The 69,634-nt window shown below is 56.5% G+C and overlaps 1 protein-coding gene across 2 annotated transcripts; it reads left to right on the top strand.

The window, feature by feature from the left end:
• The first annotated feature begins 11,118 nt into the window (after positions 1-11,118).
• Positions 11,119-69,263, top strand: RUNX3 (RUNX family transcription factor 3). 2 transcript variants are annotated; one of them, XM_042950648.1, is made up of 7 exons: positions 11,119-11,333; positions 11,542-11,689; positions 42,659-42,945; positions 44,830-44,986; positions 52,198-52,302; positions 63,085-63,243; positions 67,880-69,263. In XM_042950648.1, exons 2-7 carry the CDS (start codon positions 11,632-11,634, stop codon positions 68,401-68,403), a joined length of 1,290 nt encoding a protein of 429 aa, XP_042806582.1. In that variant the 5' UTR covers positions 11,119-11,333; positions 11,542-11,631; the 3' UTR covers positions 68,404-69,263. The 2 variants fall into 2 exon arrangements, with proteins under 2 accessions (XP_042806582.1, XP_042806583.1); XM_042950649.1 differs by having other exon boundaries at positions 11,120-11,333; positions 11,624-11,689.
• The last annotated feature ends 371 nt before the right edge of the window (positions 69,264-69,634 follow it).

Below are 69,634 nucleotides of genomic sequence, written 5' to 3'. Positions count from 1 at the left end.
GTTTTGATTGGATTTGCTAGCATAATTTATAAGTTTATCTGGGGAGTATTTGCATCTTTTAAAAACGGAGTCCTCACAAACACAAACAAGATGTATCCGGAATCTTCGTTCCAAACCAAATCGTCCCCCATGATCTAAAAAACAGAAAGGAGTGGATTAAAGGCTTACATCTACCGTCACTTCCTACGTATAGAGTGTTGTTAGTTAGCTGGGTGATGGTGGTGCGTTTTTCAGTTTGGGAGGATTTTTAGGCCTGAGCCTACAAGGTCAAGGAGAACAAGAAGAAAGATAACAGTAACAGAGCGTAGGAACCTGGAAAGCATCTGTGTGAGAAGTCACTGTCTTGGCAGACCTGGGAGACTGCATCGCCACAGATAGAGCAGTGGGGAAAGCCAGAAAGCAGCCCGACCTCTTACCCGGCAAAATAGCGACTGGGCACAAGCCATGTGTCTGGAAATGGAGGTGAGGAAGAAACTGAGAACAGGAGGCATATTTGAAAATCTGCAGGAAGTAGTTAGACCCCCAGATCTTCTCCCTCACCCCAGTGGAATATTTGAGGCTTGTTTTTAGGAGAGAGAAAAAAAGCAGAGGGTCTCTGGACAGGAGGTGACCACCAGCCACGTAAAAGGCAGAGGCCACCACACTGAAAATGAAGGATCAAGGGAACATTACGTATGTGAATTGAGAACGCTCTTTTCCCCAAAACATTGGCAGCCACTCCAATAACCTCCAAGCACATTAGAAGCATCTACCCTAGGGAATCTCAGCAGACTAAGGGGAAAGATCTAAAGATACTAAATGAGGAAATGATGAAGCCAGCCTCCCTCTATATGAAATCCAGAGTCGGGCAGTCCCACACAATTATACAGAGCCTCCCATCAGAGTTTAGTGCCCCACGATTAAATAGAGCATATGGAGAAGGATCATCAGCCATATGAAGAAAGTCTCTACTGGGAAAGACAAGGCAAAATAAATAAAAGATGAAATGAAATAAAATAAAATAAAATAAGTAACTTAAAGGAAGCCCACTAGGCAGAGAGTTTAAATCTTTTAAAAAATTCTATCACTAATATCCTCAGAAAGATAAGAGAAGGTACCACATCTATGCAATAACAATAGGCAGTTGTGAAATGCAATAATTAGAACCCAGAAAGTACAAATTCAAATTACTATAACAGAAACGAGAAACTCAATAGGAACACTGAAAGAAAAAGATAAAGATATCTTCCCCCCAAAGACTAAAACACACAACCTAAAGAAAGAGAAAATAAGAAAGAATGAGAATTGTAAAAGGTATTAAACTCTTAAATAATTTAGAATTTTAGAAAGCTCAACAAAAAGGGGGAACAGCCAAAAAGAAAGGGAGAAAATGATCAAAGAAATAATCCATGCAAACTACCTGGGAATGATCACTGTGAATGTCCAGATCGTAGGGCTGATTCAATGTCCAGAACAATGTATGAAAATAGAACCACACAAAAGCATCTCACTGTGGAATTTCAGAATGCGTGGGACAAAGAGAATGTCTTCAAAGCCTTCAGGGAGAGAGAGAAAATAGGTTATTTTCAGAGATTAGAATGTCATCAGACTTATGAATAGCAGCACACAAAGCAAAAAGAGAATGGAAAAATACCTTTGAAAAGGAAATTTTATTTCAAACTCTCCATAAAGTATGACTGAAGTTATCATCAAATGTAACAAGCTCACAAATAAAATCTACCTCCCATGCACCCTTTCTCAGGAAGCTACTGGAAGATGTTCTCCACCAAAAGGAGTAAACCAAGAAAGAGAAAGAATCCAGAAAACAAGGGCTTCAGTGTAAGAGGGGTAAAGAGAATTCCAGTAAACGAAGATCCCAGGTTGACAACTGAGCAGCAGGCTAGAGAGCAACCAGTCCAGACTGGAGTAGGTAGGGGGTTCCAGGAAAGAGGACTCCAAAAACTAAAATAAACAAAATACCTGTTGTTAGTGAATTTCCTAATAGGAGATTTGGACTACTCATGGAGAGTTTGGGGATGAATCAGTGGTAAGTACACAGAAAATTATGCAAATGAAAAGTTAAACAAACTACAACTCCAGGGAAAACAAAAAGCTGTACAAGCAAGGAAATGTAATCAAAGCATACATATAACTCAGCTGTGAAAAAAAAATCCAGCTGTAAAAAGGCAAATAGTAATAATTAATCTAAAATAAAATAGTAATAGAGTAAATAGTAGTCATTAATCTAAAATAAAAATATACAATTAATAAAATAATTAATCTAAAACTAAAATAACTACCCTGGGTGGATGGAAAGGGTACATGGTATGAAAAGGGCCAGACAGAAGGGAGCCAAACCCTCTTCCATGGTGCAAGGTCAACAGGTAATGCCTAGGACTAAAAAATCACAATGAACTTGGTAAGCATGTTTTTTTGAGAAATGGAATAAATACTAAAAGAAACAGTGAAAGGAGTTGGAAGTGGTTTCTGTAAGGAGTGGGAAGGAAAGTCTTTTAGAAACATTTGGCTGTTTAAACATGAGCATTTATAACTTTAAAGAAAAAAATAAAAGCCAAAATAAAAATAAAAAGACAGACAAAGCAGACTTCTCTGGTAGAAACAGTGGACACAACAGAGTCCCCTCTCCCCCGTTCAGCCTAATCCTTGGCACATCCCTCCTCAGGGGCACCCCAAGCTATTGCCTACCAGGGGTTCTGCCAGATACTATTTAAAAACCAGTGGCTAACAGCCGAAGCACGGATAGGGGAATCTCAGGCCCTGGGACAAGTGGTGAGGGAGCGATTTTGAACCCCACCAACTGTCCCAACACATCATTTCCCTGATGTCATGGCAGTTTAGGAGGGATAAGAGAGGATACTGGTGAAGGTGCACATGAAACCATGAATCCTTGCCTATGAGAGCCAAGAGATGCCTTAGAAATCACCCACTGGTCTGAATAGATCGCTCCCCTCCAGGACAGGTTGGCCCGAGGATGTTTTCCGGCCTTGAGTGAGCTTTGCCCGCGGGGGGAGAAGCAAGAATTGGTAGAGATTCATCATCCCTAGAACGACCCTCAACGCTTGAGAGATGCGCGCTGGTGGATTCATACCCCAGCTCCCTCGCCCCTGGGGTAGCAGTTCTGCATGGTATTCCAGCCAGTTCCTTAGAGGATTCCCGGTGGGGCAGAGCTCTAGGTGCCCAGGACGGGTGGTTGCCCTTGCACCTTGCATGGATGGGCTGTCTTCCCTTCCCTGTGTCACTCTCCCCTCCCTCATCCCTGCTTCCTGGGATCACTTCCCGGATACACCGCTTACACGTATTCCTGAGACTCAGGGTCTGCCTTTGGGGGAGCTGAAACTAAGACCATAATCCCATTCCCTCCTCCCACAGATGAGGAGAAATGACCCAGGGAAGGAAGAAAACTCCTCTGGTTCCACACAGCAAGTTGCCTGTAGAGCCTGGCATCACAGAAAGTGACTCAAGCTGTGAGTCACTTGACGCAGTAGATCTTAACCTTAGCTGTGTAGCCCAGGGCAAGTTCCCGCCCCTCTCTGAGCCTGGTCCCCCCAAGTGTCAGCCTCGGCCGATAGCCTCACTGGCTGGAGAGGCTTTCTCCTTACCTCAGAAAGCCCCTCTGCCTGGGACGCTGCCCCTTATGTACAGATGCTCCAAGGGCCCTAGTTTAAAGTCAAGAAAATGCACACACACAGCGACAAGGAAGCCACAGCCCGGGATGGTAGCTAATTCTCTAATTTCCTTGAGGGTTTCTGAAATTCCTGGGATGCTAGATCGGTGGCATACGAAATGCCCCACCATTTCCCAACCACATAATGACACCCCCCCTTCCTTTTGCCTGGGTCAGCAAATTTGCTGGCCGGCACACCCCTGCAAACGGGGTCATTACGATTGCAAGAGAGAGAGAGCAAGAGAGAGAGAGAGAGAAAGGGAACGAGATAAAGGGGGGGGGGGGGATAACACTAAGACCAAATCAGTTTTTAAAATTTACAACCGATCCTGGCTTCCCCAGGGGCCCAGCCCCCTTAAGGAAAGCAGCAGGGGCCGGGGGCAGGGCAGAAGGGGGGGCAGGGTGGATGGGGGAGTCTGTTGAAAAGGCTTCAGGAATCCCAATTCCACCACTTCCCAGCTCTGTAGCACAGAGCAGTCTCTTTTCCTCTGGGTCTCAGTTTCCTTCTTAGTACGATGAGAATATCCCGCCCACACACACCCCATCTGTTAGAGGATTAACCGAGGTCCAGGGTGCCACGCTCTAGGAGCCCAGGGGCAGGGGTCTGGGGTCAGAGATCCCAGTCGTGAATCCTGACCTCACCATTTCTTTTTTTCAAAAACGTTTTGATGTTTATTTTTGAGAGAGAGAATGAGCAGGGGGAGAGGCAGACAGAGAGGGAGACACAGAAGCCGAAGGAGGCTCCAGGCTCTGAGCTGTCAGCACAGATCGGGCAGGGCTTGAACTCACGAGCTGGGAGATCATGACCTGAGCTGAAGTTGGACGTTTAACCGACTGAGCCACCCGGGAGCCCCCTGACCTCACCATTTCTCATCCAGGTTATTTGGAGCAAGTCCATCATTTTCTCTGAGCCTCTTTTCCTCAGCTGTAAAGTGAGACTAAATAATGGTGAAATGGACTGTCTGGGTTCAAGTCCTGGTTCCACCCCTCTGGGCTGAACTTGAACAAGTCCATGAACCTCCGTGAGTCTCAGGATGCGTATCTGTGAAATGATCAGATTACCATGAGAATTAAGTGAATTAATTTACATAAGGTTCTTGGAAGAATGCCTGGCACATGGTGAGCAATAGTTTATGATTATTGTCACGGTTGTTATTATTCGGTTTGTGGGGAGAATGTGCAAGAAGGAGGGGGGAGAAGGCACGGGGGGCACAGGCCGGGCCCAGAGAAGCTCACTGAATGGGAAGGGAGGAAGCCCGGCTGGCGGCCCTCCGAGGCCCCCCTCTGCCAGCCCTCGGGTGGGAGCACCCTTCCTGCCACCCTCCTGCCCGCCCCAGCCGGTGAGGAGTGCCCGCCTCCCGCCCCTTTGTGGTCACACAAAGCTGGTCCCTCAGCAGGTCTAGGCCCCCTGGCAGAGCTCTTTGATGTTAAAAATAGGTTATTCCACCGAAAGACCCAGAGAAAGATGGTTTTATGAGCCAAAAGGGGCTGCAGTTTGGGGTTTCCTTTCTTCCTTTGAGGGGCCCGGGATGCTGAGGGAGGGCAGCGTCTTATGGGCAAGATTTTCCAGGTCTCAGAGGAACACAAGAGGCTTCTGGGCCGACCAGCATCTCCGGGAGGATGTGTTGTGGCCAGAGGGACCTCTCCAGTGCCCTGTCCTGCAACCTGGGACCCAGGTTCAGGACCCTGGGACCCCCCTCTGCTGGGGGCAGCCACAGGCGCCCTCCCACCGCCAGCTCCCCCCTCCTCCTCTCCACACAGGCCCTCCTCCCACCCCTCTGGCTGCCCAGGGCTCTCCGTGTTAGCAGCTTACCTGCCCGGTGCCTGCTGCGAACCCTTCCCGGGGATCCCCTCTATCTACACACCTTGGGAAAGAGGGGCTTTTGATTTTCCCCATTTTACAGGTGAGGGCGGTGAGGTCCTCACAGGATCAACGGACACCACGGGACTGGGAAGTTGCCAAAGCTGGGATCCAAACCTGGCTCTTCTGACTCCAAGTCCCCAGGACCTGGACCTCCCCAAACGGGACATGAGGGAGAGAGGGGAGGTCAAGGGGGACCCTGGGGCTGGGGGACATGGCAGCGGCACCCCTGCTGTTGAATCCCCTTCTCGCCAGGCGGCCGGTGTGTGAGACCTTTCCTTCCGTGAGCCTCAGTGTTCCTGGCTGTGAAATGGGGAGAGAAGCATCCCTGCTGTGTCTGCCTGGTTGGCTTTGTGTGTAGGTGGGAGTGGGATGGGGGAGCAGCAGAGATGGCATAGTTGGGGCACGGGGGACGCTCTCACCAGAGAGAGGGGTGCCTGCCCCGGCCCCGTTTGGGGTGGAATTCAGCCTGCGATCCTCCCCCCACCCCCCACCAGGCGGCTAACCCGTCTCAGGCCCCCCATTGCTCCCCGACCCGGTCGCGTCCGCCTTTGTAACAGAGGACTCACGACTGCGACGTATCCCGACCCAAAGGTGCACTAGGGTAGAGTTTCAGGCAGGAGGAAACGCTAAGAGAAGAGCGGCGGGGGTCCTTGGTGAGGCAGGTGCTGGGGATAAAGACAGCTGAACATACGGCCTAGGCTATACCCTGCAACTACACGGACGTGGCAGTGAGCGGTTCAGCACAGGGGGGGCCCTGGAGAAGGGGGCTGATGCAGGAAGGGGGAGGAGGGGACGGGAGGGGTTTGGTTCTGAGGGGGCACCATGAGCAGTTTTATGAAACAAACAACAGGAAAGAGAGAGTCTGGGGGTGGGGAGGGGAGAAGGAGCCCAGAGAGCAGGTGGAGGGCAGGCTGGTTTGAATCCTGCCTCCACCCGCAGAGTGGATGACCCCGGGTGGGTCTCTTCACCTAGCTTTCAGCATGCGCCTGCCGAGTGGTAGGTCCTTAGCTACTGATCTTTTAACTTGGCCTGAGTATCCTGACCCCTGGGTGGCCTCGTCTTGCAGCCTGAATGTGGGTCTACGCTACGGCAGGGGGTGGACCCCGCGGAGATTGGGGAGCACCGGGAGGGAGGGGAACATTTTCTTGATGACTCCGTGCGGGGGTCTGAAGGTGGAGCCCGCCCCCCTCCAGTCCCCCCGCCCTCCCGGGCAGCCTGCAGCAGACGTCTCTCCAGCGCCTTCCATGAGCCCAGCACTGTGATTCACCGGTGGAAAGCCAGAATTGGAACTCTTAAGACCAGTGCCGGCCTCCATTCCGCTGCCCGTTTCGTCCAAGCTGGCTGTGCTGACTTCGAAAGGCTAGAACTTGGGGGGTCAATGCCTGGGATTCGTCTTTTCCTCATCAGAAAAGTGAAGGGAGCTGCCCCTATCCTCCGGGTTGTTGGGAAGGCCCAATGGGTACAGGGAGGGTGCCATCTTTGCAAAGTTCCTAGACGGGCCGTGCGGCCAGTGCCCGTGACTGATGGCATAATCGACCGTCACAGCAGCCCAAGGTTACCGTGGAAGCACCAGCTGTTCACACGGGTTGAGAAAACAGATTTCATCACCACTCATAGCAGGTGCTTTCTTAACTATTCTCCATGTCACCAGCTCCTGGGGTTTCTTAGCGTCTCTGGTGTTACATGCCCATCGATCCCCTTGGCTAGCAGATCCCTGGTTGGAATCCACACCTTCTGCTCCCACCACCAACCCACTGAGCCATCAACTTGCCAAACAGCAGTCGGGTTTGTCCTCAAACCCTTTCTTGCCAGTTGGGTTTTCATGGTTACAAAATCTCATTGGCTACTAGGCCGGTCCGGGGGCCATTTTGCCCTCAGATCCATTCTACCCTCTTCCCCCATTTGGCTGCATAATGCAAGGCTCTGGTTCCACCAAGTCAGCTGGTTCCAGCTCCGCTCCACCAATGGGAGGCACTGGGAGGACACTGAAGGATGGGAGGAAGAGAGAGCCCCCGTCTTATTTGTCTCGGGGGCATTGCCATGGCGGCTGAGTCTCCTCTGTGGCTGCAGCAAATGCCATTCCGTTCTGCTTCTGCAGGTGGGGGAGGGTGTGCTGGCAACACCTTTCCTTGCGCGTCTCTCTCGCCAAAGGGTGGCAGAGGCTTCCTGCTGTGGCTGATCTTGGGGCTCCTCACCGTCAGTGTTTGGCTCCTCGGCTCTTCCATCACCTGTGTCGCCAGCGACCCCCGAATTAACTTTCCTCTGTTTCCAGTACTCAAAGTGGCTTCTGTTTTTCCGATGGGACCCTCACTGGCACCGATGCGAAGTCATCGACGATACGATGCAAAGCAGGAGCGTCTCTTTCTAGGAAACTAGGCTGAATACCTCGGAAAGACTTGGTGAAGGCAAGGTGCTAAGAATACATCGAATTTGGGGGCGCCTGGGTGGCTCAAGCGTCCGACCTCAGGTCAGGATCTCACGGTTTGCGAGTTCGAGCCCCGCGTCGGGCTCTGGGCTGACGGCTCAGAGCCTGGAGCCTGCTTTGGATTCTGTGTCTCCTTCTCTCTCTGCCCCTCCCCAACTTGGGCTTTGTCTCTCTATGCCTCTCAAAAAATAAGCAGGCATAAAAAATAAAAATAGAAAAAAATTTTTTTAAAGAATACATTGAATTTGGCATGGGTGGGACGTTGTGAAAGATCGGGGGGGAAACAGCAAAATCTAGATGCTCCTGGGTGCCGATGGCTTCGTATGCAGCTGTACAGCCCCATTCTTTAAAGAAGAAATTGTAGGAGATGCCTTCTGGGCTGGCGTCAGCCAGAACAGGAGGAAGACCGTCGAACGCGCGGAGGAAACCCAGCTGTCCGCTGCACGCCAAGGGAGTGCGCAGTCTGAGCTAAAAGGAGGGAACTCCAGAAACTGAGAAACTGTGTGCCAGGCACACTCACAGTATTTTCTCATTCAATCTTCTCTGCAATTGCAAGTAGGTACTGCAGTTGGCCCTGTGTCACAGGCCAGGAAGCAGGCTCGGAAAAATAAAGCCGCTCGCCCACAATCTCGCGGCGTCAGGAATATTCCAAAGTCAGGTTCCAGGAATGTTCTTTCTGCTTCCCCAGCGGCCTCCAGAGGTTCGTTCAGTCTGGCACATGCTTCTGAGGGCCACGCGGAGATTCTAAGCCTCTCGAGGGCAGGACCAAGCGCGGTACCCGGCGTGTGCTTGCTGCATTGTCGCAGGGACGCGTTAAACCATCCCCCCGTGCGGAGGTGCCCCTGGGCCCAACACAGCCTCCTGGGCCTCCTCCCATTCCTGGGCCCGGGCTCAGCTTTCCGGGGAAGGGGAAGTCCCTAGGGGTGACCAAGTTACAGGTATTATAGGGGGACTCACTTTTACACGTGGAAAAAACAGCAAAGCGTGTAGGGTGGGATGACAGAAACCGGAGGTGGTGCTGGTATGTCAGAAAGAGCTCCCGGGCTGGGAAGCAGGGGGCCAGGGTTCCACTGACTCACTGGGTGAACTTGGCTGAGTCTCTGCCCCTCTGGGGACCTCAGTTTCCACTTCGGTTAAAGAGGGTCTTTCCTGCCGTGTCTGTCTCTGGTCTATTTCACAACGCGGCAGACTCCAAAACGCTCCAAATATAACCAGGAGGCCGGGGCCCCTTGTGTGCTCCTGACTCAAGTAGCCCTGCCCAGGCCAGGCCAGCTGGTGGGTTTCCAGTGGGGGCAGTCTGCCCTCCGATGTGACTGAGGCCTCTTTACCTGGGCCTACTCATAACAGACCCCAAATTACGTCACGGAGACTCTGGCAAGGAAATGTTTACGGTGTCCTCACCCAGTCGCCTGTCCCTCCGAGAAATGTGTTATCCCCATTTGATAGGGAAGGAAACTGAGGCCCAGAGCGGGGAGATGACTCGCCCCAGGCCTTGCAGCTGGGATTCAGCAGAGCTGAGGGTGGAACTCAAATCTGACTCGAGAGCCCTGTGGCTTTCACCATAAACCTGCTTCCTCCCTGGAGAAATGACAACCCATCACCGACTCTGCCACCGCCAACTCGCCATTGAGGAACAGAAGACTGAGCCTTCACAGGGTTCCAAATGAGGCACAGGCAGCGAGTCTCCGAGGGCGGCCTGCTCCCTAGTGACCAGCCTGGCTGTGGGCGGAAACAGGTCTCCGTGGGACCTTGGACAAGCCTCTCCTCTCTCTAGATGCCCGCCCTGGTCTGCGTCAGCCTAGACACTCCCGTGAGTCCGAGGATGGTTGCTGGGGCCCAGCTCCACGCTCAGGCTCCCTGAGAGGGACCAGGGGCCAGTGCCCGGGCTTCTGAGTCTCAGGACTGAGTTTAGAGGGCGCTGCAGGGTGCTGTGTGCTACTATGGCTGAGGCCCAGGCTCATAAACCGGACGCTGGGTTCTAATCCCACTACAATACTGTGGCCTTGCACGAGCTGACTTCAACATCCTACGCCTCAGTGTCTGACCGATGCAATGGGTGAGTACAGCTTGCAAGGGAAATGGTGAAAGCCACCACCCTCCCCACCCCCGCCACACACACACACACACACACACACACACACACACACACACACCCCTGAGGACACAGAAGTGTAGAAGTGAATCATTTCCCATGTCTTTTCTACTTCAGAATCCCTTGAACCCCCTGGGCCACAAAGGATTCAAAAAGTGCCCTGATTAAGGGCCACAGGGCGGGGCGGGGCGGGGCCAGCCCTGGAGGCCGGAAAGCCCAGGCACATTAGGCTGCAACAGAGAACCCCAAGGACGTGAAAGCGGGCAAAATGAGCAAAGGGCTTTGAATGCCAAGCTCAGGGGCTCAGAACCTGAGCCCTGCTGAGGGCTCCTTGGCCTGGACGGGCCCCCCACCGCCAGCTTTCACAAGGGAGGCCTCGGCGTGCAGGCTGCGCTGGGGTGTGAGCCCTGGTGAGGCCAGTCCACGAATTTCCCTGGGTATTAATCCCACGTCCCATAAAATCCCCCTCCAGTGCCACACATGTGGACGCTTCTCCCCGGCAACGGTGGCGGTGGACTGTGGCAGGGTGTCAGCCGCAGCCCAGGGGCTGGGTGGCGCGGAGGAGAGCCCTGCCACCCGCCGGTGGGTCTGGGGAGGGCCCTCGGGCCTCCGGGCCCGCCCAGGCCAACACTGGCCTTAATTAAAAATGAGTCTCCTGCAGGATCCAAACCACCGCCCGGCCACCCCCTCCAACTGCTTTCGGTTCTGCTCCTGGGCCGCGTGCTGAGGCCAGCCCCACAAATAAAAGCCATCACTTTTTTTTTTTTTTCCTCTCTCTCTCTTTCTCTTTCTCTCCCTCTTTTTTTTTTTTTTTCTTTTTTTCCAAAAAGAGAGAGAGGCAGCCACAAGATCTTCTAAGAGGCCGTGACATCACAGCCCAGGTGACCACAGCCCAGCCAATGGGCCAAGGCCGCGAGCTGGCTTCTTGTATCCTGTGAGCTGAGGTTGGGTTGACACTGTGAAGGCCTGGTCCCTCAACCACAGAACCACAAGGCCAGGCCCTCAGCCGCCTTCAGGGCCCTGCGCGGGAGCTGGTTGGCTCCCGGTCCTCCCCACCCCCGGGCCGCCCTCGCACCCACTGGAGCCTGGGCTCTGTCGGGGGTGAGCCTCATTCATTCATTCCCCGTGGCGCTGATGCTGGGCCTGGCTCTGCTCTCCCTGCCCTACGTGCTTCTCCGCCCTGGCTGCCGAAGGCCCCTTCCCGCCATCTAATGATACACTCTGCATACGCTTCTGTTGAAAATTTGTGGCTAGACATTCCTGTGGGACCGGGAATCCAAATTCTTGGGTACAAACAGAAACTTACTTTCCTTGGGGATTTTTTTCTCTCTCTCTCTCTCTCTCTCTCTCTCTCTCTCGCTCACACACACACTCTCGCGTTCTTTCCTTTTTTCTTTTTCGTAGCAATAGGGGGGGAAAAAGAGACAAAACAAAACAAAACAAAACAAAAAACAAACAAAAAGCGACACCACCCCCCCCCCTTTTATTTTCAAAAGTAGCCAGGAAAAAATAAAACAACAGCCAACCAAGTCAATCCCAACCCGACCCCCTGAAGGTCTGATTTCTCGCCTTCCTCAGAGAGGGGCATGGCTTCGAACAGCATCTTCGATTCCTTCCCGACCTACTCGCCAACCTTCATCCGCGGTGAGTAACGATTGCCCAGGGCACTGGGCTGAGCCTTTCGGGTGGGGAGCTGTGGCCAGGCCCCGGACCGCGTCCCTCCACCGAACACCCTGGCTGCCTTCAAGGTCACGGCCTGCCTACCGAAATCCGCTGACTCTTGAAAGCCTGAGGTGGGAAGAGGGGTTGGTGGCCTCCGTGGTCTCCTGGAGTGGACTTCTGTGGGACTTTTCTCCTCAGTTGGTGGGGACAGCAAGCGGTAGGGGAAATGGATACCACAAGACCTCAAAGGCCGACCTCGAAGGGTCCTGGGGTGGAGAGGACATGGAGGGAGTGCCTGTGACCTGAGGCTTCTTGCCTCACTGACGGGGGCCCCTGGCCCACCTGGAGAGCTCAGGCAGACGCGGGCTCTGGGGCACACTCAGTCCTCCCAGAGCCAGACCAGCTTCTGTCAAGAGCCATGGATCTAAAGATCTTTCTGAGGACTTCTCCAGTGCTTTCCAAGTCGTCCCGGACTGAGGGAAGCAGAGGGAAGAGACGGCTACGGGCTTTTGTCGAGAGCTTGCATAGCTCCGGGGCGCGCTGAAACTGGCTAAGTGTCGGGGGGCGGGGGGAGCAGGACTGGGGAAGGTTTATAATCTTGGTCACAGAGGAGAAGAAAGTGTTTCTGGCTGGATTTGCCTCTATTCGTGGCCTAGAGTGAGTGACCCAGAGGTTTGGGCTGTGTCCTTCAAAAAAGATAGGGTTCCAGGATCCCCCACTTGGGACCGCTGATGGAGGCTAGGGTTCAGGGGGAGACTTTTCTTGCCTCTGTCCGGCTCGTAGGGCTGATGCGCCATGGTCTCAGGCCACCCCCTGCTGCCTTCCCCCACCCCCCGCCAACCCCCAGCAGGAGTCCAGATGGGGCTGTGGCACCTGAGACTGGGGGTCCAGTGGCCCTGAGCCTGCGTCCCAGGTCAGTGGCTACCTTGCCCAGTGGCCTTAGGCGAGTAACTTAACCTCTCTGTTGTGACCCCTCCGGTTGGGACATTCCGATCGTCTGAGGCTGTGGATGGGCCGTGCAGGAGGCCAGTGCCTCTGGGTGACTCACGGAGACGGGGTCTCCTCCAGAAAAGAGAGAGGAGCTGCGTGGGGTCTGCGACTCCAAGGTTCAGGGGGCTGGGGTTGCCTTTTCTCAGCTGAGGTGGTCAACTGAGATACCGAAGTTGGTCTGACTGTCTGTCTGCCTTTCTGCCCACCGGCCTGTCCCACTGCTGGCTAACGGAGTGACTCAGAGACCGTCCCTGGGCGGCCAGCTCCGGGCAGGGACCGAGGCACATTTGGGTGCTTATCGTTTAAAGGTTTCTGCAAGGGCTTGTCTGAGGTGGGACCCCTTCCTCCTCCCTAGAGAGAGGCTGAGGCCGGCTGCATGGCTGCAGATGGGGACGGAGTCGTGGCGGGGGGAGGAGGGGCCGCCACCTCTGAGGCGGATACACTCCGGCCAAACCTGGTTGTGGCTGGTGACAAGCAGCAGCCTCAGGTCTGGGAGCTGACAGCCTTCCTTCAAACTGCTCCTATTATAACGCAATCCCCCTTTGTAGTCCTCGGAGCTAATTAAAGGCAGTCTGTGGCAAGAAAATAAGAGTTTATAAAAACCATTTGCTGGGTCTTTGTAATCAGTGCTTCTCCCTCCATGAGCAAGATGGAGGGCTGCAGAGTTTAAAACAAAGCAATCTGGGGAGACGAGATGAAGGGACCTGCCACCGAAGATGGGCTCCTGACGCCGTGGAGCCCGAGAGAGAGAGAGGGCAGCCGGCAGCAAGGAGCGGGAGGGAGAGGAGAGCTGGCGGCTTTGGGCCCCACGTGCGCCCACAGACAGGATTCCTGACGGACAGGGACACAGATGTGCTTTGTAAGACAGGGTCCGCGGGGAGGGCTCGAGGTCTGGGGCCCGAGGCGTCCGTCCACACTCTGACCGACCCCTCCTCTCCTGCCCAGCTCCATTTCCCACATTCCGTTTACGGCACGCTTACTTTGGGGGCTCTGTCTCCCCCAGTCTGCCACTTCTGTCCCCAGAGACATCCAACCTCTGGGCCGTAAAGTCCCGGGCTCCATACTGCCCCACGTGGGGTCCTTAACCTATCCTGAGTCACAGATCTTTCTGGGGTCTCAGGAAGCCTATAGACTCCTTCTCAGAATCACATTTTTTAAGTGCAGGAAACCAAACCTGTGGAAAATACGGTCATCAAACGACAAAAAAGCAAGGGGTGAGGTCTCTGTCGTGACACGCTGCGTGAAAAGACCTCAGGAGGCCCAGGAGCCGCCACAACCCAGTGGCTGAGCGGAAACATTATTTCTGGATAATCTGGGACGGGCCCCGAGGAGACAGAAGCACACCTAGGATTTCCACTGGCGACAAAATCACGGTGGAAATAGAGGCTGAATTTTAGTTAGAGATTCATGAAAGGAAGGATGTCACGTGTTCCCCACCCCAGTCTACAGATGTCCTGAATTCCGTGCAAAAGCAGAACTCCAGGCCTCGGGCCCCGGTCCCTCAGCGGCTCTCAGGACGTCTCCACCCCTGGGGAGCCTTGCAACACGTGGATTCCCAGTTCCCAAACTCACCTCAGTTCACTCCGGAGAAGAGGCTGGGGAAGAGGGTGGAGAGACGTTCGGTTCCCACCCTGAAGTAGCGGGGGAGGAGGAAAGCAGAGGGCAATGCTCAACTCGAAAGGCTGGCAGGCTGCTGGCAGAATTCCAGGCCCCAGGACGGAAGGCGTGAGAGGCCTCCTGGGGTGGCCCCTGCACCCTCCGCAAGTCTCCGTCCTTCTCCCTCCTCGTCTGCCGGGACTAGACCCGGACACAGGGTATTTATTCTTCTCTTTGGCAAACGGAGACCCTGAGACCTAACTCTGACTCAGACGTACCGTGCATCTATGGGCAAGTCCCTTCCTCTCTTCGGGCCTCGGTTTCCCCATCTGACAAACGCAGGCGATGGCTCTGAGGATGCCCAAGGGCCCATCCGCAGCTCCACTGAAGGCCAGGGCCCTTGTGCTAAACGGCGCATGAGGCCCTTCTCTGGGGCACCCCCCTGGCAGCACACCCCTAAACGGCACCCTCGCAGGCAAAAGCGCTCCCCTCAGGACACTGAAGGAGGGGAGCCTTCTGGGGAGGAAACTGGAGGAAATGAGCCTGAATTGCCACATGCGGGATTTAGGAGACCCTGGGGAGGCAGGGGTTCTCGTTTATCCGGTAATTCTGCAAAAGCCTATCTGGGAGTAGAGGGCACAGCCCAGATTCAAGCTCAGGCTGTGGACCCTGACTCTGTCCTTCCTTCGCTAACTCCGCATCCGGGGACAAGTCACCTCACCTCTCTGTACCTGTCTCCCCGTCAGTAAAATGGGGGTGATGATTATATGCCAACCTCACGGGGCTCTGGAGAGTATTAGACGAATAGGGCACCTAGCCCGGGCGACACGCCCCACAAACATCTTCGTTCTTATAATTTCCACGAGCCTGGCCTTGCGCTGGGATCTTGGACACAAGGGTGACTGGGTCAGATTCTCTGTCCTTGAAGAGCTCAAGGTCCGGTGTGGAAAGGATGAGTAAGCTGAAAATTGCACTGGGGTGTGGGTGATCCATGTTATAAGGGGGAAAGAACGGAAGTCTAGAAGTTTGAAGAGGGGTACTAACCCAGCTGGGCGAAGAGAGAGCAATTCCTCTGGAGAACTTCAGACATTCAGGCTGGGTCTGGCTGGGTCTTGCGGGGTGAAGAGGTGACAAGGGGGGAAAAGGCATCCCCCAGAGAGAGAACGGCCTGGGGCAAAGGTGTGGAGACAGGACTGAGACGACTCTGGGCGCCCCCGCCCCCGGGATGGCGGGAGCCGGCGGAAGCATTGAGGTGGATGGACGGCAGGTCTGTTGGGCCTCCAGTCTGGCCAAGGTTCTCGAAGCCGCGGTTGGGTGGGCAGTTGACTCGCAGCTCCTCCCCCCGAAGACGCCCGGGAGAAATGGAAAACGGCCTCTTGGGCATGAGGCAGGGCTGCGTGGAGGCGGAGGGTGGACAAGGTGGCACTGGGCAAATCGGGCCCGGATGGTCTGACTCAGAGGTCACCGGACAGGGAGGAAGCTGCCCAGACCAGAGAGGTCAGTCACCGTCCTTTCCTAAGCTCTGGGCAGTGGCCAACAACAGGGGACTCTCCTGGGTTTTGCCCTGAAAGTCCCCAATCCCAGGCACCTCAAGACAGTTGGTCACCCTCAGCGGTGTGCCCATGGCAGCCTCCCCCTCCCTCCCCAGCCCTGGGAGATGAACGGACTGACCAGACCGACCGCCAGCTATCCTGCGTCCACCATGGTGCTTAGCTGGCGCCACGTCTGCTGGGCCCCTTTGACGGTGGCTCCCGGGGCTGCCCTGCACACACCCGTCTCCCCAGACCACCCTGTCTGTCCCAAGTGCCCCCCGGGGAGACATTCCTGGGAGCCCCCCACCAGCCACAGGGTCTGGGCGGGCATGAGCCAGCCCCACACAGTGGGACTGTGTGTCCAGGCCTCACCCACGCCCGCTACGGCAGCTGGCGGCCCCCAGCGGCCCCACTGGTCACATAGAGGGCCCATTGACGCTTCGGCCTTGAGGTGGCCGCATCAAAGCCGAGGCTTGCTTGGTTACCTGAGGGAGTAGGGGAGTTTACGGAGGGGAGCGGAGCTGGGAGAAGGATGCCCCTGAGCAACAGGGCCTGAAAACCTGACCCTCCAGAAGGTTCTGAGAGGCAGGGGAGAGCAGCCTCCACGGATCCCAGCCTTGCCTCTGAGCCAGTCCAGACTGCTCGATAGGTGGGGAAACTGAGGCCTGGGCTCAGGGTTTGGCTGGGCGGGAGGAACGGGCAGCAGATACGCCCGTCCTTACTCCCGGCCCCTGAGATGCCTCATCGGCAGACCCTTTCTCAAATCCACCACCCAGCGTGTGCCCCCCCACCCCGCCCCGGGAGCTGGGGAGTCTCACCCAATCTTCAAAACTGAGCTCAGACACCCCCTCTGCCAGGAGTCTTCCCCGGGACCACCTGCAACCACCCAGGAGCCCTGGCCTCCCAGGGCCAGCCCTGGTGCCCAGCTTGGTGCTGAGTATCCCGCCGACCTGGTAGAAATAAGAAGAAGGGAAGAGGGAGGTGGAAGGAAGAGCTTTAGCCCCTCCATGGAGCCCAGGCCCTCTGTCATTGGCCTTGAAAGAGCACCTTCCAAAGGCAGCCCTCCCCCCAACCCCAAGCAAGGAGGGGCTCTGGGAATTGTGGGACTAGCATGGGAGTAAGACCCCGTCATACCTCGGGAAGTCGCGAGAACCCAAAACAGTGAGCCCGTGCAGGATACATTGGAGCTGGCAGATGGAGAGTGCCACCTCCTGATTATACAGAAGGGGAAACTGAGGCCCAAAGAGGGGTCTGGCCTGGGTAAGGTCCAATTCAGCAACAAGAAACCAAGTTTTCTTGCCCACCCAGCGACAAACCTTCCACCCTGCACATAGTTGAGGAGTCAGGCCGACCGGGTTTAAGCGGTTTTGTAGCCAACATGTTGATTCACCTGTTTGAGTCTCAGTTTCCTCCTCTGTGAGATGGGTCTGGGAGCACTGCCCTCCAAGGGTGCTTTCCAAGAGCGAATGGGGCCTGTCCCGCAGCCCCGTGCTGGCCCGCGTGCAGCAAGGGCTCACTCAGCGGTCTGTCTCCTGCTGGGCATGGGCCACTCGGCTGGGCCTCCAATCCCATCATTTGCCACAGCAGATATTCCCGCGTCTGGTTTTCTCAGTGCCAGAGAGGGGTAAGCACGGAAGAGGCTGTAGGGGGACCATGAGACCCCTTGCCAACGGCCCTCTGGGAGGGTGGCAGAGAAGAAGGCGTTCTATGGGGACAAGGCAACATAAACTGTGGTTACAAGCCCAGGCTGCAGCCTCTCGAGGCTTGCCTTAGACAAAGCGTTGCTCCTCTCTGAGCCCAGTTTCCCCATCTTTAGAATGGGGAGAACAAACAGTAGCCAATTCAAAGCTTGTTGGATGGGTTCAACGAGGATATATATTACGTGCTTAACGCAGGGTCAAGTGCAGAGGGTTAGTGCAGAGTCAAGCCCTCCATAAATGCTGGAAATTATGGCTATTTAATGTTTCCCTCCTCCCGGGGGAAGTTCCTGTCTGATTCTGAGCGGGATAGGCAAAGTGAGAAAGTTGCCTCTCTCTCCTCTGGCCTCCCCCTGGGGTGCCTTCCCGGGCCTTCCCCTGTCCCCTCCAGGCCTTGGGAGTGTCCTGCCCCACTCTTACCCACCCCACCCCCCACTTGTCAAGAAGGACCACCCAGCGTTTCTTGCTAAATAGGTGGAGAGAAGGGAGAATGGATGGACCAGGGATTGAATGAACCAAGGCTGACCAGCCTGGGAGGTTTCCAGTGGCCCCCTCACTTCCCCCTTTACCGTCTGGCTCATTCTTTGAAACGCTTGTTGGTGGGAGCCTGGGCACTCCCGTCCGATCGGCACCGCAGCGTGATGGTTTAGGTTCCTCTTTGGGGTTTTCTTTCGCGTCTGGGAAAAGTGTTTTTGGCAAAAGGTTCAGACTTACATGTGGGCGGAAAGGGTGGATGCCCATAACTTATGATTTGCAGAGGTGACCAAAGTCTCCCCCCCCCCTTTAAAACGTCCTGCACTGCGTGATATGGTGACTGAAATCCCACTCAGCCCCTCTGGGGTGCCCATCCGGGACCCCGTAGCCATGACCCTTTAGCGTCAGTGAGTCCAACTGGTCTGCTCATCTCTGTTCAGAGGAAAAGGTGGCTGGGTGCAGAGCCAGCAGAAGGTATTAAGGGAAGAGGAAACTTGGGGGCGTTCCAATGAAAAAGAGGGCAAAAGGAATGGGGGTGAGGAGGAGAGGAAAGGTCCGTTTTCTCCATGCCCTCACCTGAGTGCTCCATGGCTAAGCACCGACACCCCCATAGCCCTGGGAAGTGCCCCCCACTCTGAGGCTTCCCCTGAGTCATCCCTCAGCAGACCTGAGTCCTGCCCCTGCCCACGGAGGAAGCAAGGGCAGGAGGTTAGACCCGCTGAAGCCCCTCACACAGCTCTGGACACTCTCATGTCTCAGGAAGATGTGTCAGAGCCAGGATGGTGGGAATGAGGAGCCCCTTGTTAGCGGTGGTGGGGGACCCAAAGGAGAGCCTGTTTCCCCCCTAAAAAGCCGCCGTATACCTTCCCGAAGGGGAAGGGAAGCCACCCCTGAGAATAAGACTTTAGAAAAAAGACTGGAAGGAAAACACTACAATGTCATAGTCAATGCTACATGGTGTACTTATGGCGGGGAGCCTTTGTTACTAACCCTTTGGGTGACTGAGCGTCTTCTAAACCTTTAAACACTGAGCTGGGCCTCCTGCCAGCCTACACACCACAGTGTGGGGCCAGCCTGCTCCTGCCCAGCCTGGGCCCCGCTGGCCACCCCTCCTCTCTCTTCTTCTTGCCAAATCACCGCGTCTGTCATCCTCCTCCAGGACCCAGCCCTGTCAGGCTGTGAAGGAAGGGTCTGCCCTGGGCCGGGCAGAGCCACGCATACAGCAGGTGCTCAGGAAACGCTTGTGTGGCCTGTGTTGTGGCCCTCACGGGGAGACCGTTTTCCCGGAATGCCCAGGACTTGGGAAGTAATGGGGACCAGTTGGTGCTGTTAACCTTCTGGTGGACATTTATTAAACATCGACTGCATGCACGCCACACACTGTTCTGGGAAATGGGGATACAGGAGCAGGCAAAAGGCAAAGATACCCACCCTCCCGGAGCCGATGTTTTAGTGACGAGTGGAAAGAGTTCACCTCTGGAAAATGCCCCGGGGAGATAGGCCAGCACCCCTCGGCCTGTGCCCTTCTTATCTATGTGGAGCCTCAGCCTTCCAGGACTTCCATAAATGCTCCCATGACCCCACTAGATATTCATCACAGGATCTTCACCTCCGTGGCGGAAATGAATAAACAAACAGACTCGGTGATGGTGTGACCCGCGGAAAGTAATATTTAGGAGGAGGAAGGCAGTGAGGAAGGGACACAGGAACCACACTTCTTGATGACTTATGGTGTGCCAGGCTCTGTGTGCGGTTCCTTTCCAAGAATACCTCATTTCACTTCATCTCTACCACAATCCATGTAGCAGGGGGTTATTGGTATTATCCCCACTTTACAGATGGGGAAACTGGGGCTCAGCAAAGGGACGGGACTCACCCAAGGTCATGCAGCTAGTAGCTGGTGAAGCCCAGATACGTGTCATCATCTGTCTGACATCAGAGCCAGCCCAACAAAGCTCTTCCTTCTACCTGGCAGACGTCTCTTCTTCTTTAAGGCCTGGCCTCACCACCTCCACGGAGCCCTCCCTGACACCTCCAGGCAAAGTGATTCATATTCTCCTCTACGCAACCAGTGCAATTCCTTCTCAAGTGCTTCTAGAAGGCTTCACAGAAAGGGTAGAGTCTGAGGTGGGTAGGTCTGGAAAGGAAGGAACATCAGTGGTCCAGGCAGAATTAACAGTGCTGGCTAAGGGACGGAGAAAGACTACATATAAAGAGTTTCTTAGAGATGGGAGAGCTTGGGGGTCTTGAGGAGAGGCTGAGGGAGAAAAGGCTGGAGAGGAGGCTGGCCTAGAGGTTGGGCATGGCCTTCAAGGAGGGGAGTCCAGGCAGGATCCGAGTTGGGCAGTGATGTGGGACAAGGCATCCCATGATGCACCAGGCTGCCTCTGAAATAGGCCAGTGCAAACGTGCGCCTTGAGCGCGTGTATGTGTGTGAACAGAGACCACAGGGGCCCTCCCGCACCCACTTGCAAACCCTATTTTTATCACTCCCTAGACATACATCCGAGCCACCGAAGCACTCTTGTTCTCAGGCACGTAGAGGGCTCCATGGGGGTGCACATCTCTGGTCTGATGAGGACAAGGGCGACGGCGCAGAGCAGTCAAAACGCAACCCATCCCAGGGAGAATCCCGGCACCCAAGGCAGCGACACAGTTTGCAGGGCTTGTACAAAAAATCACTGGGAGTTTCAGGATGGCAACCGCGGGACATTACACCAAGTGTGGGGCTCTTCTAAGCAAAGCACCCTGAGCGGCTGCACGGATGGCATGTGGTAATGCCAGCTCTGCCTAGAACGGCCCCGGGCCGGAGGGGCCCAGGGCCCGAGAAGAAACCTCTGTCTCCTTCCCTTGACTTGTGCAGGCTTCCATTCTTCATAGAGTCCATAATTTATTTTTATTATTATTTTTTTAACGTTTATTTTGGAGAAAGAGAGAGACAGAGCACGAGTAGGGGAGGGGCAGAGAGCGAGGGAGACACAGAATCCGAAGCAGGCTCCAGGCTCCGAGCTGTCAGCACAGAGCCCGACGCGGGGCTCGAACCCACGAACCGCAAGATCACGACCTGAGCCCAAGTCAGACATTAACCCACTGAGCCACTCAGGCGCCCGCATGAGTCCATAATTTAAAAAATAATAATAATAAATTAAGCTGGGGTAAGATCAGAGCTTAAAGATTTTAGAAGCACCAAGAACATTAGGGAAACTACAGATCCATCAGAAACTCTGTATTTTATATCATAGAAATCCTAAAGGATCTAGGAAATTTAAAAAGAAACTATAATCTCAACACCCAGAGAAAACCACTATCATTCGATCTATTTACTTTCAGACTATTTCCCCCCATTTTTAGTATTTGCCTCTGGAGTCTCTCTTCCCTTTATGGGTGAGGCCATACAGAGACATAAACGTATCCGGGAACCTCATCAAGAATGTTAAGAATCATTATGCATATACGTCGGGATTCTAGGAAGAGGCTAGAGTGGCTCTGTCCAACAGAACTTTCTGTGATGACGGAAATGTTCTATGTCTGTGCTGCTCAATGCTGTAGCCCCTCGCTGCATGGGACCATGTGGACTTTCTCTTTTTCCAACTCAAAGTGTTTAAAAAGTCTTACACAGAGCCAGCACGGGTTGCTTTTGTAATCAGAAAAAAAAAAAAAAAACCGCTAAAGATTTTAAGTTTGCGATACGTTCAGTGTATAGGGGGAAAAAACACTTTAGATTTTTAAAAGCATGTCACTGGGGAAGATTGATCCTGGCAGAATGAGATCTATTTTTGTTTTTCCTATCAATGCTCATAAAAAGAATGTGGGGTTTAGAATCAGAACCTGTGGGTCTGTCTCCCGGATCTGCCACTTACTGTCTGTGTGGCCACTTAACCTCCCTGAACCTCAAGTTCCTCATCTGTAAGATGGGGATATTGACGCTACTGACCTCCCCAGGCTGCTGTGGGGACTGAATCAGACAGTGAAGGTGAGTGCACAGGGGACCAGCCAAGCGAGGGAAGAGCTTCGGTGCAGACGATTTCTGCAGGGGTCGGGTAACCACGCATCTCTGTGAGGGGCATTACTCATCCGTCTCGCTCCGCTCTGTCTGCCATTTCCTAGAAACCAGGAAATGAGGGGGGTATCTCCCACCGTGTGTTCGGCAGATGTTGTCAGGTGTCGAGCAGAAATAAAGGGGCTCTGTGACCAAACCAGACTGGGGAAGGCTGTATCAAACAAGGTCCAGCCGAGTATTTTGCTGAAGGACTTTTCAGAGCCTTTAATATGCTAATGAACCTAGGCTCCTCCTGGGGCTGGTGTGCTGAGGCACCCACTTTGGGAAAAGCTGCTCTAGCAAGAGCCTTTAAACCTACCGTGTCTATAGGCGCTGTGCGGGGGCTGGGGGGGAGGGGGTGTCAGGGAATTCTTTTTTTCAAGGAGAGAGGAAATTGCCGAAGACTTGAAAGAGCAATTAGCTGGGTGCTCAATACAAAAAGGAAAAGTACAAAGTTGGCATTGATCAAGGTGTAATTGTCTAGGAAACCCAATTATAACAACTCAACTCTTAAGTAGTTATACTTTAGCAGCAAACTCTTACATACAGGTCTCACTAATGCCTCTGTGAACCCTCACAACCGTATTAGACAAATGCTATTAAGTCAGTTTTATAGAAGAGGAAACTGAAGACCAGAGAGGTTAAACCACCTGCCCAAGGCCACCCAGCTGGGGTTCCACCCCAGGCAGCCCGCGTCTGGAGAGCCTGTGCACCTTACCACGGCACAGCAGCTCTGAGTTAATCGAGGTCTTCTCGGGCTGAGGAACATTCCTTCGCTTGCACTGGTCCCCTTCCTGGGAAGAGCTGCCAGCACCAGGCCTGGCCAATGCGAGCCAGCTCCGTCCCTTTTTTGCTGGGTGAGTCATCGCCTTCCCTGGGCTTCAGCTCTCTCATCTGAGAGATGGACCAGTTGACATTTGAGGACCGAAGAGGGGAGGTTGGTAAGGCACCGTGCAAGGTCCACTCAGAAGGCACTTGATGTACAGTGGCCCTCTCTCTCACCAGGGCACAGATGGGGAAACTGAGGCCCAGGGAGGTCAAGGAAGGACACGGCCAAAGAGGAGCTTGCAAACACTCCAGAAAGCCAGGCCGAAATCCCATGGCTGGCCCAGGTCCACATGTGGTACAAACAAAGGGCTTCTTTCTTCTCTGGCCGGGGCCCGTGCTATCCTTCTCGTAACAGCACCGTGAGCACTTTGGTGAGGGCGCCTCCCTCTGGGTTCCTCTCCTAAGCGGTCTCTCCCACCGAGTGCGGATTCTATTTGGCCCAGCGTCATGCCCAAGCCTACTGGCCTGGGCATCTTGCAGAAGTCCCCTGAAATTCCCCTCTCGGGTGCCCCATGTGGGGTGCGGGACACACAGACATGCCTCTGCCCCTGGTTAGGGACCCCCGGGTTTGCCTGGTGATACATCTCTCTGCCCTGAGTCACCTCTGAAGTTGACTGTGCCAGTGCTGGGCTCCACACTTTATATACATCACTGCTAATGTTCACAACCTTGCGAGGTGAACATTTTCATCTGCGTTTTGCAGGGGAGGAAACTGAGGCCTAGAGAAATGAAGTCACTGGCTCGAGTTCACATAGTTTATAAGCGGTAGAGCTGGGGTTCAAACCCAGCCTCTGCCCGCCCCTCCCGCAGGCACAGCCCAGTGCACGAGAGGCGGTTCCTGAATACATTTGCTCACCTACACACCCCACACCTTCCCTGCACCTCTGCGTGTCAGGGGCTCTGTTGCTGGGGTGGGAGTTGGGCGGTTGACCCTCACATCTGAGCTGGGTCCCTCCCTCAGGCAGGGCCAGCTTCTTAGACTGTGACCTATGGGGTGGCACAAAGCTCCAAGTTCAGTAGGGGACCCCACACTTGGGTTACTGCCCTGCAGCCGCCATCTTGAAATTCTTAATTTTATCTTTGCCTTTGTGCTTTGTAAGTGAAGTAGGAAGAGACAGAGGAGAATGCAGGGACAGAGGTGGGCTCAGTCCTGCCCCCCCCTCCCCCCCCCGCCACAGGCAGGGCTGGGCATGATTGCGGGCATGGGGAGGACAGGTGCCCATGACCCATACACCAAGGTTTGGGGTGGGGGCCCGGATGTCTATGAGGGTCTGCACGCACCCCACGGTGGCCCCGTGTCCAAGGGGTACAACGTTAAGTACCAAATACCAATGCCACGACAAGTTAAGAGAGATCACGAAAGAAAGCTAAAAGCTTTGTTTTCCTGCTTTTTTTAAAAAAAATTTTTTTTTAACTTTTTTTATTATTTATTTTTGAGACAGGGAGAGACAGAGCATGAACAGGGGAGGGTCAGAGAGAGGGAGACACAGAATATGAAGCAGGCTCCAGGCTCTGAGCTATCAGCACAGAGCCCGACGCAGGGCTAGAACTCACGGACCGCAAGATCATGACCTGAGCCGAAGTCGGACACTTAACCGACTGAGCCACCCAGGCGCCCCTGTTTTCCTGCTTTTTAAACAGGGGCTCTGTATCTCTGTTTTGCACTGAGTGCACAGATTGGGTATTGTGGCAATCAGTCAAGCACAAGAGGGGACCTGGGCTTCTACGCCCTCCCTTGCCAGACCAGGCCCCACGCCAACACCCAGCACCTTGCCCCAGGGAAGCTTGGCCCAGAATAGTGGGCCGGAAGTGGTGGGTGGGCTCCTGATGGCCTCCCTGCCCACGTGAACAATGAGTTGATCAGACAGGCACCTGACCTGGGCTTTTAAATATATCATGGCTGACGAAAAGCTCATAGAAGCCCCTGTTGCCTGGGGGAGGCAGGACTATGGCTCAGCCAGCGACAACCAGAGCTTGCAATCAAGCTGTGGTCAAGATTGGACCTCAGTCTGTGACCATTTAGGGGGCTCAGATTACAGCCTTATCTGTCTTGTTCACAGCTGAGTTAGGTCTAGTTCATAGGATGTGCTCAGGAAATACAGCTGGAAGGATGAATGGGGAAACACAGTCTGCTCAGAGAGCCGAGCCCTGGACCCTGAGAAGATCTGCACTTTTCCAACTAGCCAGCCGGGTCATGATCTCGCAGCTCGTGAGTTCGAGCCCCGCGTCGAGCTCTGTGCTGACAGCTCGGAGCTTGGAGCCTGTGTCGAATTCTGTGCCTCTCTCTTTCTCTGCCCCGCCCCCGTTCATGCTCTGTCTGTCCCCTCTCTCTCTCTCTCTCAAAAATAAATAAACATTAAAAAAAAATTTTCTTTTTAGTTAGCCAGGCCTGGAATCTTAGCTCTGCCCTCACTCCCTAAAGCTAGTTACCCTCCCTTCCGCTCAGTTTCTTCATCCGCACAATGGGGAGAAATGACAGTTCAGAGAACTTACTAAGACAGTATTTAAAGTGCTCAGCTCCACCAGCAGCCCATGGGAAACGCTCAGCTGGGAGAATTAATACGATTACATCAAGAAGCCTGCAGACGTCTACCTCCTCAGAGATGCCCAGAGGATTCGCTCCGGCTCTAAGATTTCAGGCCTCAACATTTTTTGAATGGTTTTCTATATTTTCCAATTTGTTCCAGTGTCCTTGTAGGATGGTTGACAGTGATGCAACTCGGGTTTGCACTTCGAGGATCCACCTCTACATGGATCTTTCCCCCCAGAAATACGGTGCTGTAAGAGCATTTTCCCTTAGGATTTTCGTAATAACGTTTTCTTTTCTCTAGCTTTACTTGATTATATAGGATACATGTGACACACAAGAAACGTGTTCGTTGACGGCTTATGTTATTGGTGCGGCTTCCAGGCAACAGTAGCTAAGGGTTGGGGGCGTCCAAATCCATATGCAGAGTCTTGGCTGCGCGGGGGTCAGCGCCCCTAACCCTCACACGGCTCAAGGGGCCAAAACTAATTGTGTCACAGGGCCAGGGGTGGGTTGGGTGAGGGATTCAATTCATGCTGTGTATTAACAGAGGGTTTTAAATAGACAGTAAATGAAAGGAGGCGAGTCGGAGTCAGCATCTGTCGAGCACCCACGGGGGTCCCAGCCTCTGGAGGCCCTGAGAGCATCTGGGCCCTGTGCCCTCCCGGGCATGCACCCCTGCCCTGCGTGCGCCCCTCCCCCACATACACTCGGCCTTCAAGTCAGACCGGCCCCGGCGAGGGGTTCTGGGTAGGATCTGCCGGGGCGGGTGCGGCCTCTGCCACAGCTCGGCAAGGCCCCACCTCCGCCTTAGGCCCCCACGCCTGTGTGCCAGCGACCCCCACACTCGCCCCACCCCCACCGTGCGCCTATGAACACGCACATGCTCACACGGGCAAACACACATCCGAGGCTACACCCATTGCAACAGACACCGGACTTTTCAGGAACCCCTGCCTGCGGGGACCGAGGGACACCTGGTGATGTGGTCTGACGGAGGCCGCAGGGGGAAGCTGCTTTACCCCCCCTACCCAGGCTGGTCCTGCTTCTCTGACCTGGAAATCCCTCCTCTTCCTGGGGGGTCCCCAGCACCTGCCACTGGCCCCTGTCCACTGGGCTGGAGCTTGAGGGAGGAGGCCTCGCAGGAACCCAGGACTGATGGGACAGAGTACAGGCCCCGGCCCAGAACAAATTTGCTCAGCTGGGAGAGGCCTCAGAGATGCCTACAGGGCACCCATCATCTGACAGGGCGGGGAAACTGAGGCCGGGAGAAGGAGGGGCTGCCCAGGGTCCCCAGAAAGGTGGCAGTGGAGGAGACGGCCTGGCCCAGTGGAAGCCCACAGCAGGGATGGCAGTGAGCAAGACAGGCTCTGGGTTTCGGCGTCCCCCCCTTCCCCCACATGTCACTGGGGCCACGTGGGGACCCTCCAGCTCCAGCAGTCTGATCTTCTGGGAGCTCTGGAAGGCTTCAGGGAGCTCCTGGTGAAGTCCACACAGCTCCCTGGGTGGTGGGGGAAGAGGATGCAAATAGGAAGGGGCCCTAGGGACCTGGGTTAACCCCCTGAACTCATTTCTGGCCTCTTCTTCCTGTGGGGTCAGTTAAAAAATAGCCTCCCATCTGCCGGGGCTGGGGGAGGGGGGGTGCAGCCAGGCTCCATCTGGGGCTGTCAGGTCCCCTAGCCCAGCCTGGTACTCAGACCTGCCCACTCCAACACCGCCCGCCGCTTGTCCCCGCCCAAGACCAGGCTCGGCTGTCTGTGGCAAAGTGACCCATCTGACAGAGTTTTTCTCCCTCTGACTCAGCAGCGAGTATCACTACCACTCTGCTGAAGCAGCCTAAAGCCCAGGGGGCTGTCATCTGAGTCTCTGCCTACCCATTTTACAGATGGAGAGGCTGAGGCACAGAGGAGTCAGGACATAGGGCAGGATCTGGCCACCAGCTTTTAGGCCAAAGCCCTGTCCATGCTTCCCGGGGATGCCGGACTGTGCCCCCCTTATAGAGCAGGCAGCTGGTATGGTGGGACAGGGTATTTGCACCCCCAGACTACAAAGCCCACAATTCCCTAGAGCAGGATTGGTGGTCTACATGGGTGTGGCCCCTGGAGGGTGGGACAGTCAGCCTCACGTGAGGTCAGGCTGACCTGAAGTGCCTCCCAGGGGCCCTGTTTCCCTGCTCTGGGACCTCAGCCAAGCCACTTAGTTCTCAGACCCTCAGTCTGAGATCCGTAAGATGGGAGCATCCCTGCCCCGGACAGTGATCGTGAGGACACACGGAGATGCACAAGGCCTGGGACATGGTGATGGTGAGCTCAGGTAGCAAATTATTCACAAGTAAGATGTCTGCCCGGGCCTGAGGTCACGAGCACCCTCAGCCTCTTGTCATCTGTGAGGCTATTCTGGTTGGAACCGAGGATCTGGGGTGGAAACCATAAGCCTTCAACCATCATGTGGACAGATGGCTGGATAAATGGGTATTTTTCAGCCCAGTGCGACTGGCTGGCTCAGAACTGGTCCTAAGGGAGGAATCTGGGACGGACTGAGACGCGTATACCAGGGTGTTCCCGGCAGTGTCTTCATGACAAATGCAGAAACACCCTAAAGGGCCGGCCCCAAGGGAGCACTATGGTGGTCCGTCTGGGGAAGGCGGGGGGGGGGGGGGGGGGGGGGGGGGGGCGGTAATCTTCACACTCCTACCCCGTGTTCCCATGCCCGACAGCACAGACGTGTCCCCTGCCATCGGGGATAGGACTTCACGAGGGGCGCGGGAAACTCGCACAGTATGTTGGCACATTTCAAAAGCAGGTTGAAAACAGCATGCACTCTGCGTTCCCAGTGTTAAAAAGGAAAAGAAGGAGGAGGGGAAGAGAGAAGAAATTAAATCTATACATACAGTAGGAGTACCAGAAGGCTAAAAACCAAAATGCTAACAATTGTCCTGGGTGGCAGGATTATGGGTGGTTTTAATTTTCTTCTTCATAATTTTATTATTTTCCAATTTTTCTTTAATGAATGTGTATTATTCTTATAATCAAAAAGAAATGTGTTTTAAGAGACAGGGAGGGGGATTAAAGATTGTTGTCCTTTCGTAGACTCTAAAACTGAGGCCCAGTGTGAAAAAGATACTTATTCACTTACTCATTCATTCATTCATTCATTCATGCTCAATGCTTCTAGACACCTCCCTAGAGCCAGGCTCTAAGCTCCACAGCCAAAGAGCTGAAAGCTCTGACCTCAGGGAGGTCACAGTCTGGGGGAGTAAAGGACGCAATGGCAAGTCCTTACGATGCATTCAGACAAGGGGCCACAGAGTAATGAAGAGAGAGAGGCTGAGTCATCCTGGGAGCATCAGAGATGGTCTCATAACAAAGGGAAATTACTACAGGGCTTTGGTGCATAAGCAAGTGTTCTGAGGTCCCAGATCAGGGGACGGTACCCCTTGAAAAGGCATCATGGGCTATTAGAGAGGACCTACTGTGCGCAAGGAGGTGTGTCCGGAGACGAAGCTAGAATGTTCTGCAAGCCAGGTTTTTCAAGGGCTTTGAATTGCCTGACTGTGCCACTCAGCGGTCATGTGACTCTGAGAAAGTTGCCAAACCTTCTGGACCTCAGTCTTCTCACCTGGAAAATGGGCTAATGACCTCACAAGAGTTACTATAAGAAGCAACCGAGGAAACAATGCGCTCCGAACGGCACCCGTTCGGGTCATAACACGGTTTGCTTTGATTATTTGCTATTATTCACGCTTTATCCAGGAGGCGTTCTGGAACCCAAAAGGAGTTTTAGGCTGGAAATTAATGTCCATTCATTCATGTACGTACTTCATTCATTCGATAGATGTTTATGGAGACGCTCGTATGTATCCAAACACTTTTTTAGGCAGTGGGGATAAAGTTGCCAGACCAAATACAGGACCCCCAGATCATTTGAGTTTTCAGACAAATAAGTAATCGCAATATCGGGGACCACTTTATACTAAAAAAAAAAAAAAAAGTGTGTGTCGTTGATCCGAAATTCAACTTAACTGAAAGTTCTGTATTTTTATTTGCTTAAACTTGGCAACTCTAACCGGGAATGCAACACCAAGTTAAAAAACAAAAACCTTCCCCTCCTGGACTTGACATTCTACAGGGGAAAAGAGACCATTCATGAGGAGAGGTATAATTTATCAGGTGATGATAAATGTGCTGAAGAAGTACAAATCAAGAAATAGGGATGAATTGGCTTCCTAGTGAGGCTATGACAAATTACTACAAATTTCGGAGCTTAAAACGACATGCATATATTATCTTATGGTTCGGGGCCTGTGGGTGGAGGGGGGGGGGCGAGGGTCAGAAGTCCTATGTGAGTCTCACCGGGTTGGAATCAAGGTGTCGGCAGGGCCGTGTTTCTTTCTGGAAGCTATGGGAGACTCTATCTCCTCGCCGTGTTCCGCTTCTCCAGGCCACTCACTTTCCTTGGATGGTAGCCCCTGTCAATTGTCCATATCTCATCATCCTCTGACTGGTCTCTCCTGCTTCCTTCTTTTACTTCCACAATATAGATATATTGATACATCGAGCTCACCCAGGGAATCCAGAACTGGCTCCCCATCTCAAAGCCCTTAACCTTCATCACGTCAGCAAAGTCCCTTTTGCCACATAAGGGAGCATATTCATAGATGATAGGCGTTGGGATGTGGCCATCTTTGGGGGTCATTATTCTGCCCTTGTTGAAACACAGGGGCTCAGAGAAGGCTGTTCACAGAGTGCGGCAGGGACCCGAATGAGGCAGCGAGTGGAGCCATACAGACAGAATGTTCAGGGCTCTTCTGGGAGAGGGAAACATATGTGCAAAGGCTCTACAGTGGGGGTATGACTGGTATTTAAGGACCAGCAAGGAAGCTAGTGTGGCTGGATACGGGGAGGGAGAGAGCGAAAGGAGATGAAGACAGAGAGATGGAAGGGGGAGGGGGGGCTGGTCATGCAGAACTCATAGAGCTAAATGGTGACGCCCCTCCCCTCTCCTGGCCCTCAACTCCCCAAACCCTGTCTGTAATTGCCATCCTGTGCTGCTGAGCTGACGGTCACTCCAAGAGTACTCCCATCAAAGGCCAAACTCCTCCCAGAGGCATTGCAAGATTAGAAGGAAGAAGGTTTCCCTGCAACATAAGGGATTCAGGTTAGATGTTTAAAAGAGCTTCCCGTGTGCTAGCGGGAAACCATCAGTTTCTACCAGAAAGGTTGGTAACACGTGAGAGACTAGGTCTTGACTGAGGGTCGGGGGCGTCAGTGCCCCAGAGACCCCACGTTCAGGGGCCAGCCAAGCCCCCAAGATGACCTAGAGGAGACGGCCACTGGCCATCCTGTGACCTCAGGAAGGCACGTCCCCTCCCCAGACCTGTTTCTCCAATGCAGGGCAGTTGGACTTAAGCATCTTCAAGGCTCTCCCAGTGTGGACCCGCTGTGATTCGCACACCCTAGGAGTCTCCGATTCTAGGGATCGTATATTCTGGGACAGAAACCTTGTAACTGTGTGACCGCAGACAGGTTACCTAACCCTGCTGAGCCCCAGTCTCCGCACCGGAAGTGGGGAAGGTCGCCCGCCGGGCCCACCTCCTAGGGTGGGGTGATGGGGACTGTGCTAAGCACACAGGGAGTGCCCAATAAACGTGAGCTCCAGTGACAAGGATTCTAACATTGTCGGTCTCAGAGCCTCAAGTCTGCGACCCCGTCTCCAGGAGCCTGAGATTTGCTGGCTGTGGGATTGCAAGTCTCCAGACCAACCCCCCCCCCAAAACTGCCAGCGTGCCCCCGACGCCCTGGCCTCCCCCACGTGCTGGGTGGCATGCCTACCCCACAACCACATGAAAAGCCATTCCCCCAGGGTGTCCCCACACCTGGGAAAACCGGCAGCCTGCCCGGCGCTGGCCCCGCCTGGTGGCCAGAACACCGGGCAAGATCAATGAAGCCGGGCTCCCAGTGCAGACACCTTGTTCCAATCAGGGCTGGGCGCCTTCCGCTCCGGACCCCCGCCCAGCCCCAAGCTGCCACCCCTCCCGGGCCCTGTCCAGCAGCCCACGTTTCTAGCCCCGTGACCCCTGAGACACGGTGCCCACGGCCTGACTCCCCTGCGGCCCGCCCAGACCTGGACGTTGACGAGCAAGCTGGGCAGTGGGGCAGACGGAGGGGCACCGGCCAGGGATGGAATCAATCCATACAAACCCCTCCCATCTCCAGCCTCAGTTGCCTCAACTGCACACAGGGCTACTTAAATTCACCCCATCTGGGTTCTCGGGGCCATTGTGGGAAAAGCAACAGAGACAGAAGGCAGAAAATGTCTTAGAAACCGTGGACATGCCCGGTAGAGAGGAGGGGTGAGAAAGCAGGGGGTGGGGGGGGGGCGGGGAAACAGTTCTCCCCTCCTCCGTCTGGGTCCTTCTCTCAGCCTCCAGGTCTCGGCTCAGAGGTCACCTCCCCTGAGACACCTGCGCTAACCACCCTGTCTAAATATCGGTGACCACCTCCTTGCCCTACCACCCCCCCCCACCCAGTCACTCTCTGTTCCTTTGTCCTCATCTGTTTCCTCCAACATTGCAAGACACTATCAAATACGGCACGTCTGTTTATTTACCTCCGTGTTTATCTTCGGCCCTCCCAGCTGGAATCAAAGCTGCATGGAGCCCCCATGCCTGTCTCGTCCATAGCGGTGTCCCTGGCACCTAAACGAACCACTGGCACATGGACTGTAGATGCTCACCGAGTGTTTGCTGACCAAACGAATCTAGTGCCTTCTCCCCATCTGTTTCTTCTTTTTCTGCTTCTTTTCCATCCCAGCCACCCCCCATCGAGTGCAGGGCTCCCCGAGGACAGGACTGGCAACATTTTTGCCGTGTTCCTAGGGATGGGGCCAGGCCTCTGTGACCTAAAGGAACTTCACATCGTCGAGCCCATCCCTGATTGAACTGAGCCTCAAAGATGGGGCAGTAAGAGGGCCCAGCCCCCACCTTAGGTCTGAGCACCTTCTATGATCCCCTTCCAGAAGCCCCCTCAGGTACGGCCAGAGACACACAGGTGATGAACATCACACTCTTGCCAGTGACAAATGCATGCCAACAGCAAATGACAAAGAGTGCCCAGTGTCTGAGCCTGTGGCCCAGACATGCCAGGCAAGGATTTATGAGCCTGCTCGGGCCTCTATTTGGCTCTGCCCACATCCTCAACACCTCCGCAAGGGCAGATCTCCCTGGCCGCACCCCCAACCCCAGCCATCCAGCCCTGCTGGCCTTTGGCCTCTGGGGGTCATCTGTGGACCCTGGGCCACAGCTCTGTCTTGCTTTCATGGCGTCTGTGGTCTCCACGCAGCCACACGGGCAGCAAAGCTGCCTGGGTGCAACGTTCAGCTCTCCCCTTTACCCACATTGTGAACTGGAGCAAGTTCCCAAATTTTCTGTGCCTCAGTGTTTCTAGCGTTATAACGAGGATGATGACAGGGGGCCTCACACATCAGGTGGTCATGAGAATCAAATGAAATGATACATGACAAGTATAGACAGCGTTATTATTATAATTGAGGGGACCGGGCCCTGGGGTGAAGCTCCTGGGGTGAGCAAAGTGCAGTTTCAGCATCAAGAGATCTTGGTTCGAATCCCAGCTCTGCCCCTTCCTGACTGGATCCAGGAGAGTCACTCGGTGAAATTCAGTTCCCCACCCATAAAGTAGGCCCAACGACACATATCTGAAGGACTACTGATAAGATTTAAGGAGCTCAGTAGGGAGCATGCTCAGCAGGGTCTGGGTACCCAGCAATGCCCCACATGGGGGTGTTGCCATAATGAGGTTGCCTTTAAGGGCCACCAGATCATTCGGCTGAGACTGAGCTGGTAGACAGGACGATCTGCTTGAAACAGTGGTCTTGCCAATAATAAATACTCCCCAGCTTTGATGTACTGTGGGCAGTTTTGCAACGGTATACAAATTTAAGCATTTCTGTCCGTTTTCATTTTAGAGCTCTGGGCAGGGGGAGGGGGGACCTTTTTCTATTTTTCTATCTCTTGCTTTTCTTTTAAAATATTTTATTGTAAAATAGAGTAACAGAAGAGTATATAAAATATAAATATTGTTTAAAGAATAATAATGAAACAGACATCCAGGTACCCTTAGCTGTGGCTTCCGGACCTGGGCACTTAAGGCGCCTGAGAGGTTGAGAAGGGCGAGACAAAGGCTGGGCCCTCCAAAGGCTGGTGCAGGGGAGGGCTGGGCCAGCAGGCAGGGGCTTCAGATCAGCTCCAGCTGCCAGTGAGCATCCTATGTGACCTTGAGCAAGCCTCTGACCTCTCCTGGACCGCGGTATCCCCAGAACTGTCATAGATTAATAAGGAATTCTAGAACATTGAAGGTGGACAGTCTTCCTGAGGATCAAGTGCGGTCCAGTGCACTTATCTCCCGGATGCCCAGGGGGGGAAGGGACATGTCTGGGGTCACCCACCAAGAAATAAGGGGATGGCTCCCCTGGAGCCAGCAGCCAGGTCCATGAGTCTTGGGCTTAGCCCAAGTTATAGGACACGACCGCCTTTAGGCCTCCCACAGCTCCAGTTTTCTAGGATTCGTTGAAGACGGGGACTCCTTTGAGTTTATCAAGATACAAGGTGCAACTCCTTCCCCAGCCAACGAGGGTGGCAGAGGAAAACCGGAACACGAAAGAGTGGAGGAAGTTACTAAGGAGAACTTCTAACCGGTGAGGGGTAGTGGGAGTCCGGGACTCCTGCTACACGTCCCGGGCCAGACTCGAGGCAGCGACCCACAGAGAGCGCTAATAAATTCACAAGGGGAACAAACAACTATAAAACTGGGGCACACCGCCCCCTCCCCAGCCCCAGCCCAGTGGATCCAGGCCCCTGTCACTGTCGCACAGCGTGGTCCTGGGTGCTCCGTTTAGCCACCCTGTGTGCCGTGAGTACCTTCGCTTCTCTGGCCTCCGTTACCCCTTCTGCTATTTGGAAACAAAAAAGCTTGACTGCGTGTGTCACCCTCCCCCACGGAGCGTGGTAAAGATAAAATATTGTGGAACGCAGGGTGGTGAAGACACTTGCTTTGGCATGAGAGGAACCAGATTCCAAACCCGGGCTTCCTTTGCCGTGGGGCAGCCTCTCTGAGCCTCAGTTTCCACATCTGCCAGGTTCACAAGATTGGTTGGAAGTTCGTCTCAGATAATGTCAGCAAAGTAGGTGTTAAAAAAACACTGCTCCCCGGGCCCAGGCCCAGGCCCGTGATAGGGGAGATGTTGTAATTGGCCGCCGGGGTGACTCGTGGGCAGGACCGGTTACATAATTTGGGGGGTGGGGGGGGGTGGCGGTCAGTGCAAAATGAAAATGCAGGCCCTTTGTTCAAAAAGTATCAAGAATGTAGGGGTGGTGACGGCAGAGCATGAGAGCAAGCGTAGGACCCTTCTGCAAGCAGGCCGCTGTCCAACCCCATGGGGCGCAGGCCCAGGAAGCCAGCCCTGCCTGTGGGACGTCTAGGGCAGCTCAAACCCAGTTCAGGTGGAGGGGCTGAGGCCCTTCCACCGCGGCTGCCATTGCTGTGCCGAGGGCCACCGCCTCTCCCCAGGGCTGCAGCTGGGATCATGGCCGCTGGGCCCTGCCGCTCTCGGTGGCCACTGGAAGCAGCATAAAAGGCCAACTGTTCTCCACCGTTTTTATCTCATGCCATGCATACAGCACATAGTTGATTTCTTTCCGCAAAGGGCTGCGCTTTTTTTCTTTTCCAAGGGCGACGCTGGAAAGCCATGTGGCTTTTATTGCTGGCAGGAATGTCTGAGGCGTTCCTTCTCTACCACATGAAATGGAGCCGTAATCTTCATCTGCGTAAGGCCAAAGCCCCCGGTCTCCTCAGAGCCATCAGCCTCTGAGATTAATTAAGGCTTCACAAGGACTGACAGTCATTAGGACCTTTTTGGGGAGGTGGAAAATCCCTAATGGGACCGACTGGGCCAGGGAGCCGCTGGGTGGGCGGTGGGGCGAGGAGGGCCCGCCATGGAGAGGGAGGCCCCCTGGACCAGAGTACCTGGGGGGTAGGGGACTGGGAGGGGGTTCCAGACTCTGCCCCTGGCCTAGGCTGTGACTTTGAGCGAGACCCTCTCCCTCCCCGGGCCTCGGTTCTGCCATTGGATAAACGGGAGACTTGGACAGGGTAGCTCAGAGCCCTGTTGAGGCTGACATTATAAAATTCTGACTCTAATTCTCTTCCATGACTGTAACTTCAGGCATCTGATTCTGGTCCATGAGAACAGAGCGTGGGGCCAGGCTGCCTGGTTGGGATCCCGGCTCCAGCTGCGTGACCTTGGGCGAGTTTACGTCTTCAGTTCCCTCACCTGTAAAATGGGGGTGACTGTACCTCCCCAGCAAGAGCACTGTGAGGCACAAATGAGCATAAAGTGTGGGCTCACGCCTGGCACGCCAGAAGACCTTAACTGTTGTCAGTAATGGTTAACAGGGCTCAAGATTCTAATCCCGTGGTTCCGACTCAATTCCAAAACTTGGTTTCTGACTGGCTCCTCTGCTTGCCATCTGATTAAGGTTTGGAGGCGTTTTAAACCTGAAAAACCTCCACTCTAGGGAGTGCAAGAGGTGACAGCCACTGAGAGGAGCCCTTTCTCTCCCTGACTGCCAGAGCCGAAGCTCCATCCTGGGCCGGGGAAAGAGTACGCCCTTCCCGGAACCCTCTTGGGCTCCCGGCTACCCAGGTCCCTCTCACCACTCTCTGTTCCCTCTCCCGATGAAAAATTCTCCGATTTGGTGACTCTGCCAGCAGCTAGCTCTGCACCTACCCGCTGATGTGGATGGAGAGTCTAAGGCACTCTGACCAGCCAGCAGAGCAGAGACAGAACCTGGATCAAGGAATCACGTTGCAAGAAGGGCCCTCACATTCTGAGGCCCAAATGAGGGCAATTATTAGTCATAGACCAAGAGGCTCTACCAGAACTGTTTCCTCATTTCATAGATGACCAAAGTGAGGAGCAGGGAAGGCAGTAGGAAGACCAGACCCCTTGATGGGAGCCGGAACGAGAGCCCCCTACCCCGACCGCTGATGGGGCCTGGGTCCTCTCCCCCGGCCAGGCTCACCCTGAGACCACCGCTCTCTTCCATCCTTCCCTCTTGTCTCTGCAATTCCCCAAGCTGAGTGCCCTCTCAGGAGGACCTGCGAGGAGGGGGTGGGGAAGAGGGGACCAGTGCCACCGGAGGAGGACCAGGGCTGAGGAGGCGGGGGTAGGGAAAGGAGCCCCGTGGGCTTGGCCTCAAAGTCACAGTGAAACTTCCCTGGAGGCCCGAGGGGAGCCAGCCTGGCACCTACAGGGACCATGATAGGGCACTCTCCTTGTTCAGATGGGGACACTGAGGACCTGAGAAGACACACAGACTCTGACATCTCCCCTGGAGCAACGGGTGCCCAAGGTCTCCTCAGGCTGTGAGGTGGCACCAGGAGACCATCATGCGGGTCCTGGCCTGGCTCACCTACTTGGCCGAGGCAGAGTGGGCAGAGGTCAGGGGTGGCTGTCAGCCCGCCCTGCTTTCGGTCGCACCACGCCGCCCCTGGCCTTGCCAGAGCTGAGTCCCAAGTCTTGCCTCTTCCTCGGTGAAACAGGTCCGGCCTCTCCCACTTTCTGGGCCTCAGTGTTCCTGTCTGTACATTGGGGACTACAGCCGAGTCTGTCTCCTCACCGGCAGGTTCGGAGGCCGGAGGAGAGCACAAGGTGGGGAAGCCTCAGCAGATGACCCGTGAAGCCCCTGGCTGCCTCCCAGCCTGGGTTCAAGGGTCTGCTGATTTCCACGCCTGTGGCTGTTGAACCACAGGCTTTGTGCCTCCGGCTCCACCACCATCGTGGGAGCTGACGTGTATTGTGCACTTTCGCTCTCTGTACCCCGGCTCTTTCCAGTATTTTGTTCAACCGGTGCAGGGGGGCATAATCAGGGAGTGCCTCTGAGCCCCAAGTTTTGAGTCTGATCAGGATTTTAACCCCACTCTGGTTCTCCCTAGCCCAGAAAACCTGGAGCACCATTACCCTTGGTTTAAATGGGCATAACAGCTCCCGCACACAATTGCTGGAATGGAATGAAATGATGTACTTATTTTTTTTTTTTAAATGTTTATTTTTGAGAGAGACAGAGAGAGCACGTGGGGGACGGGCGGAGAGAGAGGGAGACAGAGGACCCAAGTGGGCTCCGGGGCTCAAACTCACCAACTGTGAGATCATGACCTGGGCCGAAGTCAGATGCGCAACTGACTGAGCCCCCCAGGCGCCCCTGAAATGATGTGCTTAAAGCACAAACGCAGTGCCTGGACACCGGGACACCTGGGCCATCTCATCGCTCATGCTGTTCTTTCCATTTTACCCGCCAGGGGACCAAGGCTCCGTGAGGTGCAAAAGTCACACAGCCAGTCAGTGGCAGAGACAGGAGTGGTGTCCTCACCACAGTGCTCTCTCCAGCTCGCCCCTCCCTTCCCTCAGAGGCTGGCCCTTTCCAAAAAAAAAAAAAGGCACCCTGTAATTTGAGAAGCACACTGGTCCTTCTTCTGCACATTCAGGAGCCTTCCAGAGAGGCTGCCCAGGAGGAAATTGTCTGGGGATAAGGGCTCCCAACCCCATCAGCAATAATCTCTTGACCGCATTATTGTTGTTTTTCATGACCCTTTGTCACTAACTCACATATGTGTGTGTGTAATAATATATATGCATAAACACACATATTTCAAATCGGGATGCAGGCAAGTCTTGGTTTAATTAGCAGGATTTTCTTCCTTTTTCTTTCACATGGAACAATTGATGACATTTTAGATGTGGTGAAACGCAACGCCCCCCCCCCCTTTCTAGAGGGAGTGTTCTGGATTATGAAATGGAGTGATTAGAACCACTCCATTCACAGAAAAGGAAACTGAGGCTCAGTGAAGGACAGAAATGTCCCACCTTAAGCTCCAGGCCACCAGGCAGGAGGGTTTCACCATAGGTGCCTCCAGAGTGAGGGTGTGGAAGCCAGGCTGTGAGAAATGATTAACTTCTAGAAGACAGTCCTCTGCTAGTAACTGGACTGGCTCCCCCGGGACTCAGGATAAAGGGAGCACAAGCGTCCTTGGGGAGGGGGAGGAGGCTAACAGCGTCAGCTAGGCCCAGGTCCTAGCGGAGAGAGTTCTGTCTGCCAGTAGGGGGGTCGGGGGTGGGGACCAATGGGTTTCCAGAGTGACGGTCTGAGAGCCTCGGGGAAAGAAGGTGAGTCTTGTCAAGATCCAGGCTCAGGCCGCCCGCCCCGTGATGGTTGCTGGAAAACCCTCCCACAAGTGGCCTCTGCCTGGAGGCAGGTCACAGATGGTCCTCACCTGCCCCAGGCAGCCTCTAGGCAAACCGAGGGGGACAGGGCAATGGACTAGGCTCTGAGACCCGGCAAGCTTTGAACATGAAAGTTGGATGTTTCACAAATGGGAAGTGTGAGGCCCACAAAGAGGAAGAGACTTGCCAAAGGCCCCAGACAAGGGGTGACCGGGCCTTATTTCTCACAACGGCGATAGCTCGCATGGATGGAGCACCCCCTATGTGCCAGGCCTGTGTTAAGCACCTTTCACACGTCTCTGTGAGGAGACGGCTCATTTACCCCCAGTTCACAGAAGAAATAGACAAGAGTCAGACAGGCTTTAAGCAATTCTCCCTGGGTCACGGTCGATGGTGGGAGAAGACAAACTGAGGCAGTTGGACAAACCGCCAGGCTCCGTCCACAACCAGTGAGCTGCTCAGAAGACTCTTCATGTCCCATATGTCCAGCGTCTGGCATGCTTGGGGGGATCTTCACCCCTCCCCGGGCACTGGACTCTCAGGGAATCAGACCTGCCCTTGTGAGCTCTCTGGCCTGTGGGGAGACACAAGCAAGCACCTCACTACCACCATCCCACCTAGAGCGCACTCCTAGACACCCTCAGTCTGCCCGAGGAGGGCGCCCTGACACAGGGTTATTTTGACCCCATGGCTCCCACTCCCAGGGCAAAGGATGCTGGTGGGAGGAGTGGCCCCCAGATCCTGAGTTCTGCGGACCCCAGGTTAGGTCCAGCTATTCACCCAGCTCTGGGCCAAGGTAGGCCCAGACCTCCCAGCTTCTTAGCCCTGCTGCGGACAATTTAGGGTGCTCTTAGGTGAGAGCCATTTAAGAAAAAGCAGATTTGTACAGCGGCCCGTTGGAAGAGGCAAAGGAGATGTCTATCCATACAAGATGGGGAAGGGAGAGGGTATCCACGTTTCCCACATAAGGGAGTGGGAGCTGTCCAACTGCCTCTGGAAACATCAAAAGGAGAGAAAGAGAGAGAGAAGTGACCCTGAGTCTGTCAGTCAGGGATGGAAAGGATGTAGGCTGGCCATTGGCAGAAATTGGGGAAGAAGCTGTCCTCCTCACCCATTGGCCCCCCGGAATGGGACCGGAAGCAACTGTGCATTTCTGGCAGGGAGAATGTTCTGTGTGTCAGAGGGCACAGGGACCCTGGGGTGCCAGGGGTGCCCATCAGGGGCAGGTAGGGGAGCCTTCCGTCTGACACAAAGCCATTGGTTTGTCCTGGTCGCACAGATGGTGAGGAATCGTACCGCACGTCTGTCCAGAAAGGGCAGTACATAGGAGGCGAGCCTCTAGACACGGGACTGAAGCTGGCGCACATCTGTGGGCAGGGCCGGCCGGGCAACTCCGCGGCGGGCAGAGTGCAGGCGCCAACTAGCGGTGGCTCCCGAAACTGCTCCCGGCCCGGCGGCCCCCCGCCGACCTCAGGCTGGAGACCCAAGCTTCTCCTGGTTTCCGCGCCCATCCCCATCCGCACTGAGCACCCTCCCGAGGGCTGGAAGCACGCCGGATCCTGTGCCCGGTGCCGATACCCACAGGAACCGCATTTTCCGGATATCCGTTTGTAAACCCGCCGCCGTAGGATGAGGGAGAAATCAGGCGGAGGGACAAGCAAGGGCACGGGTGCAAACCGAAACCATTAGACGAATCAAATTTACAAACCCGAGACGCAGCGGGTCCTGGCCCCCTCAGCCACTCCAGGGCCACACGCGTCGCCCGCCCTCGCTGGCCCTGGGCCGTACCTGGCCACGACGTGGTGGGCCTTCAGGCGGGAAGCTCCCAGGGGTCGGACGCGCCACGGCCCCGGTCCCTCGCTTGCTTCTGGTTCCGCAGCTACTGCTAGCGCTCCCGAGACTGCAAGGGCCTTGGCCCTCGCGATCTGTAACTCCGAGATGTAGGCTCCATAAAAGGATCCCGCAAGGGTCCTTCGGTGTTCCCACCTTCGAAATGGCCCGAGGGGCTGATGTGAGGCTATGACGGGGGCAGGGACCGGCTCTCCAGGTGGTCGAGGTTGGGCCACGGCCTGCCCCCCCCTGGGGCACACGAGGGCCTTGAATTCGTTTGGAGAGGACGAAATGGCACGTACTGGGCCGGGTTCAGATCTGGGGCGCGATCCTGCAGCCACCTTCGGGTCCTATGCTTCTTGGTTTCCGAAGCTTGGAATTCGTCGTTTTGCACCTGTCAAGCCCGGGAACAACGAATATTCAGCCCAATCTCCAAGACGGCGGGGAGATTCCGCACGCGTTCGTTCGCTCCCTAGACTCCAGGGAGCGCATCTGGGGCGATAATCCAGAATGACTGGGGGCTCGATCTTTCCAGTTCCTCCCCCCGCTGTAGCTTCTCCCTAGGCCCGCTCGTTTGGCCTTGGAGGCGGGAGAGGAGGACAGGATTGACTGCTGTGATGCCCTGGGAGTCGCTGGGCCGCGCGGCCGGGACTGAAGCTACAGTGCTTCGGCAGAGCGGTCTGCGTCCCTGCGGCGCGGCCCCAGCACACAGCCGGGGAAGACGAGGCCATGGGCCCGCGGGGGCCAGTTTGCATCCACAGAGAGGAAGAATATTGCCTCCTCTGGAAGCCGGCGCCCTTAGCTTGGCAGCCATTCCCGCGTTCTCCGCAGTTTTCTTCTGCCCGTGACTCCGTCCTCTTGCACCAAGCAGAACAGTGTTTATATGCGCCGGGCAAAAATCAGGGGGAAACACTCGCATTTTTCAGCCCCCATCGTATTTTTCAAAGAATGTGGCGAAGGCCGAAGGCCGCCACAACGAAGAACGACGAGGCAAGGGGCCTGCACGGTGCTGAAAGTTGCATTGAGGGCAGAGAGGAAGGGAACGGGGTTAGTCACCCCCAAGCCACATACGGGCCCGCAGGGGACACCCTTCCGTCTGTCCCCGGTTGGCAACGGGGCCAAAGAGGCCGGGCCCAAAGCCGCACTAGGCTGGGAGCTGCAGAGGCCGCTGGTGGTCGCGGAATCTCGTGTGCGGTGCAAGCTCATGGGTCAAAATAATTTGCGGGAAGGGGTCAGGGAAGGGTGAGAAACCTCTTTGGGGCAGCTCCCCGCTCGATGTCACCGGCCTTGGGAGGCCCCCGCGTCCCCCAGCTGAGAGTGCAGGCATCACAGGCAGAAAGCAGCTGGAGCTGGGAAAGTGCCGCCACTGGCGGCGGGGAAAGGGCGCGAGAAGGGGACCTGCGACCCGCGCATCAGGGAGCCGCGGCCCTGCCCCCTGCAGAGTCCCGGGCGTTTTAACCAAATTTTTAGCATTGGCCCCGGCGCCCCAGAACTCTCGAGGAGCCCTGGGCTCACGCGCCAGGCCCCCGACCCGGGCGTCCTCCCTGGGGCGGGGCCTTCCGCCCCTCCCCGCTGGGCGGCCTTCGGCGGTCCCCGTTCCTCCCCCCGAGCGCGGCCGAGGTGCCGGCGATGGGGGCTCCGATTGGCTGAGCGACGCGTCGCTCGGGCCGGCCCCGCCCCCGCGGGCCCCGGGATAGTAACCCCGCGCGGGCCCGCGCGGCGCCGCCACTTGATTCTCGAGGATTTGTCCTGGGGCTGCGGCCGCGCGGTCGGTGGGGCGGCCGCGAGCGGGCTGCGGGGGCGGGCGGCGGCGGCGACAGCCCGCGCGGGCCCCGCCGGGGCCGAGGCAGACGTCCCGCCGCGAGGGGCGGCCGCACGCGGGCCGGGAGCCCAGGATGCGGGGCTAGCGGGCAGGCTGCGCGCGGCCGTCGGGGCAGCGAGGCCTCGCTGCGGGCGGGCCCCGGCGGGGCGTCCCCGGGCGCCGCCCCCTGCGCCCTGAGGCCGCGGCCCGGCTGCTTCTGCTTTCCCGCTTCTCGCGGCAGCGGCGGCCGAGGAGGCGCCCGCGCCGGCCGCCCCCGGGGGAGCCGCGCCGCCGCCGCCCGCCCGGCGCCCTGACGGCCGCTGTTATGCGTATTCCTGTAGACCCGAGCACCAGCCGCCGCTTCACACCTCCCTCCACGGCCTTCCCCTGCGGCGGCGGCGGCGGCGGCGGCGGCGGCGGCGGCGGCAAGATGGGCGAGAACAGCGGCGCGCTGAGCGCGCAGGCGTCCGTGGGGCCCGGCGGGCGCGCCCGGCCGGAGGTGCGCTCGATGGTGGACGTGCTGGCGGACCACGCGGGCGAGCTCGTGCGCACCGACAGCCCCAACTTCCTCTGCTCGGTGCTGCCCTCGCACTGGCGCTGCAACAAGACGCTGCCCGTCGCGTTCAAGGTGAGTGCCGGGCCCGGGGCGGGCGGCCCCTGGTCCTGGGGATCCGGGCGTCTCGGCTGCAGGAGCCAGGGCCCCGGGAAGGCAAGAAAGGGAGGGGACGTGCCCGCCACCCCGCGGCGAGAGCCCAGCAGCCGGGCCCAAGGGCGCTTTCGGTCTCGCTGCGCGCTCCGCCTGGGGACCTTGGCGTTGCCTCTCAGAGGCACCGGGCACGGATGACTCTTGGGAGGGTTGCCCCTTCCACCTTCGGGGAGCCCTGCGGAAAGACGTTGATGCGGAAACGGGCGGATGGGGCCTCGCTCCTCTCCGGTCCGGACCCCCGCGGACACAGCCTTGCGGGCAAAGGGGACGAAGAGCCCCGGAACCGGGGCGAGGACACCGGAGGTGGGGTGCAGAGGGTGGATAGGGCCTACCCTTCACCGCCAGCACCCCTCCTCCTGCACCGCTTCAGAAACACTTCCTGCTCACACCCTCAACCTCTGGCTTCTGAAATTTTACACCGGGCGACTCTAGGGCTGAGAAGGGGGCACCGAACCCTAAACCGTTGCGGGCGGGAATCCCGAATGTCAGGCCGAAATGGGGAGGGGGGCGCTCCCACCCCTGGCAGACCCCAGCCAGAGGATCTTTTTTTTTCCCTTTGCTAGGGAGTAGGCGACTGTTTCATTTTCATTTTTTTAAGGGGGCAGCGAGATGAAACGAAAACGCCTTGGTTTTCCCCTAAACCTCTCACAGCTGCCGTGAGAAAGGGCAGGGCAGGAAGGGCCAGCGCTGGGGGTGGTGGGTGCCCGAGGTGGCTGGAAACCGCGGCTTCTGGCAGCTGAGGCCGCCCTTGCTCCCATTAAGACGATTCCAAATTGAAAAAAAAAAAAAAAGGATGAGTGGCTCTTGGAGGTCTCCCTGGTGACATCTTAAAATGCCAGTGGGGAAAATCTCCCGGGGAGGAGGGGGAGGGGGAGGCCCGTGTGACTTTAATCCCCAGATCGGAGGTTTTACTGTCACTTGGAGCTTAAAAGGAATCTTTGAAATTAAAAGAAGACAGGATGTTGACAGGAAATCTGGCCTTTTTAATCAGACCCCAAACATTTTCTCCTTGAAATTTTTACCATCTGGATCCCTCAGTCCCTGCACGCGGTGGCCACGTTTAAATGGCTGTGACTGTATTCGCAGTCTGATTCCTTTTCAAAAGGCATCTGCCTCTCCCCGCTGCTTGGGGTGAGGGCTGGGGGAGACGGAGCGGGAAGGCATCTCCAGCCCCATCCTGCAGGTCCCAGCAGGTGCATCCTCCTGCTACCAGAAACCCCTGTCTCATTTTAAAGGGGTTTTCTGTACAACCCCCCTCTAAACACCGGTTTGTTTTACATTGTGCATTTTCCCTGCATAACGAATTCAGGCTCTGCAGAGGCCGATAACCTGGGCCCGGCCCACATTTCAGGACCAAATTTCAGACCCCAAACGGCTCTTGCATTAATTGAGCTTGGGGAGGAGCCCCGTCATTACCGTTGTTGATATTATTTTTATTTAGGGACTTTGTTGCTAGGAGTATGTCGATTCCTCTCTTGCTCAAGCCGAAGGCAAGAGGGAACTGCACCCCACGCTGTAGGGATGGAGCTCATTCGCAGCTCTCGCTCGGATTTAATTGAAAGAATAATTTCTCAGGACACGGCTTAACCAGTCGATCTAGGATTTGGGTGTGGAAGGCAGAGCTTTGGGCTGCTTGCTTTTGTTATCTGGGGGGGAAGGTGTCCATTGTGTTTAAGCCTCTTGTCCGCTCTGCCTTTGAGAAATCCTGCAGTGCGCCTGGGACCTAGGGGAGCTGCCCGGCCCCTCCCCACCTCTCCCTTGCGTCCCGTACCTCTCTAAGCTGCCCCTCTGCCCCTGTGCCCTCAGGTGGTGGCGCTGGGGGATGTGCCTGATGGGACGGTGGTGACTGTGATGGCAGGCAATGACGAGAATTACTCTGCTGAACTGCGCAATGCCTCGGCAGTCATGAAGAACCAGGTGGCCAGATTCAACGACCTTCGCTTCGTGGGCCGCAGTGGGCGAGGTGAGCCGAAGGGAGACTGCGCACCCTGACATTGGCAATGGCAGAGGTGGGGGGGAAGGCAGCTGAGAGCAATCCCTTGGGGTCCCAGTGGGAGCCCCAGAAACAAGTCTCCAGGCCCGACTTGGTCTAGAACAGTGGGTTGGAACCCCATGGGGGTGTTACAGACCCCTTTGAGGATGTGAAGAAAGTTAGGGTCCTTTGCCAGAGAAAGACACAATCCTCTCCCAGTTTCTGGGATTTACTGACTCTCAAAGCCATCCACATCACCCCTTTTTCGAGTGTTCTGGTCTCATAAAAGATGCTGGGAGCAGATCGTGGATTAACAGCCTCGTAGCTCTTTTGTGGCAGGCGGGTTTAGCAGCTGGCTTAGACAAATGGCTGGTCTGCGGGGCGGGGGTGGGGGGGGGCGGCGAGCACCCCAGCCACCCTCCCCATAGGGGTGGGATCTCCCAGAGCTTCGAGCTTTGAGGCTGCCTCTCCCCAGCTGTGGTCTCCCCAAGCCACAGTTTCCCCAGCCCCGTGAGCCTTAGGGTGGTTTAGACAGAGGTGAATGCAGTGCAGGATGCCGAATGCTGGAAAGCGCGGCTGGAAAGCCGCCATCCCCCACCCCAGAATCAAGGCTGGTCCCCCGCCCTGCCTATGTGATCAACCTCTGGCAGCAGGAGGAAGGCAGGACCAGCCGGGGCAACTGTGGCTGCCGCCCGGGGCTGTTGAGTGGGAGGCTTCTGGGACCCGAAACCCATCATCACTTGTGGGTGGAGAAGTCCTAGAAACCCTGCCCCAGCGAAATGGTGGATTGAGGGCTCGCTGGCCCTTTAAGACCAGCCTGCTGAAAAGTGGGGAGTGCCCTTCCCAAGACCCAGCCTGCCCCTCCAGCTTCGCTAAGAAAGTAAGCTAGGTTTCCTCTGCCGCCAGTCTCAACAGAGGCTGAGGCAGAATTGTACTTTTCATCACCAATAAACAAGACCTTCTCAAGGTTTTAGTTCCTTCTGAGCCGCCAGCCCTGCTCAGAAACGGGCATCTGGGCACCATTTTTTCCTCTCCAACCGTTCAATGTATACATACAAATGTCAAACATATTTTGACTTTTCAGCATTAATTAAAACCAGGGCATTATTTGCATGTAATAACTGTTTACTTGTTACTTTTTATGAAACTGAAATAGTTTACATTCTTTCAAACATTTCCTGTTCCTGTTGGCTCCCTTCCCCATGCACAGATTTCTTTCAAACGTTGCCCTTAACTGGTTGCAGGTTGATGGATGGAAAATGTTTGCTTTTATGAATTAAGCTTTCATTGCTGCTCCTAATTAGTCTCCGAGCCCCTTTTGTCATCCCCAATCTCTCAGGCCTTTTGCAACTTAATCCCGGCCGCAGCCCTGAGTGGAGAGTCACTCGCCAGGGGTTGCAGCTTGACTTGGGGGCGGTGGCCAGGTGTGCAGGCCCAGGTGGGGCGAGGATGTGTAGGGGAGGCCGAGGGAGGCCCACCGAAGCTGTGGCCCCTGGTGAGGCCGGCAGAAGGAGAGGTCGGTCCCGGGAGCCAGCAAGGCGTCAGGAACGTGCCACCTTGCTCCCTGTCCTGGGAGGAAGAGGGGACCCTGTGATTCCCAGAGTTACCGAGGGCATGGCCGGCCAGCTGGCCACTCGGCCACGGAAGATGATTTCTCTATGCCGTTTGTGCGCACAGACCTGCGCTTACCCTGCAGGGCCTGGGGGAGAGAGTCGGGTTCCCCAAACGTTGTTTAGTGTTCAGGCGCCTGCTCTTGGAGGCTGAAGTTGTGCGTCTGGGAGACGCAGGGGGCTGAGTTTGTAAGCCATTCTCACCGCCCTTCTCCCATCAGTCTCGTGGGACTCGGGGAACAGGCAGGGGGCCTGAATGGGAGATCCAGTACCTGGGGAACCTGACGAGACTTTCAGACCTCAGAGGCTCATGGTGTTGAACGGCCTGGGCTCAACAACCAGCCCCCTGGATTTCAGTCCCAGCTCTGCTGGATGACATGGGGCGCGTGGCTCCACCTCTCTGTGCCTCGGTTTCCCCGTCTGTGTAACGGGGACAACGATGATCCCTCCCTGTTGAGACTTTGTGAGGATTAAGGAAATTGGCACAAGCGTATCAACTTGGCACACATCGAGAGTGGGATACATGTTACAGATTTTGTTACTTCAGATGCCTGCCACTGGAGATCTTTGAAGTCGCTTTGAGCGGTATAGTCACTGATTCTGTGATTGTGGTGTGGTTTGGCCGGGGGTGGGGGAAACCCAGAAGGTGTGAATCGTCGAGTGGGAGAAGTGGAGGCGGCTGGCAGTGGGGAAGGAGGGCACCGGGGTCCGGTGGCACGGAGCGGCGTATCTGCTGTGCCCATGTTGCCCAATGGGAAATTCCCACTGAGAGGACACATCAGCGATTCACACAGTGGGTCACTCTGGGAGCTGGGACAGGTTGGAGTTCGGGACCCCGAGCCTTTCCCTGGCCCTCTGACTTCTGCCAAGACCGAGAAGCCAGATGGAAACTTCTGCCTGTTTCCTTGATTCTGTCTTAATTCTAGGAAAATAGCTTTCCATGAAGGACACATACCCACCACCACCGCCACAGAGCCCTCGCGATAAGCCTGAACGTGGGGCCCAAGAAAAGGGAGGGAAAGAAACCAAGCCATCGGTGTCTCCTGCAGCCAGTAGGGCCCAGGTTCCCACCCCACCAGACACAGTGCCCTTCTTACAACGAATGTTCTGTTCTGCCCCCTTCACCAGCCCACAGTGAAACGCGTAGACGATGTAACTTACCTACTTACGCGCGGTTTCAAAACCTATACAATTCCATAACTATAACGGGGAAGAAAGGGGAAAGTGATTTATGATAAAATATCCATTTGAACACGTAAATGTTGGGCAAGACTACACTGTGGGTTGAGTGGGCGCTTGTGTGCCTGGCACAACACCCCGTGCCCGCTAGGGCACGCCGCCAGCCCAGGCGCACGGGACTCGAGGTCTGAACGCAGCATCACTGTCGATGACATAGTTTTCTGAAGTTGTGAGCAATTCTTGGCAGGGTTAAAAAAAAAAAACAAAAAACAAAAAGCCCATCTCCCATCCTGGACAATTCAGTAGATTTTAAAAGCGTGGAAAAAAACCTTCGCTTTATGTCAAATGGAGTTAGGCTCGTGGCTCAGAGACTCTTTGTAACAAGTTCTCCACACACAGGAAGAATGACTGCTTCCGTGCCCTGGGCAGTGCTGGACATCTGCGTCCTCCGCCCCCCACATCCCACCTCTGGAGGACCAGATGCCACAAATTCCCTAAATGTCCTCTAGGAGGCAGCCACCGGCCTAGGTGAAAATGAAGAAAGCATGAGCTCCTAAACTATCACTGGCAGGTTAAATAGCAGCCAGAGCTTGTGGAGAGAGGTTTGGGTTGAGAGATGAGGGTGTGGCTTACCGGCTGCCGCTGGGAGAGGAGACAGAGGGCCTGTTGGCCAACACTGAGAAAACCCCGAGGTCCCCTGAGACTTGTCCCCTCCTGCTGTCCATGAATCCCCGTGTGGTAAGGGTTATGACCCAAGAACCATCTAAGAGGGACAGGGACTTGCCTAAAGCCACACTCCCGGACCTGGCTGTTTGTGCTGATTGGTCCAGGGCCCCCCTCTACCCCCCCACCCCGGGTCCTACGGGAATGTCTGGGGTCACTCAGGGCCCCAAGGGGCAGCTACTCCTCCCTCCCTCCTCTCTTTGGGTACCTGGGACGATGGTGCCAAGCCTGGAAAGGGGGGGGAAACTGTTGAGGAGGGCCGATGACCTCAGGGGTGGCTTACGGTTTGCTGCCTGGTGAGAGTGGGGGCTTCTCACTCCCCAGGAGCGAGTCCTTAGTATGCGGTAGGGGCACAGGCCCCAGCACATTCTAACCTTTTGGGTCCTGCCCAAATACTGTGTGACGTGGATGACTCGTTGCCCCTCCGTGAGCCTCAGTTTTCTCATCTGCAAAATGGGAACGGTCGTCTCTCCCTTAATTTATTTAACTAACATCTACTGAGCATCTCCTATTGTGCCAGATGCTGTCCTTGGGGCTGGGGATGCAGCAGTGAACAAGGGACAAGCAGCTCCCTCCCAAGGTAGGGTGGGAGCGAGAGGGTCTCTGATGCTTCCGATTGAGGTCTTTAACCTTTTTTTTTTTCCTTTTTTTTTTTTTTTTTTTTTTTTACCCTATGGCCCGCCTGACAGTTTCAGAATAATGTGTTTTACCAAATCAAATAAAACACAAAGGATTACAATGGAAACCAATGACAATAAAACATAGTTAGCAAAATGTCTTTTAAAATTGGGATAAATGTGCTGCTTTATTAGCGTATTAAATGGTAAGATGTGGCAATGGGTCTGATGACGACCACGATTCTGAGGTCGTGACGAGCACAAAAGATATTTAGAGAAATTTGCAACGTCAGTAATGTGATATGTAAATACCTGTGACGTCTGTTGGTGACAAGGTCACAGGAACTTCTGTAATACCTCTGTGGTTTGCTGCCGACGGTCATACTTGAGGGAGATGCTAAATTGCAGCCAGAGGTTAGGGACAATACAATTGTCATTTTTGTTTTCCTGTCCCTGCTCACGGGCCCACTCAATTCTGAGAAGCAGCCTCGGAGGCCAGGTTTAAGATGCCTGCTTTTGATAAAGTGACCAGAGAGGGCCTCACTGAGGAAGTGACTTTTCAGTGGAGTCCAGACAGAGTTGCAGGAGCACTTCAATAATTGGGGTCCATCCAGCCTGGCACCCGGCAGTTCAAGGAGGCATTGGAAGTGGCAGAGGCCTGGGGACCCCCCCCCCCCAGAAAGTGCCCAGCTGGTTGGGGAGGGGGAGGAGTCCAGGAGAAAAGTGACCAAAGAGTGAGGGAAGGCAGGTCCCGGGAGGGGGTAGGCAGGGAGCCTGCGGCCTGGCATTTCCCTAGACCTTCTGCACTTCCGGTCTCCAGAAACCGTGGAAAGTGCCCCTGTGGTCTGAGCGTGAGGGGTTAGGTTTCTGCGGACCCTGGAGTCCAGAAGCAGGTGCTGTTTGCATTTCTGTCCCTGCGTCCAGTGGACTGGCTCAGGAAAATTCTTCCAGAGAGGCCCCACTCTTCCCCAGTTTGAGCCGCACCTCAGTGTAACCCACCCCCTGGTGTCTCAGAAGCCCGAGGGTTCCGTGCCGGGGCCCTGGAAGCCTGATTTCCTTCCGCTCCGGATCTCCTGTTTCGGGGGCTAGAGTTTTCATGGATCACTGGACCCAACCGCGCAGAGAGAACCGCTAAGCAGTGTTCCCTGCCCTGAGAGCTCCTCTCCCACCTGTGAAGCGGGGACATCAAGACTGGCTGCCTGCCTGCCTGCCTTGGAGAGTTGCCGGGAGTACAGGGGCTGCAGAGGGGTCCACTCAGGCTGCCTCCCTCGGTGCCCGCCCACGGCCCACAGGCCCCTGCCCTTAGGGAGCCCCTGGGTCTGCAACTGGGGTGCAGAGATAGCGATGCTCAGGGGCAGAGAAGGAGGAGGCCGGCATTAGAGGATCAGCGAGGCTCCCCTCGCACCCTCCCCAGTCTCAGACCGTGTGGGGGCTTTGATGCTACTAGAGAAGAGGGCAGGAGAGGAGAGGCCTACTTCAGCGAAGGTGAGAGGAGAATTGGGTTGCCCTTTGAGGAGAATCTTGACCTCATACCCCACCCACCACTTATACCCCCAGAAGAGCCAAAGAATTAAGAGGTAGAAGGTAGAGAAGAAGGCTGTTTATCGAGGGGAAGCCTTGATTCGCTTGTCACACGGGGAAACCCGCCTCAACATAAGACAGTAGGAGAAAGCACCAGCGAGAGGAAGCACTGGAAATGCAAACCAGCTCGGGGTCAGAAAGCAAAAAGCAAAACGCAAGACAGAAAGGCCACTGAGCTGAGAAACTGATGGCCACACAAAGGGCGGGGAAAGCGCTCAGAGGCTACTGCAGAGCCATCTCCAAAAGGCGCCGAAATGCCAATAGGAAAGCATAAAGGAACATCGAGGCGATAGTTGGCGTTGGGTTAGGACAGAGGATGAACGTGTCAAGACTTTCAGTCTCACTGGGCATGGCCAAGAGGCAAACGGAGTCAGGGGCAGTAAGATCCTCCTTCCACCTTGACAGGCGGCCATGCTGCCGATGGCACCGCGCTGACAGCTGTCACGGTCACGATGACTCTCTGAGCACCATCTCGCCAGAGAGATCAATGCCCCTGAATACGTCCCAACCCTCTGACTGCGATGAAATCACTCACCACTTCTTGGAATCTTTTCTGAGGAAATAAGCAGAGATGGAGACAAAGATTTTTATAAACGAAAGGTCGTTTTCATTTTATTCTAACTGGTTAAAAAAAAAAAATTATCATTTTAAAAGTTTTTCCTCTCTTAGGAATTTTGAATGGAGACTTTGGAGCCAAGTGTCTGTCTAAAAATAGAACGAGTTCTGGAAATAACAGTTGCGTGTACAAATGAAATGTCGGCAGCTCCCAAATCAGCCCGTTTTCAGCCCCAGCTGCACACACCAGTGAGAAGTCAGCAGGGGCGTCAGAGAGTAAGACAGATAAATAAAAGATGAGGCTTCTGTGAGTTGAAATATTTTGCAGGCATTAAAAATGAAGTTTATGAAGAATTTTTAACGACATGAGAAAGTGCTTATGATGTGAGGTTAAATGAAAGAAAACAAAACCAGGGTATGAAAATATGTATTTTGGTATCATTGCAACTCTGTAAATACACATAACCCACACAAAAAAGGATTAGAGGAGAAAACACCCAAATGTTAATAGTGTTTATTCCTGGCTAGTTGAACCGTGGGCGATTTTTCTGTGTTCCCCAAATTTTCTATAAAGATCACTCATTACCTTTAGGAAAAAATATATGCGTTTTTATACATATTTTTGTAGTTATACGTGGGGTGCTCCCCAGCCCCAAATCGCAAGGGTCGCTGGACAGAAGGAACAGCACAAAAGCCAGGAAGCAGGGAGAAAATTAGCAGGGTGGCCAGAGCATGGGGAGGGGGAAGATGATAAAGTTGGTGCCAGACCTCCTGGGGCCCCGAATGCCAAGGCCAGCAGCTGGAACTTCACCCAGAGCCCCATCTTCTGCCCAGGTTCGAAGGAGAGAGATCTGCCCTTTCTGGGAGGGAGACGGGGTGTTGCTAACAGCTCCAGGTGCCAACCTCCTGCCTTTATTCTCCACTCCCCCCCCGCCAGGGAAGAGTTTCACACTGACCATCACCGTGTTCACCAACCCCACCCAAGTGGCCACCTACCACCGAGCCATCAAGGTGACCGTGGATGGACCCCGGGAACCCAGACGTAAGTGCCCGAGCCACTGAGCCCTCTGGGCAGTGGGGAGGAGGGTCCAGCAGGGGGAAGGGCAGCAGCCGAGGTCAGACAGATGGCAGTGGTCCCCTGAAACGCTCTCATCAGGGGGCTGCACTCCTGGGCTCTACATCCCTGCACACTCCGGGTGCCTGCCAATAAACCCAAACCCTCTGTGCTTATCCCTGGACTACTGGAGGCCAGCAAGGACCATAGGAAGGGGTAATGGCAGAATCAGCTTGACCGCCCCCCCCCCCCCCGCAGGACTGCCCACTGAGAGCCAGCTGAGGGAGTATGGATTTGTGATTGGCATCTGTTAGGGAAAGGAACTAGATGGAAAAGTCTTCCAATAGGGTATTTGTGAGTGTTGGGGGTGGGGGGAGGTCGGGCCAGATTTGCTCTACTCCGTCCCAGCTTCCTCTGCCAGTGGCTGAGGGAGGGAGCCATCAAAAACAGGAGTTGGTCTGGCTGTGAGGCCACATCCCCTCCTTGGAAACTTTCTTTGGATCTCAGTATGTGACTTAAGTCACACGCAGCCTGGGCACTCTGACCCCAAAACCCACTCTCAAGAATGCGAACTTGATTCTGCAGATATTTACTGAGCACCTACTATGCGCAGGGAGTCCTGATGTGTGCCTTTTAGCATCAAAGAGAGTTTGTGTTTAATTGCTTCTGCCTGCTGAAGGATAATGCTGTTTGTAGGTTTATGTTATGGGCACTTGAGGGGCAGCTGCCACAGAATGGGCCAGAGGTCTGTATTCACTAAATTAGTGAATGAATGAATGAATGAATGAAAGAAACAGAGAACCAGCTGGCCAGCTGGCCATTTCTGGACTGGCTGCTTTCTGAGCCCTGACCAGAGTGCTCCTTCTGGACCACCCCACCCCCCAACTTGTAACATGCTCAGTGTGGGGTATCGGGAGCTGCCCTGCCTTTCCCTTCCTACTCGTGGTCCTTTAGAGTTTAGAAAGCCCTCTCACATTTATTGTCCCATGGGATCCTTACGACAGCAGAGCCAAAGGGTCACCCCAGTTCCAGTGGGGAGAGAGTCCAGGCCAGGGGATGTTGAGAACCTGCCAGGGCCTCCCATGGCCTTTGGTGCTGGGAGGGGCCTTGTCTTCCCAGAGACAGTCATCGTCGATTTCCATTCCAAGCTGGGTGGACTTGGGGCAGGAAGACAGAATGGGGACCGGAGCCCAGGAGGCTCAGAACAGATGGGGCTCTGCCAGGGTGTCGTCAGTGAGGGCCACCCAGGGCTGGCCCCTCCTCCTGGGGAATCAGACTGACCTAGCTCCCCATCTGTCCAATTCCGGGGCCCACTCCGGTGTCTGGCCACTTGGGGAAGGCTTAAAGCTGGGCTTGGTGTCCCCGGATGACTCTCCCTGAAGGCCCTCAGGGCCCCCTCCTCCAGCCTCCCTTAGCTCCCTCATATGGTCTTCAGACCCAAAGACAGGCATCTGCTCTGGCCAGATTCTTGCCGGGACTGGATGTGGATGGGTCCATGCCCCTGGCCTTGGGATTCATGGCCCTGGACAAGTCGTGTTGTCTTTTGGGCCTCAGTCTTGTCACCTGTGAACTGAGTCAGTGACCCCAAGAGTCTCGAGGTGGTGATGTCTGGGAAACCCTTGTGAGCCATAAGCCACCAGGATGCGGAAGACAGCCTGCCTGGTCGGGGATGTTGGGGAAACTGCTGGCCTCTTTCAGCCTCAGCCCCCCCGCCTCCAGGAAGTGGGGTGCTACCACCCACACCACAGGCCTAGAGACCAGTGATGGCATGTGGATAGCATCTGGCTGTGGCAGGGGGAGGGTCCTGGTGAGTCACTGGAGCCATGGTGTTCGGTTATCCCCAGCACCTGGCCACCACCGTGCATTTCCACCACGAGCACCATCTGTGGGTGGTGACTCTTGGTCAGCAGCAGGGGGGCAGCCCAAGCCATGGCCCTAAAGGTATCAAACAGGTGGCACACCACTCCGTCTCCAGGGGCAGAATCAGGACGGACGGGAGCCACAGTCGGCTTCGCTGCGATGATGCAGCACTTAGGAGCCACTCCACAAAGCAGTGAGCGCCCAGTCCACAGAGGCGTGTGGCAGGGGGTCTTGGAGCTTGCTAGGAAGGTTCCCAGGGGCCCAGCAATGCCTGGGATCCCTCAAAACCCCCCATGTCCAGCCGTTCTCAGCCCAGAGCTGCCCACCCCACCCCCTCCACCCCCCCTTGAGGGCCCTGGATAAGGGCAGGGGTGTGGCCCTGCCTTTGGGAGCCCCCAGTTCAAATCCCCTGCCGGCTCTTCTCTCCTGGGGTCCCCAGACCTGAGACAGCCCTTCTGGGGGTGAGCTGATAGGGGAAGGCGGTGGGAGGCAGGGGGGCGGCAGGGGACTGCACAGGACAAGGCAGCCGAGGCCGGAGGGAGGGGAGACAGCAAGAGAAAGGAAAGAGAAGCCAGCCCGGGAGATGGGCCGGAGTCCGAGGCCAGGCTGGCTGTGTGACCCGAGGCAAATGGCACCCCTCTCTAGGCCTTTAAGTCTCATTAAAGAGACTTGTTCAAACAAAATCTTAGCAGAAGCTTATTTATAGAAAAGAGCAGCTGTGGGAGGAGGCAGTTCTCCAGGTCTCCCGTCCTGAGGGCCCGCTTGCCTGTGCCCCTGCCCACCCAGGCCTTCAGGTCAGGTCTCACCCGCACCCTGGCTGCCAACCCCACCCTGGCCTTGTCTGTGACCTTGGACAAATCCTCCTCCTTACCGGGCCTCCGTTTCCCCACCTGTAAGAGGTGAGAGACCCGGTCAGTGCTGCTGGTCACCAAGCACACACTCCTTGTGTGCCAGGTCCCCATTAACAGGTCTGCAACCACCCGGAAGGAGACAGGCCAGGAGGCAGAGCCACTTGCCCAAGGGTGAGTTTCAGTGCACCCCATGGGCTCCAGTCTGGGGCTCAGGGAAATGAGGGCCACTTGGAAGGGCCTTCCTGCCTCACTGTGCCTCATCTGTAAAATGGGGAGGATAGTAGCGTCTGCTCTGGGGAGTTGTCCTGAGCGTGAAAGGAGCTTGCAGCTGCACAGCCCGCAGGAAGTACCCAAACCCTCACGGATTATCACAGGATTTCCTTTCTGGGCTTTTCTCCTGCTTTGTGACTCCCAGCCCCATGTGAGGGCTGAGCCTTGTGTGGGGTGGGGGTGGGAGTAGGGGCTGGTCCTGGGAGCCAAGGAGTGGGAGTCTGCAGATCCCTGAGGCCCAGCTGTGGGTTCTGTGGCTGGGTCGTTCCCCTCTGGTGCCCTGCAGAGCATGCCCAATACGCAGCCAGGTGGCTGGCTGGGTTTGAAGGCTAGCTTGGTGGCTTCCTGCCTGTGTGGCCTTGGTTTCTGAGGTTCTCAATGCCGGTGTCCCTCATAGTCACCGGGGGCTGGTTAAAAAGCAGGTGGCTGAGCAGGGTCCAGGATTCAGGCAGGAGGCAGTCCGGTGCCTGGCGATTCTGGCATGGAACCACTCATCCCATCTTCCGGGTTTAGCAGGTGCTGGCACCTGAAAGGGTAGGACCCAAGTTTTTAATCCGGCCGGAGGCAAAGGGGGGCAGTTCGAGCATCTTGCCTGTGGGCCCTTTCTTCCCAAAGATGTATGTGGAATGATTTCAACAGATATTTTCCTGGGCACCTTTCATGTGTCTGGCGCTGTTCTAGAAACTGGGAATGCCACAGTGAGCCCAATAGACAGGCTCCGTCCCACTTGGGTCTTCTACATTAGAGGTGGGGAAAGATGGTATAAATAGTTCTATTGTCCCTGTGGCCACAGCACCCCACGTGATCTGTGCTCGTTACCCCCTGACTTCCTCTCTGACATCCTCCTTGCTCACCCCACTCTGGCCACCCTGGCCTCCTGGCTGGTCTTCAAACTGGCCGGCCACATCCCTGCCTCAGGGCCTTTGCACTGCTGTTCTCTCTCTCTGAAACAGACACCCCCAGATGCGTGGCTTGTACTTTCCCACCCTGAATGAAGGCTTTACTCAAACTTCCCAGTGAGACCCCCACCACCGTCATGCTGTTCAAATCACACACACGCACCCACCCCTTACCAGCTTTGATTTTTACCTAGAACCCTGATCACCTGCCAAGATGCAATAGAGTTCACTCATTTATGTCATTTATTTCCCATCTCCGCTCACTATTACATACGCTCCGTGGGGCAGAAGTTCTTTCCTCTGCTTTGCCACGTGCGGGCATAGACCCTGGAATACAGACATGAGCGCTTAGTAGGTGCTCAGTAAATATGTGTTGAATAAATGAAGTACCTAAATGATTAGTCGACTTAATCTCAGGTTGTGAGAAGTCTTATGGGGAAAAACAAAGCTGGGGGGAGGGGTAGAGCGCACAGGGATGGGATACCAGGGAAGCCTCTTGAGGAGGTGACATTTGACCAGAGAGGCCCGAAGGAAGTAAGCAAACAGGCTCCGGACGGCACGGGGAGGAAGCGTGACCCTAAGCCCATAGCGGGGCCTTCCAGGGTCCTAGAGTTGCCACAATTTCGGTCTCCGCTCCAGGTGTGGGGAGGTAGAGGGAGGCCTGGGCTGAGGAGAGGCAACTCCTCTGAGGAGAGGCCCGTACTCCCAGGGCCCCCTAGGTCCCCAGGGGAGTGCACCCAGCAGGAGGGAAGGGGTTAACCTCAGACCTCCCGGGCTCCCCTAATCAACCCCAGGCCGCTGGAAGCCCCAGTTGCGGCCCTGGGAGGGAGCCGCTTGCCTCCCTGCCCGCTGGCCCCCCGCCAGCCGGTTTCCCAGCCCAGCCACCGACCGGCTTTCATCTGCTCACAGGGGGCCGATTCAAGGCAGACCACCCGGGGCCCAGCACCCGCCTGCGATTCCCCGCGGTTGTTAAGAGTCGGGTGTAAATCTCCTGACAGGCCACAGAGCGGGCCTGGGGCCCGGGGGCCCCACCCCGCAGCTGGGCGGACAGTGGCTGCTGTGTCTGGGCTGTGACCGCACCAGAGCCGGGCCAGGCAGCCGAGGAGGCAGCTGAGTGGCTTCGGATGGGTGAAGGGCCCCGTAATTGGGGCCCACATTGTTCCCGGCAGCCGCCGCTCTTCCTGTGCCCGGCTCTGCTTCTCCCTGTCCCCTGTCCCCTGCCTCCCCGTCCCTCTCCCACCCAGCTGAGGCCGAGCGCCGAGCTGGTCGCTTGCCAGTCAGACCTCACCGCCAGTCAGCCCAGCTCTCCTCTCTCGGAGCGCTTGGGAAGCCGAGACCTCAGCCGCCAAGCTTCGTGCAACGTGCTGACCGGTCCAGGTTTGACCTTGACCTCGCACCTCCACTTTCACACCTGTAAAATGGGGGTGATGGTAGCAGCCCCTCAGAGGGTTATGGCCCTCGTAAACGATATGCATGGCTCACCTAGCACGGTGCTTGGCCCCTCGTAGGTGCCTGCAAAAGTGGTTGCCACTCTCGTCATGGGGACTTGTGTTGGGGCAGCACGAAGGCAGGGGGATGGCCCTGACGGTCCCCAAGAAGCACCAGGTACTTGGCAGGTGCAGGGACCCCGTGCCGGCCCAGCTGGTGGTGATGAAGGATGCCTAGGGACTGGTGGGAAGGGAGCCCCCAGCCCAGAATCCAGCCATCGTTCTCTTCCTCCAGCACCGTGTGACCCTGGGCGAATCACTCAGCGTGGCTGGGCCGCAGTATTCCTTTCCCCCTTCTCTACCCCTGCGAGGCTGGGCATGCCTACCGTATAGACACGTTAAGGAAGAACTATGGCGCCCAGAACGCCTTCCTTGAGGGCCTAGGCCGGACCACCTGTTTAATTCCTGCAGCCTGTCCACACCCTTCGGAGTTCCAATGTGATCTCCATTTTACAGATGAGACAGCTGAGGCCCAGAGGGAGAAGGTGACCTGCCCAAGATCCCCAGTGGGTGAGAACTGCCTCATACAGGCCTGGGCCACTGGGACCTTGCTCTCCTATAGATGAGGGTCACAGCACTAATCGAGGCATGCTGCAGGGACCGGCAGTGACTTGAGCTCAGCTACTGGAGGCTGACAGGTGTGGTGGGCCAAGGTGGGGCCCCACCCAGGTGGCCCCCATCCTCCCTGCAAAGTGTTTTACTTTTAAACACTTAGGGTCTGTCCTGCAGCTTATCCTCACCTTGGGGGTTAGGTAGTATGAAAACCACTTGACCGTTGCGGCGGTTAAGGCCCAGAGGAGGAGAGAGACTTGGCGGGTCAGAGCAAAGCGTGCTTAGAGAGCTGGACGCTCAGCACTGAGCTGCAGAGCAGGGCGGGGCTCCTGGCGGAGTCCACTGAGACCCTCTCCTCTTCTTCCCAGGCCCATCCTCCTGGGCCTGCAGAGAGTTGCCCTGGGCCCTGGGCCTGGGCTCGGCCCTAACACCCGTTATCTGGAGCCCGCGATTGTCAAAACCCAGGCTCCTTGCTTTCAGGATGGACTCCAGGGAGAGAAGGTGGCCTCAAGCCATCTGTGTGACCTCAGACATGTCACTGACCCTCACCGAGCCTCAGTTTTCTCACCTGTGAAGTAGGGACAGTGAGGAGATGCGGGGTGAAACAAGGCCACGCATGTCAACACCTTAGACGCCGGAGTGGAGGCAGCGTTCAGCAAGCAGGGGCTGCTGTTTTTATTTCTGGCACCGCTAGCTGCTGTGTCAGCCTACGGGGTGCTGCAGAGGCTCGGTGCTGGGACAGGGGGTCTTCCTGCCAGGGAGGGGCTCTTGGGGTGAGCCCCAAAGGACAGGAAAGCATTCCTGGCGGGGGCTGTGCCTGAGCTGTGGCTCTGAAGTGTGAGAGGCAGGGCATACTTGAGAAACTCTAAGAACAGCAGCAGCAAGAGGAGAGAGGTGGGGTGGGGGCGTGGAGGGTGGGGGTGGCCCATGGAGCAAGCAACCCTGCCTCCTTTTCTTCTGGAGGCCCGAGTATGGCCGGTGGCTCCCACCGGTAGTGGTCATCTTAAGCCAGGGACTCTCAAAGCTTAGAGGGGCCCCAGTGAGCGAGCTGTGCAGAGGGGAAACTGAGGCACGGTGTGAAAGGGCTGAGCCCCAGATGACCGAGTGAGCGAGGCCAACCCCCCCCCCACCACCACCACCGGCTCCCACTGTGGGTGGCCAAATGAAAGAGGTCTATTCTGTGGGCCCATCTTTCCTCGGGCACAGGAAGTTCCGTTCTGCTCCAAGTGTGAAGGCCGGGGCCCTGTGGCTCTGAGACTCTCCGGCGCCCGGGCCACGCGGAGCCACCTCAGCTTCCCCCTGCCCCTCCCTTGTTCCCCAGCAACAAGGAAGCAATTCCCAAAGCACTGTGAGAACTCCCACACTCCAGGGGGTGGGCCCTTTGTGACGGCAGCACAGCGCGTGGTGGGGTATATGCTTCGGGGCCAGATTACCTGACTTATAGCCCAAACCGACCACATAGCAGAGATCTCCTCTGGAAGCCTCAGTAGCCCCATCTGTACAGTGGGAGCAAAAAGGAAAGCGTCAAGGGACTTGGTCTCAGGGGTCTGCACGTCAGTGCTGGCTCTGCTGTCCCTGTTTTCTGTCCCACACTTACCGTCGTGGCCTCAGTGTCCTGATCTCTGACGTGGGGGTGATAATCTCACCCTCCCTTGGCAGGAGCTGGGGTATAGAAGTAACCCATGTAGCTGGAGGGCATTTATAGACCTTGTGTGGCCACCATGGGGACACTGCGGCTTGGGGTGGGGGAAAGGGCGTGTGACTTGAGTGAGGCCACCAAGCTGCACAAGTGGCTGGGCCCAACCTCGAACCCAGGCTGGCTGTGAACCCCGCCCTCCTTCCGCTGGGCCGCAAGAGTAGCTGCAAATGCCGGGCACACAGCGTGACTCAGAAACGGGGCTTCGTTCCACAATGGCGATCATCAGGAGGCCGGACGTATCGCACGAGTTTTTGTGCAGCCCCCGTTGGCTCACTTCAAGCTTGTGGTCGACTAAGACACCCAGAATCTTCACACCCAAGCTGCTGTCAGGTCAGTCTGCAGTCTCCACGTCTATCCGGCCGACTTCCTGCCTGTTGAGATCGTTCTGAATTCATTTGCCCTCCAGCTTGTCCACACCACCCTGCTGGTTCTTCAGTGGCCGCAGCAGCAACGGCAACAACATTTCTTCCGAGGCTTATCAGGGCCGAGCCCTGCGGCAGCCCCCTCGAGACCACCTCCTGAGGGGTAGCCATGAAGCAGTCCTCAGGGGCTAAGGTTACACAACCAACCAGATGCTGAAATCTCGAACTTGGAGGCTGTAAACTGGCAGTGTGAGCAGGACACATCCTACGAGTTGGTTTGGGATGTTTCTTTCCTTTTCTTTGTTTTGTTTTGTTTTGTTTCTCGGTATTGGAGTGAATTGCCAGCATAGAAAGCATGGGAGATTTCACATAAAAGCAAGTTTATTGTTCTCCTGCCAGACTGGTGGGTCTGGCAACACTGGGTCCACCCCCACGAGGGCACCCGTCGGCTGGACCGGGGGACAACTGCCCCTCCTGCAAAGGACTCCCTCTTCCAGTCCGCCTCACTCCCCACCCACCCCGAGTGCCTCATTCACGGCCTGCCGGCCCCCAGAGGCCTCAGAGCCCGTAGCCCTGGCTCCAGCTAAACTTACCCAGCCTACATTTCCCCCCTTGCCAAAGGTCCTGGGAGGCCGCGGCAGACAAATGTCCCTTGGGCTCCAGGCCTGGGGCCTCCTGGGAGGAGAAGGGGGGTTCCCGGCTCCTTGGTGACTTGCCGAGCCCACTGTGGCTCCCAGGACTCCAAGTTCTTCCCCAGGAGCCCTCAGATGCCCGTGCGAGGCAGGGGTGTGCAGGGAGCCTGGGCGTCTGGTGCCAGAATCCGTTTCATCCCCATTTTGAAGATCAGAAGTCAAACCTGTTCTGAGGCCTCCAACTCTGTCCCCTCATTCCCAAGGGAGGTCAACAGTCATTTCATGCTTTTTCAGGCCCCCAGGATGCCATTTTCCAGGCCTCAGGAAGGATGGTGAGGAGTTCTGTTTTACTTCCTACCTACTTCCCTCTTCTTCTCTCCTTGTCAATCTAGAAAACTCGGCATGCCCCTGCAGACCCGAGGACTCAGGCAAGCCTTCCCTCTCCCTCAGCCCCTCCCCATGCTTCTTCTCCAAGGCGTCCCAGATCCAAAACATCGTTCCCTCTTCCTCACTGTGTGACTGCAGACAAGCCTCTTCGCCTCTCTGAGCTGCAATTCTCTTGGTAAAAAAGAGAACCTAGCCTCCCTGCCTGGCCTGGCCTCCTCCCTCAGGGTTGATTGGAGTGGAATAGGCCAGCCTCGGGTGTTAGGCTCACGGCTAGTGTCTGACTGATCAGCCCATGCCAGTGTCTGTGCGCTGGAGAGATCCCCAGACACAAAGAGGTGTGAATAGGGATGTTTCTGGGCCGCGACAGGGACATTGCATGTGAAGGAGAGTGGAGAAAATTTCAAAACGACCTAAGCATCCTAGAGGACTGGCTGAGCCAGTGGCAGCCACCAGGGGCTGTGACCAGCAGGAACAAGGGACATCTGCTGCCATAGTGATCAGCCCTCCTCGTACTTGCTGAGCCCCCACCGAGCCCCAAGGAGGCCCCCCGAGGTTCAGCAGGAGCTGTGGGGCTGGGTTACTCCCCCCATTTTCCAGGTCAGGAGACAGGTGGTCCACCTGGCTGGAAGAGCGAGTTACAGAATGATAAACCAGCCTGAGACCACTCCAGAGGTTCTTGGGAGAAACTTGCTCTGTGTTTTCCATGCATGTGAAACCAAAAAGAGGCTGGAAAGAAAGACCCCCAAACTGATCACATGGAGATTTCTGGGGAGGGGTTCAGGGTGGGTCGAAGGAGTCATTAGCCTTATCTGTAATTCTGCAGTGTGTTTGTTTTTGTAGAGATTCATGTGTTGCTTATGAAATGGAAAATGAATAGTTGAAAATGTGGTGTGGCAGGGGAGGGGTGGTCCCCACGAGCCTGATGTCATTCAAGAAGCCATGCGGGGAGCCCTCAGCCAGCTGCACAGAGGCAGGCGCACGGCCACCCCAGCCCTGCCCGCACCTCCGGGGCCTAGGAGACGAGGCTGGGGCCCTTCCCCGGGTGAGCTGTGGCAGAGAAGTGGTGGCAGATGCTAGCAGTCTCTCCGCGTGTAATGCCCCAAGCCAGGTGCCCCGGTCCCCTGTCCCCAGCTCCCATTCAGAGGTGGGAGTTCGGGCCCTCCCCATGCCTCCTCCACACGCCCCGGTGAATTTTCCCTTCTGTCTGGGGCCCGGCGAGGACAGGGCTGTGCTGGGGGGTCTCGGGATGGCTGAGGGCTAGCAGCCAGCTGTCCCAGGCCAGGGCCAATTATTCTTGCAGGGGGGGTGGGGAGGTAAAGGGTGGCAGCACCCCCCCCCCGGGGGCTCTCTCCCTCACGCCCACGGGAGCCCACCTGAGCCATTTCACACGGCTGCTGCTTCAGTTTACGCATGTGCTGCACAGTGGGCTGTTGAGGTTCAAGTGGAAGAACACGTATGCCTACTCCAGCAGGTAGGGGTGAGGCGGGCCAGGTAGAGGAGCACATACGCCTGCTCCAGCAGGTAGGGGTGAGGCGGGCCATCACGGCAGCCCCAGGGCAGCCCATAATGACCGTTCTCTGTGCACGAGGTCTCTGGGGAACCTCAGAAAAGAGGTTGGTAGTAAGCTGAGGATTGTCCCTGCAGAGGTGTCAGGGAGAACCGCACCCCCCCCCCCCCCAAGCAGAGTGAGGCATTTCCGTCCCCCTGAGATTCTCAGGAACCAGCTGCTGACGGGCTTCCTCCCCACCCCCCCCCCACCAATGCTTTGCAGGGCACCGGCAGAAGCTGGAGGACCAGACCAAGGCGTTCCCCGATCGCTTCGGGGACCTGGAACGACTGCGCATGCGCGTGACGCCCAGCGCGCCCAGTCCCCGCGGTTCCATCAGCACCGCCAGCCACTTCAGCAGCCAGGCCCAGACCCCCATCCAAGGTGCGGCACGGGCGGGGAGGGCAGTGGGGAGGCGGACGGGGGGCCGGGGCGTGGTCCTGCGCCTCCGGACCGAAAGCTCATTTGAAGGTCATTCACTGCACCGCCTTTTTTTTTTGGAGGAGGTCGCTGGTGCTCATTTGCTCCTACAGGTGTTTCCTAGGGATGTGCCCCGACCTGGGCTGGGCCCTTCGTTCGTTCAGCAGACGCTTCTTTCATTCAGCAGACGCTTACTGACACCCACCACGGGTCATGTGCCGTGCCTGGGGGGTCAGCATGAATAGACACGGTCCCTGCCCTCCAGGAACTCCCTGTCCCTTGAGGGAGATGGGCATTAATCCCACCGTGTGTGTACCCATTAAAATTGGGGCACGACTTGTCTAAGGAGCCTCTGACAGACCAGTCCCAGTGGCCCCCGCCGGAGCCTCTGCTGTGTCGTCTGAAAGAGGGGCAGTGGTGGCTGCCTCAGCCCCGGGGCGTCAGATGTTCAAATGCCAGGGCTGCACTCAGACAACCTTCGTAAACAGCAAAGTGATGTGGCAGCCCCGGAAACACACAGCACCCCGTGGGGAAAGCCCTCCCTTCCCCCAACCCCCTCCCCGCCCCAGGGAGTTCCTCCAAACAGAAGAGGAGGGAGGCATCTAGGCCCAAGCCCCAGACCGTGTCTCTGTCCCCATTGCCTGGGTGGACACAGCAGGCACGATGGGGCCTTGCAGAGCAGACAGGATGCCTGGCACATGGCAGGTGCCCACTAAGTGGCTGGGTGGTGAGTATTTACTCTGCACTCCGGGCCCACTCAGCAAGCGGGTCGGGGCACAGAGGACCGTGCGAGGCTGGCCCCTGGCCAGGCAGAGGCCGAGAGCCCTGGTCAGCAGTGCTGGACAGAGGCGGGAGGGCCAGCTGCTGCTGCTTGATGTGGGTGACTGTTCTTTCTCGGCCTGCTTAGAACCCATCTGGCAGATGAGCGAGTTGAGGCTTAAGAGATTAAGGGCCACTCTTGGGTCACAGAGCCCAAAACTTTGGACCTTTGACCAGGTCCAAGGGCCCCACTGCACCTACCCCCAGGAGCTTCCTGCACTTCTGAGGGCACAGACAAGGGGGCCCCAAGCAGGAAGAGCCTGGGTAGGGGCACAAACTGACTGCTTTCTCCATGCTCTAGGCTGATATGAGGGCTTCCTGGGGCTCTCCACTAAGAGAGACCTTGCCGCCAGGCATGATGCAGTGGCAGGGGGACTTATGATAGTCCCTCGGGGTGAAGAGATGGTCCCTTCTATTCTGGTGTGGGAAGCTTCCACCCTTGGCCCTACTGAGCCCCCAGGGTGGGGAAAGACCCATGGGCTGGTGAGTTTGAGACACTTAGTAGTTCTTGAGCCCAGGGGGCTGCCGCACAAGGGTCTGACCTCAAGAACCAGTGGGAGGTACTCTGCTCTCTGGGCTCATGGCCCACCCCTGCCCAAAGCTGTGCACGCTTCCATTTCCCACAGGCCAGCACTTGTCAAGGTACAGTAGCCTAACACTCTAGGCCTTTCCCTGCTACAGGCAGAGCTGGGGCCCAGGGAGCCCCGGAATCTAGAAGGTGAGAGTAAACAGTGGCTTCCTGTCCAGCAGCTCCTGTGGAAGGAAAGCCTCCCTCCGCGCTGCCACAGTTGTGTGGATGTGGCTACAGGAGCCTGAGGGCCAGGCCAGAACCCCTACCTGCACTCTGGGGCAGGGCTGAGCCGGTCCTTCCCCTTCTACTGCATCCTGAAGCAGGGCCCCCAGCCCCTCCCTAATCATCCACAGCAGCCTTTTGTGGCCGTCTGCCCCAGCCAGCTCTCCCCATCCACGGGCTTGTCCTCTCTGGAGTGGAAGGAAGGGCCCTTGATGACCGGGACCAGGAAAGGAGCATGAACTTTGCAGTCAGGTGGACCTGGCTAGGAATCGGGCTGTGCCAGGCTTCGGTCGTGATCTTAGGCAAAGTCCTTCACCTGTCTGAACCTCGGTGTTCTCATCTGTAATGTGGGAGGAAGAAAGTACCGGCTGCAGAGGGGTGTCAGCAGGGCTAGATTTGGGGCCCCTTCATTGGTGTTCCCCCTCTGGTGGGATGAGCCTCTGCCTGCAGAATCTACCCTGGGATCATTTTCAGGAACCCCCCCCCCCAACCGCTTCTCTTGATGCCCCTTGTGCCCTTTGACCCCCCTGGCTTTGGTCACTAGCAAGCAGTGCCGAGGCCCCCAGCCCTCCATACCCCAGCCCCCGGCCCCCTCAGCTGTGGGCCCACAGTGGGGGCTTCTCACAGCTCAAAGGGCTCATTCAGCCACCATGCAGCAGCTGGGGCAATTTGGAGAAGAAAATAAACATTTCCTTCCAGTGTTGGGATTGGCTGCTCCACAGCTGGCCAGCTCCGGTTTCCTGGGGCTACTGGGCTGGGGGTGGGGTGGGGGGGCAGCAGCCACAGGGGTGCTGAGGGCAGACGCTTCCCCCACCGCTCCGGGAGGGAGGCAGGAGAGGACAGTGGCAGGCCAGGCAACTCCGAGGGCCACGTGGTCTCCACAGGCCACACGCACCGGCCCCGGGGCCACCTTGCACAGCCTTGTGTGTCCTGGGCTGCAGCCCTACTGTCACATCCTGGGGCCCCTGCTCGGGTTCCCTTTGTTTGGAGAATGCAGCTCCCATCAGGTGGGCACCACTCACTTCCTGGGCTCAGAGTCGAGGTGTCAGCCTCACATTTGGCTCTGCTCAGGGTGCCAGGCACTGCCGACAGGGCCTTCTGCACTGGCATTCTGGGACGAGGGTGGGGACCCAGGCACCTCTGGCCCCTTACATTTCAAGGCAGCACTGACCAGCCGAGGGACCTGTTAGAATGTTCCAGAAGGCTGCAGTCATCCGGACCCTTGTCCCCACATCCACCTACCTCGAGCCTGGGAGCACTGTTCCCTTCTGATTCACAGCCAGGACGTAGAATCAGAGCCCGCTGCTAAGGCAGCTCTCCCCAGTGGAGTCAGGAAGACCCCAAAGCCCTGAGAAGTTACGGGCCTCACCTGACATCACACGGCATGTCGGGCAGATCTGGGGGATCAAGAGGCGCGAGGGTACCCGCAGCTCTCCGTCCTCAGAGCAGGCAGTGGCCACCTAGAGCTGGCCGGGTGACAGCGACTGGTCTCCTCCTGAGTCCTCATTGGTGGGTGGCATAGAGGGATGGGGACCAGACAGACTTGCCCTCAGGACCACTGCCAGGGGCTCACCCACCTCTCTGCTGCTGTCCAGAGTTACCCCCTCAGCCAGGGTACAAGGAAGGACCAGGGGGAGGGCCTTATCTCTGCAGCCCCTGGAGTGGCCAGTTCTCCTGGGTGCTCAGAGCCACAGAGGGTCACAGCTACTGCAGCAACCCTCCTCGGGCCTCTGTTCTGCGTCCGGTCTGTGCACTTTCCGTGTATTAACTCCAGGAGCTATTATTGTCTCTATTTTTCATGTAGGAAGACTGATGCACAGGGAGGTTAAGTGTCCTGCCCAAGGACACACAGCTACTAAGTGTCAGACCCAGGACAGGTGCTGTGCTGCCTCAGAGATGGGACAGCTGCCTGCCTATCAGACACCTGTCAGGGCTCAGAACCCGAACTCTAGGATTCTGCGCCAGGTCTAATGTGCTGTGTGACCCTTGGGCAAGTGCCTCACCCTCTCTGAGCCTGAGTTTTCCGACTGAAGGGATTAGACTCAGTCCTGAAGCCCCTTTGAATGCTGAGGTTTGGCGGGTCTGTGACTCTAAGAGTAGGGGGCAGAGGCTGAGATGCCCTTGTCTCAGAGTCTAGCGGGGAGCCATCCTCGAGGGAGCTAGCGCAGTGCCTGGGCTGGGTCTCTCCAGGTTAAGGCAGGGTCCAGGCCGCTAAGCCCCTCTGGCTGCCATCTCGCTTTGCTGCTGAGGCAGGGAGGGTGGCATCTCATCATTGTCTGGCCTTCAGTCCGCTCCGGCCTACAGGACAGCCCCGCAGACACAGGCCCGGGGTGAGGGACGTGAGGGTGGGGGACAGACAGCTGCTGGGGACCCAGCCCCACCCCTCCCTCCCCCACACACACACACCGGTGGGAGCTCAGGTAAGCTAACCAGCCCCACCTGGGCAGGAGAGGTTGGCACACCCAGCAGCAGAGAGCGGGAAGCAGCGGCCTCGCGATGAGTTCTAGTCCTTTCTGCGCCACGTCAGGAAAATCAATCTCTCTCTCTCTCTCTCTCTCTCTCTGCCTCAGTTTCCTTATCTGTAAAAGCAAGCCCCAGCTCCCAAGCTCAGAGCGTCATTGGAGACTGTCTGCACACCCACGGTCTTACCAGCTATTGACAGGGAGGGAGGAAGGCGGAAGCCGCTTCCCCAGGTGGGGGCCACCTTCACCCCCTCGGCAGGCCTCTGCAGCTGGGCTGTGAAGAGAACTCCGCGAGGAGAAAGAAAAGCCCTCCCCGCTCTCCGCCCGCCCAGGGAGGCCCCCGGGGCCGCCTGTGGCCCGGGCACCTGCTCGCGCCCGCCTCCCTGCCGGGGCCGGCCCACGAGCAGCCCAGGGCAGTGAGAGCGGGGGCAGATCTAGAAGCAGGGGCTCCGCGAAGGGCCCGTGCGCCGCAAGCCTCTGGGGTGGTGTCAGGCTGCGACTGACTGTCCCCCTTGCTGTCCCCCAGGCACCTCGGACCTGAACCCTTTCTCCGACCCCCGCCAGTTCGACCGCTCCTTCCCGGCGCTGCAGACCTTCACCGAGAGCCGCTTCCCCGACCCCAGGATGCATTACCCGGGGGCCATGTCGGCCGCCTTCCCCTACAGCGCCACACCCTCGGGCAGCCTCAGCGTGGCCAGCGTGCCGGCCACCAGCCGCTTCCACCACACCTACCTCCCGCCGCCCTACCCGGGGGCCCCGCAGAACCAGAGCGGCCCTTTCCAGGCCAACCCGTCCCCCTACCACCTCTACTACGGCGCGTCCTCGGGCTCCTACCAGTTCTCCATGGTGGCCGGCAGCGGGGGCGACCGCTCCCCCACCCGCATGCTGGCCTCCTGCCCCAGCGGCGCCTCCGTCGCCGCCGGCAACCTCATGAACCCCAGCCTGGGCGGCCAGAGCGACAGCGTGGAGGCGGACGGCAGCCACAGCAACTCCCCCACCGCCCTGAGCACGCCGGGCCGCGTGGACGAGGCCGTGTGGCGGCCCTACTGACCGCCCCGGGGTCAGAGCCCACTGCTCCCGACGGAGGCAGGGGCCCCACGAACCTTCCCGACAAGTGGCCGGCGCAGCTCTGAGGCCCCGGACGGGAATGAGACTTAACGCTCCGGGCCGGTCACGGGCCCGGGGTCCGCGAATCCTGGGCTCCAGAGCCGGCAGGTGGCTCCGAGAGCATCTAGTCCAGCCACGCCGTTGTACAGACAGGCGGGGACCTCCCTCAGGTCACTGCCCCCGGCCCAGATCCTCATCATCTCACCCCACGTGGGGAAAGTCTCCTGCCGCCTCCCCCGGAATGACCTAGCTGTCCCCAGCTACGCCCGGTGCTGTCACAGGGCCCAGGTCCCCTGGGGCAGAGACCATCTCTGTTCCAGACAGAGGTGACGTTTGCCCGCATGGCTTGGCCCCACCCCACCTTCCTCAGAGATCCCCAGCCCTCCCTCCACGTTCATACAAACGGAGTCAGAATTGGAAGGCCTCCCCACCCCTCAGAGGGTTTCTCCTCATTGTATACATGGGGAAGGGACCCACCGAGCGGCCCAGGAAATCGCTGGCAGAGATGAGATGATAAGACCCCCGAGCCAGCTCTCCACCCAGCTCTGCTTCCCTAGAGTTCCCAGCAGCCCAAAGCCACCCCCCGCCTCCCCAGCTGTCTGTGGGTCCCAGGCCCAGAGTAGACTAGCCAATGGCAGCAGGTCCCTAAAACCAGGAAAGACACCTGCAGGCAGGTCCTCCATGCACTTTACCAGCCCAAGGCATTCACCCTCTGTTCTCTTGGTGAAGGGCCAGGGATCCCCCCTTCCCTCTAGGCTGGTCTCGAAATTGCCATTTTTGGAGAGAGCGCAGGGACCAGAAAGGTCCTAGCAGAAGACACTGGGTGAGAGGTCGTGGGTCCGGATTTCAGCGTCCTGTCCCACGTAGGTCCAGCCAAGCTGTGCGCCCCCAGCCCCCAGCCCCCAGCCTTGTGGGCAGGCCCGGCCAGAGCCTCTGACAGCTCTCCGTCTTTAGTCTGTGCTCCAAAAGCGGTCTGGAACAAAAACCAGTTTCGAAAGCTGATTTTAGAGAAAGAAGCCTCGAATGTTTTCAGACACACTGTCTGTCACGGGTAAAGCCCTGTCGTAGCGAACAACATCCCCTCTGCCTTCTGAGAGTGTGGAACTGTTAAGCCCTCCACACCTCCCCCAGAGGCCATGCTCCTCCAGCAAGCGTCCCACCGACTTCCACCAAA

This window comes from Panthera leo, chromosome C1, assembly GCF_018350215.1.
Source record: "Panthera leo isolate Ple1 chromosome C1, P.leo_Ple1_pat1.1, whole genome shotgun sequence".
Classification (NCBI taxonomy): Eukaryota; Metazoa; Chordata; class Mammalia; order Carnivora; family Felidae; genus Panthera; species Panthera leo.
This window is presented reverse-complemented; position numbering and strand designations above follow the sequence as displayed.

Coding starts and splice junctions, on each gene's coding strand:
- RUNX3 (XM_042950648.1), top strand. CDS start 11,632: ATGGCTTCGAACAGCATCTTCGATTCCTTCCCGACCTACTCGCCAACC. Junction 11,690..42,658: donor CTCGCCAACCTTCATCCGCG/GTGAGTAACGAT, acceptor GTATTCCTGTAG/ACCCGAGCACCAGCCGCCGC. Junction 44,987..52,197: donor CGTGGGCCGCAGTGGGCGAG/GTGAGCCGAAGG, acceptor CCCCCCCGCCAG/GGAAGAGTTTCACACTGACC.